Source organism: Trachypithecus francoisi, unplaced genomic scaffold, assembly GCF_009764315.1.
Source record: "Trachypithecus francoisi isolate TF-2019V2 unplaced genomic scaffold, Tfra_2.0 Lachesis_group19, whole genome shotgun sequence".
Taxonomy (NCBI): domain Eukaryota; kingdom Metazoa; phylum Chordata; class Mammalia; order Primates; family Cercopithecidae; genus Trachypithecus; species Trachypithecus francoisi.
Window position 1 is genome coordinate 27244866 of NW_022681464.1, and position 72089 is coordinate 27316954.

Consider the following 72089-nt stretch of genomic DNA (forward strand, 5'->3'; position numbering starts at 1 on the left):
TTTAAATATGTAAATGTAGTAAAACCATTTGAACATAAAATTTAGCCAATGAAAAGATACATGTAAAGAGAGAGAAAAATGTAGAGATTATATTTATGAAACAGAATACAAATGTTGTAAAATTTGACAATTAAAATAAAATCCAACTTTAAAACATTGAAATGTATTGGAGTGAAGGTGGGAGAATTTCTAAGAGGTGTATTAAATATTTTACAAAGCCTATCTAAAATTAAAATATATGCTTCAAAAAATAGAACACAGTGATTCTGATCCTTTGGTCTTTCTCTCATTGTTTTTCCATAAATTCAGAAGGAACTATAGTAAATAATTGCCAAAACAGTTGCTATTTATCAGATGCTTTGCTATATTTATAATCAAGCCAGAATAAGTTGAACAATTTTATGGATTAGTATTCATAGCACCACCCTGTTTTACAGCATTTGATCTCCCTATCAAACCATATTTTTATCTCTACACCCTTCTAACTGCATTTGTGCAGAGAAAGACATCTGAATGTTGTTAGCTTAATGTTAACATGGTTATTTTGAGGGTTTTGTTTATTTTCTTCTTTGTATTCTTGTTAGTTGTCTGAGTTCTTTAAAATGAGTCTGAATTATATAACCATTTATTTAAAAAAAGATAAAGAAAATTGTAAAATATCTGGTAACCAAAAAGTTCTGTCAAAGGAAAAGAAGAAACACAAATACCCATTCATGTCAATGAGGAGATCCCAGCCCGTTTTCTATTACACCAATTGGCAGAAGTTTTCCAGAAGATCTGGAATCCATGACTATCTAAGGAAGTCTTCCCACACCAGGGGTTTATCTTCAGTTTTACCACCATGCTCTTCCTCTACATGACAGGAAACTTTGTAAGCCTGACAGAACATCATGTCTCTCTCTATGCACTTTGAATTCCATTTTCTCAAGATAGTTTAACCTCATTTTCCCCTTAATCAGTTTCTAGGTTTTTCTTATAAGGCTAAATCTGACTTCAGACCTAGAATATGCCAGCCATTTTAAATGTGTCCATGGCAGTCTTCAATATTTATTCAGACAAGTTCATTTTGCCCTTTACACTCCACTGTATATTTGTCCTATTCTTTCCTGGTGTAAACTAAAAATAAAATCTTACAATCCTCACTAATTGAACAGATTTCTCTTGGCCAAGAGGATCCCAGGAAAACCTTAAAAACTGAATTTCTAGACACGACAAGATGGGAGATCAGACATGCCTCATTATAGCTCCCTCCCTTTTGCTGTTTAGACACAACTGTATTAATGTGAAAATGGAGATCATAAGACTGACAGAATGGACTGTTTGTGACAATAAAGTACTAAATTATAAACAGGACCTAAACCATTCCAAGCAATGATTTAAATCATGCCCAACTATGGTTAAAAAATATGCTATGTTCTAACTGCCACAATGTTCCTTTTTCTCTAGGAGCTAAACAAGCACAGGCCTTTAGATAACCAATTGAAGGAATTGCAAGTCACCAACCATCAGATACTGACTGATTGAGCCTTCCACCCCTACATCCCTGCCAACCACCTCACTCCTCACTCCTGTTCTGCCAACCATAGCTACAGCTTTGATTAGACAAGAGACTGGTTTCTGCAACTTTCTCCTGATAAGACCGACAGTCATGGACTGGTTCTGGCCAGTTTGCAGAGGCTGTGCAATGAGTGCCTTGGTATCCTGAAAAGACCTTTTGACTTATAGAACCTAAATATAATGAATTTAAATGCTAGGTTTCCACTCCAGGGTGAACATGAGTCATATGTTACCTACATGTTTGTTCACTACACATGCATCAGGACCACCTTCATGAATATTCATAACTCCTCCTTAGCCCGTTGAATATATATGTTTAGCCAATCTTTTCAGGAGAAAGCTCCTACCTGAATACCTTCACTTTCCAAGTGCCTGGTAATGGCTTCAGCCTGAAGCACACTTCCCAGCCTGTCAGAATGGCCACCTTGCAGGCTGTAATACTTAATAACAAAAATGTCTCCTTTTCCAAATTTATAAAGACCTTGTGATTTTTAAGTTAACACTGGATTGCTGTCTCCCAGCCCACACCCCACTCTTGTCATATTGAGCACACTTCACTGCTAATCGTGCTCTAAATTCCCCGTGCTCTGATAGGCAGGTTGATCTGCTTCTCAGCATGTACCACAGACTTGATTCTGGCATGTATCCTGTTTCTATGCACTGGAGAAGTTGGACAGCTCCACGTCCCTCCTCACTATGCCTCCTCTGGTGTAAGGAAATGCAGGGCGACTCTTGAGAGATCTGTGTGGCAGTTACATATCAAACAAAATATTATTCAAAAGACTATATGTAGAATTAATAATCAAAGACAAAAGCAGTAGCTAAGAAAAAAAAGTAAAGCAGGCACCCAGATGTAAAGACGGTGAACCATCAGAGTGAAAACTCATAAATAGAAGATAAGTGGATAAGTCTCTCTCCTAATGAGGGAGATGGGAAAAAAATAGAATGACAAATGATTTCTAAAGTGGTTGAGATCCAGGTGGTTAAGCATCTAAATTGGGGGATTGTTTTAAGCAGGCCAATGCTAAAAGGAGTTAAATCTGTACTTGTAGGAGCGCAGATTATTTCATGCATTTAGGGCTGAGTGAACTAGCTTTAGGTACACTCTGGGTATTGCTGAAAGTCCTGGGATCCTTATCTAGAACCAACTCTGATATCTGGTGTAACTGCTAAAACGCACAAGATATCTGTTATAGATAAACATGTTGCAATAATCATTATGTTTAACCTTCATTCTCCATCCTGCTAGATAGGATCTCAGAGCCCTGTGCCATCCAAGATGGAGCAGCTAAAGATTAAATTCCAACTCTTGCATTTGGCTTATTCTTTTAGGATACACAATGTACCCATTTAAGAAATTCTAGAGAAGAACGATACTCTTCTCAATCCTGTTCTCTAGCTGGAGCCAACGGCAAGTATGACTGCTATAAGACCAGAATATGCACCTTTCACAGACTCTTTGGTTCTGCTCCCTGTTGGTTTTTGACACTGAAAGCAGCACATCAGCGCTCCTTCTCTAAAAAGGGGCTTTAGTCAATGTCTATGGCATGCAGTTTCAAGAAAGTTATCTCTTGTGTGTGCTGCTTAGGCTCTGCCCTGCTGTCCCAGAATCCAGTTTGCTTTGTACCTGGGATATGAGTGAGAGATGTATCAGCTTGGCAATCCTGCCATTACTTAGCTTAGTGGTTAAGAGTATAAGCTCCAAAATCAAGCTCAGAAATTAGACGGACTCTACTACTCACTGCCTGTGTGAACATGGGTAAATTTCTTAAATTCTCTGTGCCTGTTTTCTTGTCTGTAAAATGGAGCTAATTATACTACAAATTTTTAAATATGAAAGTATGTTAAATTAGAAAGTTGCACAGAGACAAATGAAGTTGCAGTCAAAAAGATTCAGCAGGAGGATCACAGAAAATCCACAAGTACCCTATGAAAGAGTCAGCTTTAAATATCAGTCAGTCTCAGAGAGCATGAAGACAATACTGAGGAAGTAAGAATTGTCATAACCTCCTTACCTCTCCTCCTTACCCTCTACTCAATCCAACCAAGGAGGGATCCGAAAACAGACTAAGGAGAAACGGAGATAACGGAGAATCACAGGAAAATCTAATTATACTTCTCTCCCCTTAGTTAAGAGAGGAGGGGCCTTAACTTGCACTGAGGAATGAAGTGTTTATTAATATATCAAAATGCCATTCTAATAGAGACTGGTACCTTGAAGCCAAAAAATAACTTTACCTAAAATCCATCAGAAAAATTGTGTGGCTTCCTGAGTTTGCATTCAGTGAGTGGAGCGACACCACCTCCATAGAAGGTGTAAATGGACTGTGAGGGTGAAAATACAGGTGGGTTCTGGTTTCTTCCCATGGGTCCTGCTTATTCTATACATGGAAGATCATTGTGAAGATTAAATTAATTGACACATATGAGTTGTTTAGGATAGCACAAGGAACTTGTGGGAGCTCAGAAAGCTGACCAATAAAGTCATCATCATCATCATCATTATCATCATCATCAATACCAGCTAAAACTTATCATAATAGATCATGTCTATTTTATGCATTACAAAGCCTAGTTTAAAAAAATCCCTTACAACTTTCCTCCTCATCAAAGTCCCTCTGGACAAAACCAAACAAACAAAAACAAGCAAACAGAAAACATTAGTATAAATTTTCCCTACCTTCCATTAAATTCAAAGATGTCTTTCTCTTTTCCTTTTAGTTCATATTCATGATTGAATCTTGGTTCTGCCACCTGTGAGTTGAGAGAGATTTTAATTGGGTCATTTTACCTCTTGGAACCTCAGATTTCTCTTCTGTAAAATGAATGTACACATCTACCTTTACAGGGGATGTGGGAATATTTGAGCTACTGTATTTTAAGTGTATGCTGCCTATGAAAATACTCGTGTTTCAATGTGCTAAAAGGACCAGGGAGGCATGGCCCTCCTGAACCCATCTCCCATGCTCCTTCTGCCCTAGACACAGTGAAAGTTGAATCATGTCAATCTTCTGCTCAACACTTTCTGATTTTTTTTTTGTTTGTTTCACTCTAAGTAAAGGCCACAGTTCTTATAGTGATCTATGAGATCCCATAGGATCTGCCTTTGGATCACATGATCTCCCATTATAATTACTCCATATATGGAAGTTCAACTCCCTTGCCCCCTCTCTTCATGGTACTAGCCAGGTAAACTTCAACCCTAGGGAAACCAGCTTTCTATTTATTCCTTGACAGTACCTGAACAGTTAAACATGACTGAAGAAAAACACTCTGATGCTGACTGGAGCACAAACCTCAAATGGCTATTCCCAGCATTCTTTATAGAGGTCCCCTAGTCAATTTTCTTTCCCTTTCTCTAAATATCTCTTTCACATTTCTCATCTCTCCTCATACCATCAACATCTGACTCCTCATCACTCTCAGATGGCAAAAATGAAGCTCCTTACCCTTCTCACCATCAAATCTACCAGCCTGTATGTATGTATTGATAAGCATTGCCAGGTTTTTCATTATAACAAATGAATTGCTCATATTCTAAAACACACCATACTATGGGCTTCCATCCACTCTCACTTTCTCCAGGACTTTGCCCCAGTAATTATTCCTCAATTTCCTCTGCATCACCTCCATCAGTGCAAATGCATACTGCAATTTCTCTGATATTAAACAAAAACTCTCTGATACCATATCTCTGTGTAGCTCTGAAATAGATCTGCATTGCTCCACAGGAAAAAAAATCCTCACAAGAACTGTTTGTACAGTTTCCATCTTCTCATCTCCCATTCTTCCATGATTTTAATTTAATCAGGTTTTTGTCTCCAAAACCCCACAGAAAACACTTTCTTCAAGGTCACTAATACCTTCATATTGGCAAATGCAATAGTCAATGTTTTAAGGTGGTTTAATTTCTTTTTTTTCTTTTTCTTTTCTTTTCTTTTTTTTTTTTTTTTTTTTTGAGACACGGTCTTGTGGTGTCACCCAGGATGGAGTGCAGTGGCACCAACATGGCTCACTGGGGGGTGACTTGTACATGAAATTCAATGTGAATGTTTACAACACAGTGGCCTTGATATAATGTTATAGAAATTAATTTTAGGGTCAATATTATTCTATGTTTTATCTATTCGGTGTTTCATTCAATATCATTCTGTTGTTACATGTAACTAGGTATGATTCATTTATTTCACTACTAAACAATATTTTTCTATATGAATATATCTGTTTTTTTAATTGAATGAATTTTTCTTTTTTTCTCTTAAAGATATGTCTAAATCTCTAGTAACCATCCTTGTATGTGACTCCTGGTGTATATGTATAATATTTTCTTGTGGGTATATAGAAGGAATTTGAATCTGTTACTATTTGACGTGTGAATATTTACCCACACAGAGGAATACTAAAATATTTTAAAGTGGTTACCTACAATTTACAAGAATCTTTTAAATCCACATTCTCCCCAACATTTCACGCATGACACTTACCAATGTTTGCAAATAGAATGGGTATGAAATGGTGTCTATGCACAGTCCAAATTCATATTTCTCTAATCTCAAATAAAGTAGAACATTTCTCCACATGATTGCTGGCCTGTATTAGTTTGTTTTCACACTGCTATAAAGATACTACCTGAGACTGTGTAATTTATAAACAAAAGAGGTTTAATGAACTCAAAGTTTCACATGGCGCAGGGTGAAGGGTAAACAGGCACCTTCTTCACAAGATGGCAGGAGAGAGAGAGAACAAGTGAAAATTGCCACTTTTAAAACCATCAGATCTCCTGAGAACTCCTTCACTATCACGAGAACAGCATGGAGGAAGCCGTCCCATGATCCAGTCACCTCCCAGCAGGTACCTCTTTAAAACGTGGGGATTATAATTCCAAATAAGATTTGGGTGCGGACACAGAGCCAAACAATATCATGGTCAAACGCTATTTAATTTCTGTAAAACTCATGTTCACGTCTTTTGCCCAATTTTCTTTTTTTTTAATTCTTTTTGATTTCTACCTTTTTTTTTTCATATTTTAAGTTCTAGGGTACATGTGCACAACTTGCAGGTTTGTTGCATATGTATACCTGTGCCATGTTGGTTTGCTGCACCCATTAACTCGTCATTTACATTAGGTATTTCTCCTAATGCTATCCCTCCCCCTGTCCCCTACCCCATGACAGGCCCTGGTATGCGATGTTCCCCGCCCTGTGCTCAAGTGTTCTCATTGTTCAATTCCCACCTATGAGTGAGAATATGCAGTGTTTGGTTTTCTGTCATTGTGATAGTTTGCTCAGAATGATGGTTTCCAGCTTCATCCATGTACCTGCAAAGGACAAGAATGCATCCTTTTTTATGGCTGTATAGTATTCCATGCCATATTTTCTTAATCCAGTCTATCACTGATGGACATTTGGGTTGGTTCCAAGTCTTTGCTATTGTGAATAGTGCCGCAATAAATATATGTGTGCATGTGTCTTTATAGTAGCAAATCCTTTGGGTATATACCCAGTAATGGGATGGCTGGTTCAAATGATATTTCTGGTTCTAGATCCTTGAGAAATTATCACACTGTCTTCCACAATGGTTGAACTAGTTTGTACTCCCATTGACAGTGTAATGTGTTCCTGTTTCTCCACATCCTCTCCAGCATCTGTTGCTTTTGCCCATTTTTCTAGTGAGCTGTTTTCTTCATTGACTTAAAGACTATATATTCTTCACTTAATGTTTTGTCAGTGATATGAATTTCAAATATATTACCCAGTTTGTAAATTATCTTTTAAGTAAAAAAGATAATCCTTAATATATTATGGTAAATTATTCAAAATTTAGAAAAACAGACAAAAATATAAGCAACATAACCTTTCAATATTATTCAAGTGAAAGACCACCCAATGATTATCTAAATTATTAAATCCACTGTTTACCACTATTTAAAAGTCATAGATTTTGAGAAATTTCATGTTAATTTATAGATGTTGTTCTTTCAGAGATAAACATAATTTCAACCTGGTGAAAATGATAATTGCAAAAGTTATAATTTATTGCCCTGTTGGACATCAATCAGTTATGTATCTAATTTTTCAATTATCCTAAAACATTTTTACTAAGTTTTGTATTATATTAGGTTCAATCAGAGAAGAAGACCCAGTAGGAGATTATACATATCTATTTGAATGTACTATATGTTACAAATTTATATTTTTATAAGCACATATATATTTATAATGCTTATAAGGAACTGTCGTATACAATTCTAGAGGATAGCTAAGGAAGCCTAAAGTCTGTAAGAGCGCACACAGAAAAAAATCATAAGTAGGAATTACTTCCAAAGTGTTGGGTTGAAGGAAGTTTGTTGTCCACAGGTGGCAGCTAGAACAGAAGAACTCCAGGAAAAGAAGAGTAATTTCAGACCCAGTAGCATTTTGAATCTGTGATCTTAGGGAAGGTCTCCATCTTCTTCCAAAGTTCTTCAAACTGATAGTCATTCCCAGTCAAGATAATTTGTCTCTTAATTAACTTAATGTCAATTGACATAAAGTGCTTTAATTACATTTGCAAAATTTGTTTTCAGAAATACCTACATTAGTGTTTGGTTGAATAACTGGGAGAAATGTTTGCTATGAAACACTCACTGCCTCCCTCTGTCCTTCAACTCCCTCAAAGGAATATCCCTATGGACCCACGTTAACAAGACACATACTATAAAAGGAATCCTGGGGACTGGAGTTTAGCCTACTCAAACTGACACTTCGAAAAACCATCATATAGGCCGGGCGCGGTGGCTCAAGCCTGTAATCCCAGCACTTTGGGAGGCCGAGACGGGCGGATCACGAGGTCAGGAGATCAAGACCATCCTGGCTAACACGGTGAAACCCCGTCTCTACTAAAAAATACAAAAAAAAAAAAAAATTAGCCGGGCGAGGTGGCGGGCGCCTGTAGTCCCAGCTACTCGGGAGGCTGAGGCAGGAGAATGGCGTGAACCGGGAGGCGGAGCTTGCAGTGAGCTGAGATCCGCCACTGCACTCCAGCCTGGGCGGCAGAGCCAGACTCCGTCTCAAAAAAAAAAAAAAAAAAAAAAAAAACCATCATATAGATGATACAGATATAGACAGATATGCAGATAAAATAAACACAAACATGCATGCAGATGTGTGACACCTAGACATATATATATCTAGACATATATACAAACATTTGGCTAGTTTCTTAAATGTTCTTTTGATTGCTTTTAACTTTAAGATGCTTTTCTCATTATTTAATAAGTTAAACAAAATTTTATAAGTTAAACAAAAACTTACTTTTTAGATTTGGTAGCTTTCCTGTAGATTCCATTAGATTTTCTACATAAGTGATTCTTCATCTGTGAAAAATACAGTTTAACTTCTTCCTTTCAAATCTAGATGCCTTTTATTTCTGTCACACTTTATTATACTTGTTCCAAAATAATGTCGAGTAAAAGTGGTGAGAGTAGCCTTTTTTGCTTCATGATCTCAAGGGTAAAATATTCATTCTTTCCATTCTTTCACTGTTAAATATAATATTAGCTGCAGGTTTTCCACAAACCTCTTTTTACCACGTTTAGGATATTGTATTTACTTAAACAGTTCTATCAGTCTTATACATAAGTCATATCTGACATTCATGGGCAGCATATGGGCATGGAACGTCCACCTCTTAACTCGTTTGTTTCCTAGTTTACTGACAGTTTTTAATGAGTCTTTATCATTTGGACTTAATCCAGTGGTTTTCTTTATCTGTTAAAACAATCATATTTTTTCCTCTTTTTAAAACTTTATTGGTGAATTACATTGCTTGTAAAAAATGTTAACCAACTTGGCCGGGCGCAGTGGCTCACGCCTGTATTCCCAGCATTTTGGGAGGCTGAGGCAGGCGGATCACGAGGTCAGGAGATCGAGATCATCCTGGCTAACACGGTGAAATCACATCTCTACTAAAAATACAAAAAAAATTAGCCGGGCACGGTGGCGGGCGCCTGTAATCCCAGATACTCGGGAGGCTGAGGCAGGAGAATGGCGTGAACCCGGGAGGCAGAGCTTGCAGTGAGCCAGATCACGCCACTGCACTCTAGCCTGGGCGACAGAGGGAGACTCCGCCTCAAAAGAAAAAAAAAAAAAAAGAATATATATATACACATATATATATATATATATATATATATACACATATATATATATATATATATATATATACACATATATATATATATATATACCACACACACACATATATATATACACCAATTCGAGTTCTTAGGATCAGCCTCACTTGGTTATGATATTTTATCCTTCTTATTCAATTTTGTATTTGAGTTGAAGTTTGTTTATAATTTAGTGTAAGCATGGGGGATATTGACCTGCAGATTTATGTTTCTATAATACGTTTGTCTGGTTTTGCACTGTGATAATGTTGGCCTCATAAAATTAGTTAGAAAATATTTCTCTTTTCCGTTTTATGGAGGATGTTTTGCAGAATAGTTATTACTTCTTCCTTAAGTAGTTTATAGAATTCATTTAGGACAGTTTCAATTATAAACTCAATTTCCTTAATAGATATAGAGTCATTCAAGTTATATATTTCTTCTGGAAAGGGATTTGTTAATTTTATCATTCATGAAATTTGTTCATTTCATGTTTTCAGATTTATTATTATAAAATTATTAATAATTTGCCTCTGTTATCATTTTTTATTCACCAACTGCGTTATTTATAAAAACCAAAGCACATTTCAAGAGCTGAAATAAAAAACTTGCTATTTATAGGTTAAAATGACCAACAAGCATGCTTAAAGGAAAAAAATATTTTTAGAAATTCAATTTAAAAATGTTTCCCTCTTTGATAGCAGTACAGTAAATCCTCACTTAACATCATGGATAGGCTCTTAGCAACTGCAACTATAAGTGAAACAACATATAATTAAACCATTTTTTTGTTCTCATCAACAACAAAATGAGATTGAAGGAAGCAGCATTATTTGACGACCTGTTATAGGTCATTTTGCTTAAAGTCACAGTTTCCAAGAACCTATTGACGATGTTAAGTAAGGATTTACTGTACTTCTTTATTTTTTTTTCAGGAATTTTTTTTATTATACTTTATGTTCTAGGGTACATGTGCACAACGTGCAGGTTTGTTACATATGCATACATGTGCCATGAACATGTGCTGCACCCATGAACTCATCATTTACATTAGGTATATCTCCTAATGCTATCCCTCCCCACTCCCCCCACCCCATAACAGGCCCTGGTGTGTGATGTTCCCCTTCCTGTGTCCAAGTGATCTCATTGTTCAATTCCCACCTATGAGTGAGAACATGCGGTGTTTGGTTTTCTGTTCTTGCAATAGTCTGCTGAGAATGACGGTTTCCAGCTGCATCCATGTCCCTACAAAGGACATGAACTCATTCTTTTTTATGGCTGCATAAGGATGTGGAGAAATAGGAACACTTTTACACTGTTGGTGGGACTGCAAACTAGTTCAACCATTGTGGAAGACTGTGGTGATTCCTCAAGGATCTAGAACTAGAAATAACATTTGACCCAGCCATCCCATTACTGGGTATATACCCAAAGGATTATGAATCATGCTGCTATAAAGACACATGCACACATATGTTTACTGCAGCACTATTCAAAATAGCAAAGACTTGGAACCAACCCAAATATCCATCAATGACAGACTGGATTAAGAAACTGTGGCCATCAGAGAAATGCAAATCAAAACCACAATGAGATACCATCTCATACCAGTTAGAATGGCAAGCATTAAAAAGTCAGGAAACAACAGGTACTGTACTTATTTCTTAACACAGTTATATATGCATGCACATGTAATATGTAATTCTTATATATTCAATACTTGTTATATAAGAAATTAAAAGAATGAAGTTATATAAAAAATTAAATGCTAGGTCTATTCTCAGCCAACATCCCCTTCAATTGCACTCCACAAGCATATGGCCCAATATTGGGAACATCTTGCCATGTGGAAGATAAATCTAGCATTTAAAAATACCCAATTTTTTAAAGCATGGCCCCTACATACCACACAGCTTCTTCCTTTGGTGCTCAACTGATGAATCAGTAATTGATTCTCCTCTAAGTTGCAGTTGCAGTTATAATCCAGTTGCAGTCACAACCTAGTGACAATTTCTAAGAACTTATCCATGATGCTAGTGAGGACCTACTGTACTCCCAGAGCCACCTATCCCTCTCGAGGATTCTTTTGACAGTCCTGTTGGAGAATCAATTACTGATTCATTAGCTGAGTGGTGACTCAGACTGGTCACCTTTATTTTTCTGAGATCCTATGGACATCACTGACAAGGTTCCTATACAAGCTTCTTTCCAAGCATTACCCAAATGTCCCCCATGCTCCCACAGAGCCATTTAAAGACAATTTCGTCTCTTCGGACTGTGTTTTTTGCCTTTAAGTATACCTTATAATTGTTCTGTTGAAAGGCAGACAGGATGTACTGGGTAAAAGAAGCTATAGTGAATAGATAGGCCTTTAGTGATGTAGTGATAAGATGTGGGTAGGCAAGCATTCTATATCCCTATGATTAGGTCTCAGTCTTTTAGTGAGTCTGCACCCCTGGACTGTGAATTTTGCAGGTATTTCTCAGCATTCCCCCTCTTCCTTAGGTAGAATAGAGTGGCTGGAAGGGGCTGACTTTGTGAGTTTTCCTTTCCCCAGGTAAATTAGGCTCTGATATAGCCCCGGTAGGTTAGGCTGTAGTAAAATAGTTTATCCTAGGGCAGGCCTTGTTAAGAACAGAATCTTTTGATATATTTCAGAATGATTTCTTTCTTTTTTGAATGTTTTGCTGTTGTTGTTTTTGTTTGTTTGTTTGTTTGTTTGTTTGTTTCCTGCTCCACTGGAAATATAAGGGGATATTTTCTCTTTTTTTTTTTTTTGAGACGGAGTCTTGCTCTGTCGCCTGGGCTGGAGTGCAGTGGCCGGATCTCAGCCCACTGCAAGCTCCGCCCGCGAGTTTATGCCATTCTCCTGCCTCAGCCTCCCGAGTAGCTGGGACTACAGGCGCCCGCCACCTCGCCCGGCTAGTTTTTTTGTATTTTTAGTAGAGACGGGGTTTCACCGTGTTAGCCAGGATGGTCTCGATCTCCTGACCTCGTGATCCGCCCGTCTCGGCCTCCCAAAGTGCTGGGATTACAGGCTTGAGCCACCGCGCCCGGCAAGGGGATATTTTCTGATATTCACTTTCAGACCTAGTAGAGCTCCTGGGGACAGAATTCACAAAATTATGGGGATGACTGAGCACTTATTTCAGTTCTCAGTACAACTGGTCTCCCTGGACATTTTAAATCACAGAGTTGTTCATGATGAGCCTCCAGCAATTTGTCAATTAAAGTTTGGGTCTTCCTACTCCAGCACTGACTCCCTCAGAGTCTTGTGCTTGTGGGTTTCTGCTCACATAACTTGAGACTGCCTGTATCAGCCTGTTTCTTTCCAATATGGGAGGCAATGGTTTGTCATGTGACTTCAAATCTCTGACAAATCTAAGCAGAGTTATTGATTTTCAGTTTGTTCAGCTTTTTACTTGTTTTGGAGATGAAATGACAACTTCCAAGCTTCTCACTTGCCAAACCAAAACCTGGAAGCCTTTATTATAATTTTAATATCTGTATTATCTGTAGTAATGTCACCTCTCTTATTTTTGATACCGACATGTTTGGTCTTCCCTCTTTTCTTCCTGATCAGACTGACTATAATTTATCAATTTTTAAAATTTTCTTAGAGAACTATCTTTTGTTTTTCTTTTCTCTACTTTTTATGTTTCATTGATATCTACTCTGGAATTTATTATCTCCATTTGCCCAATTACTCTGGGTTTAGTTTGCTCTTTTCTTCTAAGCTTTTAAACACCACTTAGTCAAATGTTCATTCTATATTTGTGTAAGTCTGATCCAATAGCTCTATGTCCATGTTAGTGTTCTTTAGTTTTTTAACCAACTCAGAAGTAACACGAATCAAAATAATTCCCAAGTGAAGTCCTTGTTTTCTCAATTTGGAAATATTGCCCTTCCATGAGTACAGTTAAACCTTAGACTAATTTCTTCCCAATTGAAGTGAGGGTGAAACAAGACATTAAACATTTTCTAATAGATTTTACTATCTCTTCTGCTCTAAAAGTACTCACTAATGAAAAATTCATTCCTCTGTTGACATTTTATTATAATAAGTTCTTAACTGAATACTCATTTCAGTCAAACTGAATCTCTGGTTTCCTTAATATGCTTATATTAATAAACTAGAAAATTGGAAAATAATTTCAAAAATACCCACTTAATTTCATACAACAAAGCAAAAATGGTTACATAATTCTATAGAACCAAAACCCTGAAATCATAGAACTTTTAACCATAAAAACTCAAAAAATTTATCTTTTTCTCAAAAAGTTACACAATAATGAGTAGGTTAAGACCAAAAAGTGAATTCCTCTATGGTCCAAAAAGAGTATCTGTGGAGAGCAGGTACTCTAGAACAGAGTGTCCCTGCTCCTGGGCCACAGACCAGTACCTGTCTCTGGCCTGTTAAGAACCAGGCTTCACAGGGAGGTGAGTGGCAACCAGAGAGCAAAGCTGAGCTCTGCCTCCTGTCAGATCAACAGTGGCATTAGATTCTCATAAGAGCTCAAATCCTATTGTGAACAGCACATGCGAGAGACCTAGGTTGCATACTCCCTATGAGAATCTAACGATAAATTAATGCACTTGAATCATCCCGAAACCACCTGTGCCCCCTGCCCCACGTCCATGGAATAATTGTTTTCCACAGAACCAGTCCTTGATGCCAGAAAGGTTGGGGACCACTGTTCTAGAGAACTATTTTCTTCCACACATATTTGTATTTATTTCAATATTCTTTCCAGATGATTTTGTTTCATCATACAGGCCACTAGGTTCTAAAATTATTAGCAAGTTTACAACTTATTACTTGTGTATTTCTTCTGACTACCCATTCCTTCTTCCCTTCTCCAAGAGCTCCATAAATGTAGACTGTAGTGCTTAGTTTCCAGTGACAGCTTCCAAGAATTATTCCCCATCCTGTATGTGCATGCCACTCTTGACGTCAAGTAGTACAGCTGGTTTCTCCTTTCTTTGACTCTGGTCTGCCTTAAAATTTGCTTTGGCAAGTTGAATACAGTGGAAACCATGTTTTGGGACTTTCAGGTCGCCTTTAGATAGCTGAAAGTTCCCATTTTCCACTTTTTGGAACCCAACGGACAACTACAAGGAGCCCAAGTCACACAGTAATGCCATGAGGACAACCAAAGTGTTCCTGTTGAAAGATTCCACTGAGCACCCAGCCAACTGCAAGCCAAGTAAGGAGCCATCTTTAAGCTTGTAACTCATTTGCTTCCCCAGATGACTTGAAGTAGAAGAACCATCCAGCAGAGTTCAGTCAACCCACAGACTTGGAAGAGATTACAAAGTGGTTGTTGTTTTAAGTCATTTGAATGATCAGAATTATTATACGATAGCAGAAAGCTAAAGTATAGAATGACAGAATATATGGTTTTTAATTTTCTTATTATTAGGGGGGCTTGAAATAAACATTCTAAAAATTCTGCTTCCTCTCTCACAAATAAGTTAAGCAGAAAAGCTATATTGATATTTTTGGGAGGTCAAACATAGGAGATTCTTTATGAACAGGTTAATATTTTCCATAACTATGTGTACATTGCCAGGATTGTAGGACATAACATGAAAGAAAAGATAGAAGTAAAAGGTCATAAAATTAAGATTACAACATTTGGCTGCCATGAAGGTAGTTTTGTTGCCTAGGAAAGTACATAATATATTTACATGTATATAGTAACAAAATACTTTTAGGGCTATTACTGTCTTTTCTAGTATAATTAGCACACTTATTAGTAGGATAAATCAAAAGTAATATGGCAAAATTCAGAACTATTTTATTTATTTTAGTCCAGGAATAATGAGAAGGGGGAAAACCCTAAAACGTTAGAATGACCTGACTTTTCACAAGAAAAATTACATTCAAAAAAGTCTTATTCATAACTTATTACAATAGTTACTTATAATTTGCTAAATTATTGGAAGAATATGAGAAAGAAGTGATGCTATGCAGAACATGGAATATTTTGGAAAACACCAGGAAATAATAAAATAGCCCAACATAAACTAATTAGAACTGAAAACGTCCATCTAATCATGATATACTGTGCATGACAATATAAAATGAAATGACTTAAAATTCCATTGTGACTTTTATGAGACTGAGAGATCAATATTAAGTTAATAAGAGGTCCACAGAAATGAAACAGGGTCAAACTTGCTTTAGAATCATGTCCTTTAGACTTGCTGTATACATTGTACTTACTTTAGTAAATAATTTGCAGCCTCGTATGTAAGTTATTTCTGACATAGACTAGCAGGATGTAGTCATGAAACATCCAATTCTAAAATCTTTTGGCTTATAGTTCTGGTGGAGAGGTAAGTGAAGTTTACCAAAGCTGTGAATTGTCATTAAGCTAAAGGAGATGTGAATCTGAATAAGGAAAGCAGACTCACAATAATCATAGTGGAGTGTTTTATGGCATGGATGAGATATAAGGGAAAAAACAAACAGCCTGCCTATCCATTTGGACACTACTACATTTAGAAAAAATTATCAGAGAGCTTATGAGAAAAATTGGCAGGGCTGTGCAACGTGCCTCTAAACCCCTGTTCAGCATAAATCTAAAGTATCTAAAATAAAAAAGTGTCTGTGTTTAGCTCTGCTAACCAAAACTTTGTAAATGTACATGCATTTTGACCTACATATCCAATTTCAAGGATTAAAACCAAGGATATACAGGCAAAATCTTTTCAGGATGTCTGCATAAAGATATTTATTGCATACTTTTTGTAATAATATTTTTAAAAGACATAAAGCGGTGTCCATCAGTAAGAAACCTTAAAAATAAATTGTAGTATATACATAAAATGGAATAAAATTAGTCATAAAAATAATGAGGCTGAGGTTGAGTTGTATGTATTTATATGGAAATATATCTAAGACCTTAATTTTAGGAGGAAAAGCAAAATCCTGGAACATAGAGCATGATCTTTTGCGGGGAGTGGGGAATGTGAAAGAATATATAAATAGATGCATATATTTGGGCATACACACTGATTTTCTAAGAGGAAACTGACTCTTAAATTTCTAATGGTAGTTACCTTTGGGAAGTAGGACCAGGTAGAGTAGAGAAGGTATCACTTTCATTTTATACTTGCATATATTGGTTCAATATTTTGAACTTTAACTTCTATTAATTTTTTAATTAATAAAAGCTGATACTAAACAGGTTCATTGTGCCCATATGAAGAAAGCAATCACTGTGATGGTTGGTTTTGCAAAAGAGAAAAGGGTTAGTCACAAGCAAGGAGGAGGAAGAACAGCTCTCAAACCTACCTCCCTGAAGATAGGGCTTAAGACTATGTACGGGTTAGAGAAGCGGAGTGGTCTAAGGTGTGGAGAAAGGTGTTCGGCAGTAGGAGAAAGCAATCAGTGGTCTGTGAAAGCCTAATCGGGGAATTTACCTCTTTTTCTTTTCTTCTTTTTTTTGAGACGGGGAGTCTCGCTCTGCCGCTCAGGCTGGAGTGCGCTGGCCGGATCTCAGCTCACTGCAAGCTCCGCCTCCCGGGTTTACGTCATTCTCCTGCTTCAGCCTCCCGAGTAGCTGGGACTGCAGGCGCCCGTCACCTCCCCCGCCACCTCGCCCGCCACCTCGCCCGGCTAGTTTTTTGTATTTTTTAGTAGAGTCGGGGTTTCACTGTGTTAGCCAGGATGGTCTGGATCTCCTGACCTCCTGATCCGCCCGTCTCGGCCTCCCAAAGTGCTGGGATTACAGGCTTGAGCCACCACCCCCGGGAGGAATTTACCTCTTAACGAAACACGTGTTCAGAAAATGGTGGCCTTAGCACGATCTGAGGATGAAGTTTCTGGCCCTCCAATATTGAAAGGTCAACTCTCGGGCATTTCTTCCCGCCCAGTTGAAAGGTCGGTGGTCTCAGTTGGATTAAACTGAACTGGAGGTGCCGCAAGTTCCTGAGAAACAACGTAAGTGACAATCCCCATGGTGATGGTAATAATACCATATATTATTAATATATTACCATCACCATAGTATAATATTTATACACATAAATGTTATCTATAAGAAAGCCAGGAAAGGTTAAGTTACAGCAGTCAATGATGGTGCTTTCAGCTACATGGGTAAAAAATATTTAAAAAATAGAATAAAAAGCGGGCAACCAAAAGCAAGGGCAGGTTAAGTTTGGCAGACATAATGAGATCAGCCCATGGGTTTCAAAGTTATCTGGTGGGGAATAGGGACCATATCTCTTATTTGAATTAACTATATTTCAAAACACTGTGTTAAATTAAATATACAAATAATGCTTCACATTTTTAAAGACATTTCAAAATAACTTCCTGGCTTTAATTCAGACTTTTTCTACAAAAATACCATATATTTAACTTAAGCTGGCCTCAGAATATTTGACATGACTCCTTAGAGAGAAGTTGAAGAAGGCTTCAATAAAACGTTTCTTTCATCTTTCAAAACACTTATTAAATATCTACCATGTATAAAGCACTACATAACCATTGAATGTAACATTCAATCTGGGTTTTCAAGACACAAATGGATTTTCTAGGAAGTAAACGTGAGAAAGATCATTTTAGACAAAATAATGTCCATGAAAGGACATTCTAGGTTCAAGAAGCAGTGCATTCAGTGTAATTATACAGGGTGCAGTCATGAGTGAGGAAACCAAGAAGGTAACTTAAGGTCACACCTTCAAGTGTCAGTAATACAATTTTAAAAATGTTTAGATATCTTCATTTGGTTACCGATTCATTCATTCAATAAATACGTATTGTGTGCTTATTCTCAGTTTTGGTTTCAGAAAAAAAAAAACAGATTTTGAGACAGCAATGTGTGAAAGTAGTTCATTTAGGACATGATTTCAGGTCACATTGCAAAGGAATAAGGAGATGTGAAAGAGAAGAAGGGACAGCCAATAAATCCTGTGGCAATCTTTGGTGACAGTCAAAACAACTAGGGTTCAATTTTCCTCAAGAACCCTCAGACAGATGGTGTGGAAAACACTTGAGAATTGTTTCACCAGGGATCTAGAATGCTCTGAAACTTAATTAAATATTTGTGTATCATTTTTAAAAGAATATATAAATGGATATAGTGAATTATAAGCAATAAGTAAATGCATGGGAATGATCGGTGAGAGAAAGAAGAATTTAAAATAAGAGAACCAAAAATAAAATCTCATGGAATCCTAAAATTTAATGTGTATACTGAGAAGTAATGCCAGAGAAAAAAAGATAAAGATAATCCTAAGCCTAGAGAACATGGCAAAAGTAGTGTTATGGAAATCTGGAGAAACATCAAGGAGAATGTGATCAATAACAATCAACATTAATGTACTAAATATCTGTTAAATGGCCACTAGGTGTTAGACGTTGTTAGAGCAAATAAGGAAAGATTAAAAACAAGTCATGCTTGCCTCCTCGTAGATTTTTCTGGAAGGATGCACCCAGAAATACAGGTCTATCACGGAACATAGATCTTTAAGTGGAACATCTCAGGAGACCAAACAGAATCCAGACGATGTAGGGAAAGTTAATGCCCAATAAAGAGCCAATGGACTGAAGAAAATGAAGGGATCACAGTGCTGAATGTCTTATGAGATCAAACAGCAGCTGGATATTGAGTGTCTAGACAGCTGGAAGATTGCAAGCAGTAGCCAAATTTATCCCCTCATATATAGTCTTGAAATATGTGAAGCAAAAATGTAATAGAACCAAGAAAGTTATAAATGTATAAGACCAAAAGCATAATTTTCAGGTATAGTGCAAAATGAAAATGTGAGACACCTACTTTAAGAATTTTCTAAGAATTTCAAGATGGCTATTGCAGAATATTAAAGCAATCATGGGTCCTGCTAAGTATGGGGCCCTCTGTGACTGTACAAATTGTATGCTCATGAAGATGGTCATGTGGTTATTTACATAGTCTTGATATATATAAAGCAAAAATTTTGACAGAACCAAATGGAGGAATTGACAATTCAAGTCTCACAGATATTAAAATGTAGCTCTCAAAGTCATTGACCCAGCACATGATTCTAAAGAACATGGAAAATTTTAAAAGGATTGCCTAAGGATATTTATATAAAACCTACACTCAACAATAATAGAATACACATTCCTCTCAAGCAAACATTACGCATTACAAAACTTGGCCATATTTTCAGAAATCCAAATCCTAAAGGTTTGTTGTCATATCAATCATATTCTCTGACTAAAATGCAATTGACTTAAACCTAAATAATGAAGCTATAACTTAAAAACCATAAATGTGTAAGTGTAGAAACTCATTTAATAACTCCTGGAATAGTAAAACAATTCATAATTGAATAAACAATTACAACTAACTGATTATTAGGACACTTCATATGCAATATTATAAAAAGTAGGAATTTTATAGCCTTACAGGAAAAATGTAGTCATACGAGCTTATATTACAGAAGAAGAAAGGCTGTAAATCAATGAGACAAGCATCCCAATTAAGATATAAGAAAATAACATAATAAAACCAAAGAAAATAGTTTAAAACTAAATTAAATATAAACAAGCAATATAAAAGAAAAGACTAACAGAATTAAAAGTCAGCACTTGGGAAAAAAATGAATAAAGTTGGAAAATTTGAGAAGATTAACCAAAAATAAGAGAGTAGGTAAAACATAAAAGTCAAAGAAGAGGACATGGAGATACAACAAAATAAAGACACATTAAAACTGATAAAATGTTATAAACATTTTACCTTTATAAGTTAAAGCCCTATATAAAGTGAATAATTACTTAGAAAAAGATATTTTAAAGAATCATTTATTGTCCCAAACCCATTCAAGGAATTGAATTGATATTTCATAATCTATGTATACTGGTCCCATTTTTAACACTTGTTAAATAGAAAAATAACAAGGTGATCTTGATTATTAAGACAGTTATAAAAATCCTATATAAAGTTAGCAAATAAAATCTAGCAATGTAAAAATTATTGATATAGCATGATTATATTAGGATTATTTAAAGCAGACAAAAATGGTTTTGATTTAATAAATAAATCTGACTGTTGGTGCTGGCCAAGATAGAAGAGGCTCATTCCTCTCAGGTCTTCATTCTCACAACTAAAATATTTTGGAAATAAATGGGATCCAACTTTTACAATGCAATGCACAAAATGCCCAGGATACAATGGCAGGTCAATTATTACACTAAGAACCAGGAAAATAACTGGTGTGAGAAAAGAAAATCAATAGATACCAACAATGAGATAACTCAGATGTTGGAATTATCTGACAAAGCTTTATAGCAGCCATCATAAAAATTTTCCAACAAGCAATTTAAAACAGATTGAAAGAAATGAAAAATAATAGAAGGGCTCAGCAAAAAATAGGATGTCTTTAAAGAATAAGACAAATTTACAGAACTGAAAACTATAACTAAATTTTTAAAAATACATTAACAGATGGACATAATAGCAGCAAAAATATGATAGATAAAAGAATCAGTGAACTTAAAGATAGAATGACAGAGATTATCTAAACTTAATAACAGAGAAATAGAGTAAAAAGTGAACAAACTCTCAATTACCTGTGGGACAATAACAAAAAATCTAACATGCCTTTCATTGAAGTACAGAAGGAAAGGAGAAATAGTTTGGGACTGGAAAAAAATATTTGAATAAATAATGACTAAAAATTTTCCAGATTTAATGAAAAGTATAAACCTGTAGATTCAGATGCTAAGTAAAATCCGTAAAGGATAAATACAAAGACTCTGTGTCGAGACACATCATATTTAAAGTTTTGAACGCTAAAGACAGGAAATATCTTAAAATATGTTAGAAAGAAACAATTTACCAATTTCCATGGGGGATTAGTTCCAGGACTCATGGATGCTCAAGTCCCTTATAAAAATGGCATAGTATTATATATAACCCATGCACATCCTCTCACATATTTTAAATCATCTCTAGATTGCTTGTAATATCTAATACAATGTAAATACTGTGCAAATTGCTGTCGTACTGTTATTTTAAAATTTGTATTATTGCATTATTTTTATTTTTATTGATTTCTTTTCAAATATTTTTAATCTGCAGTTGGTGGAATCCCTAGATATGGAACCCGCGGATACAGAGGGACTATATTAGTACTTACAAGAGGACTCCAGTTTGAATGACAGTAGATTGCTCATCTGAAATATAGACCCCAAAGCAGCACAAGATATTTCAAGTGCTGAAAGAAGATGAAAAAATAAAACTATCAAATGCAGAGTCTATACCTAGTGAAACTATCTTTCCAGAGTGAAGGGAAAATTAAATATATTCTCAGATAAAGATAAGCTAAGAGAATTTGTCCATAATAAAATCTATCATTAAAGTAAGGCAAAAGGAAGTTCTTCAAGAAAAGAATAACAGAACTGAAACTTCAGAAAAGAAAAAAACAAAACAATTAGTAAAATTGGGATAAATATGTTAAATGATTCTCATGAATTTCTTAAATAACATTTCATTGTTGAAGCAAAAATTCTTCTCTGATGTAACATTTAATGTATATAGAGGAATGCTTGAGACAATTATATTTTAAAAGTGGAGCAGATAAAGGGACCTAAATGGAAGTAAACTTTTCATACTTCACATGAGGTGGTAAAATATTGAGTTTAGTAAATTGTGATAAGTTTCATTTGTAAATTATAATACTTAGAGCAACCACTAATAAAACCATACAAAATTCTATGCCCCAAATCACAGTTAATTAAATCAAAATCTATTTTTAAAAATAATTAAACAACCACATGGGGTAATAAAAGGGAAAAAGGAAAAACAGAAAACCAATAATAACAGGGCCTTACTATTAGACCCCATTTAATATTATTAATTAAATAATAATATTTAAGCCCTGATATACTAACAATTACTTTGAATGCAGTGGTCTCAACACATCAATGAAAAATCAGAAATTGGCAAAGTAGATTTTTTAAAAATGATCTAACATTCTACCTGCAAGAAACTGATTCAGTATAACATGAGCGGCTTGAAAGCATAAGATCTTGCACATGTTTTGTTAGATTTAGATTTAAGTCTTTCATTTTATTTGAAGTGGTTGTATTTGCTATTATATTTTAAATTTCAGTTTCCATATTTTTGTAGAAATTTGCTGATTCTTCTTTCTACCTACTCAAATCTATTTTTGAGCCTCAGGTGAAGTTTTCATCTCAGTTATTTTACTTTTCAACTGTAGAATGTATATATGTGGTTTCATATGTACTTGGTGTCTATTTTCTTATTGATGTCTATTTGGTGAGAAAGAGTTCTCTTTCTCTCTTCTAGGTCAGCGGTCCCCAACCTTTTTGGCACCAGGGAACAGTTTCCTGGTAGACAATCTTTGTATTGGTGGGTGCAGGGATGTGAATGGTTTTCGGGATGAAACTGTTGCACCTCGGATCATCAGTCATCAGTTAGATTCTCATAAGGAGTGCACAAGCTAGATCTCTCTCATGTGTAGTTCACAATAGGGTTTGCACTCCTATAAAAATCTAATTTCACTGCTGATCTGACAGGAGGCAGAGCTCAGGTGGCAAAGTTTGCTCACCCACCGCTCACCTCCTGCTGTGCAGCCCAGGCTCTAACAGGCCATGGACCAGTACCAGTCTGGGCTGAGGGTTGAGGAACCCTGCCTTAGACATAGTTTTATTAGCTCTTTGAAAATACTTAGAATAGCTTACAACATCTGTAAGTAAAATATCTGGGCTTCCTTGGGACAGCTTCAACTGAGTGACTATTTTTCTGTGTGTGGGTCATATTTTCTTCTTGTTTTGCATGTTTCACATTTTTGCTGAATACTGAACATTTTAAACACTGTATGTGGCAAATCTGGGGTTTGCTGTTGTCATTGCTTATTATAGTTTTTGTTTGTTCAGTGACTTTTCTGAACTAAATTTGTAATGTCTATATATTTTGGCACGTGTGGTCCTTAGATCTTCCCCCAGCTAGTTCAATAGCGAGCTAACAAAGATTGTCTTAATGCCTGGAATGAAAAAGTCTCCCAGTCTTTACCAGGGGTTCTGTATATCTGTTGGGGCATGTAATTAACACTCAACCAGGCAGTTGACAATTCTGTATTACCTCTCTCTTCCTGCTTGCACAGAGCCTCAAAGTCAGTGAAGATGAGAATGTAGGGACTTCTCAGGCCATTTGGGTACATATGCACAACCCTGAGCATGCGCATAGCCTTATGCATGCACACAACCTTATGTATGTGTGTAGTCTTTTAGATACTCAAAAAAATGTTGGAGCTTTTCAAAGTCCATATGAATATTTCAGTTTTCAACTATTCTGTTCAAGTTTTTTGATTTGTCTATTTTTGCCCAACCGCTATCCACCACCTCAAGCAGTCATGAAGTTAAACACTTTGCTGTAATTATTTTCACCAAATGTCTCCTGGGGAAAAGCTTGAGTCAGATCAAATATGGATAATCTTGCCAATGGGGTCTTCCAGGTAACCATCCGACTGGTAAAATAATAAATCTGACTGGGCATAGTGGCTCAAACCTGTAATCTCAGCACTTTGGGAGGCCGAGGCAGGAAGATCATGTGAGGTCAGGAGTTCAAGACCAGCCTGGCCAACGTGTTGAAACCACGTCTCTACTAAAAATGCAAAAATTAGCTGGACCTGGTGTAATCCCAGCTACTTGGGAGGCTGAGGTAGAAGAATTGCTTGAACCCAGGAGATGGAGGTTGCAGCGAGCTGAGGTTGCACCACTGCACTACAGGCTGAGTGACAGAGCTAGACTCCGTCAAAAAAAAAAAAGAAAGAGAGAGAGAGAGGGAGGGAGGGAGGGAGGGAAGGAAGGAAGGAAAGGAGGGAGGGAGGGAAAAGAAAGAAAAAGAAAAGAAAAGAAAAAGAAAGAAAGGAAGGAAAGAAAGGAAGGGAGAGAAAGAGAAAGAAAGAAAAAGCAAAAGAGCGAAAGGAAGGAAGGAAGGAAAAAAGAAAGAAGAAAGAAAGAGAAAGAAAGCAAAAGAGCGAAAGGAAGGAAGGAAGGAAGAAAGGAAAGAAGAAAGAAAGAAAGATTGGAAATGAAGCTTTGAAAGGGCCCCAACACCACACAGCAGTTATTTTTCAAGACTGCCACAGAGTAGTGGAAAATGGGAGATGGAATTAAGGCATGTTAAAATGCAACAAAACTCTCTATTTTTATCAAGTTTCATCACTTATCTTGAAAAAAAAATGCTCACTTGGTTGCTGCAAGCCTTTGGTTAATTTCCAAAATCCAGAAAATGTTGGTTCTTACAATGTCTCCAGTTATCTCATTGCTTTTATGGAGGAGGGAGTTTTTAGTGAAACATATCCCACATATTGCTGACATCCTCTACATCTGTTCATGATGTAATCTCTTACAGTAGGAACTAAAGAAAACATCTCTATTCTGCTAAAGGACATTGGTAGCAAATATCTGTTCTGGTGAAGTATTGAAAACAACATATTCAGAATCAGAATCAAGACTACCCACTGTCATCAAAACTACCAACATCACTAGAATTGTTAGCTTCAAAAACAAGAAAAGAAAAATAAAATTACAGCATACACAATTTGGAAAGCAAGCAACAAAAGTATTATTATTATAGTCATACAATAAAATAACCTACATAGAAACCCAAAAGATTCCAGTGAAAATGAATTAGAATTATTTAGATTAACAATGATGCTGAGTACTAAATCAATACACAAAATAATTTGCATTTCTACATAAAAATAACAACTGTTTAGTAAATTTAATAAGAAGAAACATACTATCAAGCTTATATAAACAAGGCAGTGTAGTATTGGTATACAGATATACAAAAGTAATCAATGGGTAGAAGGAGAATCCAGAAATAGCCCCACAATTACATGGTCAGTTAATTTTTGATGAAGTTGCCAAAGCATTGCAAGGGGGAAACATGAATCTTTTCAACTATTATTGCAGAAAACATATGCAAAAGTAATCACTGTATATGTTTATTTGACCCCTACCGAACACCATATACAAATATTTATTTGAAATGAATGAAGGGTTTGTATTTAAGAGAGAAAGCTATAAAACTACTAGAAGAGAACAGAAGAATATCTTCACAGCTGTGATGATAGGAAAGTGAGGAAAAATTAAATGAAACACAAAAGCACGAACCGTAAGAAAAACTATTAAATAAATTAGACTTTGTAAAATTTTAAGTGTCTACACATCCAAAGACACTGGGAAAGGCTCAACAAAACCTCTTGCTAACTATTCTGTCTTAGTTAAAGGTTTAAATATCTGGTAGAATACTCTCTTCCCCACTTCTTTTCCACAAGTCCCTTGGCTGTTCTCTACTTTTGTTATTTCATAAAAATCGTAAAATCAGCTTGTCTAGTTTCCTCAAAAATAACAATCCCAGAAAACAAAAAAACCAATTGGTACTGGAATTGCTCTGAATTAATCCAATATTTTTTGAAGAATACAAGTTTGACTAAATTGGGTGTTCCTATCCAAGTATCTGAATATTTCTTAACTTCTTTGGGTTTTCTTTACTATCTTTCAATAAAATATGATTTTTTTTCTTAACGGGTTTTTGAATTGCAAATGTTCAATTTTCTTTTTTACCTTTTATCTATTTCTTTAAACATTTAAGTGTAATTTACTTACAGTGAAATGTAAGCATATCAGTCCATGACACCAGTGAAATGCAAGCATATCATCCCATGCAGTGAAAAAGATAAACTGCAATATATTAATATGAAATAATTCTATATGTCAGTGAAAAATAAATGATCTAGAACAGGGGCCAACACAATCTTGAGGTCAAATTGAGCCCACCACCTATTTGTTGTAAATAAAGATTTATTGGAACATGGCCATTCATTTATGTATTATCTAGTTCTTCGTTTGTGCTGCAGTCAGTGATAAGTAATTGTGACAGAAACTACATTGCCCAGAAAGCCTAAAATATGTCCTATCAGACCCTTCGTAGAAAGACTTTGCCAACATGTGCTCTGGAACAATTCATATTCACACAAATGAAGCTCTAAACAGTATTATTAAGCAGATAGGTAAACATCAGAGAAAAATATAATTTTATTTATGTAGGTTCAAAAAAGACAAAAATAAAGTTTTATTGTCAGGCAGGTGTACACAGGTTATAAAACTGTTAGGAAAAGTGAAGAAATGAATAGAACAATGTTCAAGCTTGCAGCTACTTTTGAGGATAAAAGAGAATTCCCTCAGGTAAGTGAATTCAGGCTTCTCTGACACTGAGCATGGTTTACATATTACAATGGCCTATCAATGTATGTATCGTTGTTTATTTTATTATTCTTTAAATTCTGCCTTTAGAGTTTATATTTTTTCATATGCAGGATATATGTAAATAACTTTTTTGTTTTTAAGACAGAGTCTCGCTCTCGTGCCCAGGCTGGAGTACAGTGATGTGATCTTGGCTCACTGTAACCTCCACCTCCAGGGTTCAAGCGATTCTCCTGTCTCAGCCTCCCAAGTAACTGGGATTACAGGCACCTTCCATCACGCTCAGCTAATTTTGTTTTTTTCAGTAGAGATGGGATTTCACTTTGTTGGCAAGGCTGGTCTCGAACTCCTGACCTCAGGTTATCCTCCCACCTCCGCCTCTCAAAGTGCTGGGATTACAGGCATGAGCCACTGCACCCGACCTTAAAAAGTTATTAAATTATTTATAACTTTTTATAACCTTAAAAAGTTATTTAAGTTATTTATAACTTTTTAAGGTCGGGTGTAGTGGCTCACGCCTGTAATCCCAGCACTTCGGGAGGCTGAGGTGGACGACAGGTCACCTGAGTTCAGGTGTTTGAGAGCAGCTGGGCAACATGGTGAAACCCAGTCTCTACAAAAAAATACCAAAATTAGCCAGCTGGGGTGGCACATGCCTGTCGTCCCAACTATTTGGGAGGCTGAGGCGGTGGATTGTTTGAGCCTGGGTGGTAGAGGTTGCAGTAAGCTCAGATTGCGCCACTGCACTCCAGCCTGGGTGACAGAGTGAGATCCCATTTAAAATAATAATAATAATAATTTTTTAAAAGAACTCTAAAACTTTATTATTATTTTAATACACACAGTTATATATATACATATATATATATGTATATATATAATTTGAACACAGAGCTATCTCAAAATTGCTGATCCGTTTTCATGACTAAGGTTATATTGAGTACATACCAAGTACCTAAATTATCTCATTTCTAACTCACAACATAAAGTAAAGTAGAAACTATTAAATCCCTGTTGCATTAATGAAAAAGCCGATGCAAAGAGAATGGAAGTAATTGGCTCAAGGTCAGTCAGTAAGTTGTCTGTATTTAATCAAAAGTCTCTCTGACTTCAGTGCCCAATATTTTAAACACAGGAGAGACTGACCATTAAAAATACAAATGCACAAAATTATTCCGATTTGATATTTTTAACTTATTGTTTGCTACTTCATGGATTCCACATCTAGATAATCCTATCCTCTGTCAGGAAAAATTATCTGTAATTTTATCAATCAGAATTTGGCAGTTAACTAAGATAACATTATGTAAATAGCAAACATTTAGCAATCAAAGTACTAAATAAAATATAAGAACCTAAAATAGAATTAAGAAAGTGTATTTTGAATTTCAAGGTAAAGCCTTGGATCATGAAAAACTAAGATTATATTTTGATTATTCAGTGAACTGTTTAAAATAATGCCTTAAATAATATTATTGGGAAATACACATAAACAGTTATTTATTTTACTATTTGTAAGGTTTCATACAGCAGATGTCTATTTTTCCCTGTACAGTGTACTATCTTCTTTTCTCATCTACCTTCTGATCAGTTCTTTCTTCAACATCTTTTTGACAAAAATTACTATGTTGTTAGTTCATACTCTCAGTTTTTTCAATGCCAGAGATATCCTATAAATCATAGTGGAAGCCAGATTTATTCATTTCTGCAATACTACATAGCAGGACTTTGAATCCAGAAAGCCACTCACCAGCTGTGTGATGTTGGGTGTTCACCTCGCAGTACACGTCATGTGTTTATCTGGGCTCACTCTGGGATCCTGTTGCCAACATTGTTCACTGTAGCATCCAGGACCTAACTATAGGTGTGAGTCATTGCCTGCCCCTCTTGGTCTAGAATTAGGACATCTCATACAAAATATTAATTCATGTTCTGAGGAATTCACTTCTAAATGTAAGTCTTAAGCATTGTTTTGGAATGTATATTTTTTTAAATGATAGTGGTATTTTATTTAAAAAATTCATGTTATACAATTGCAAGTCATACTAGTTACGTTATAAAATTCTATATAAATTATAAGATATTTTTAGGTTAAGCAGTCAAGAGAAGAGCCAGGCTTGAACTGTGACCTAGAGACCTCACCTGAATGCACAGATTATTGTGTTGTCAAATAAGTAATTTTGCCTGCCTTAGCAAGCAGTCCAAGGCCCCTCATGATTGCTTTGACCTTAGCTACTGAAATTGATTGTGAAAACAGCTGAAATTTTTCAGTCATTCTGCCTGAATCCTAGCTTATGACTTATTACTGCAGTCATAAATGCCATAGGTCCAAACAGTTCAAAATAATAAACATTTTCTCCAGCAGCAAATATTTATGGTGATCAGGTGGTGAGAATATGTAGTGTCTGAATGACCATGCAGTATAGGACACCAGATAGAACACTGCTATGCAAATCTTAGAGAGGTGGTTGAAAAAAAATATAGAGAAGACATGAACCCTATACTTCCAAATCTTATATTGACAGCTAGTTGCATCAGCATATTTTATCAAGGAGTCTACAAACAATTTATCTATCTTTTTGACATCATTGCCCATGATTTCAAAGCTTCACCCATTACATTTATCTAAATTTTTAAAAAGATAACACTAATGGCTGTAGTCTTTATGCATTTTGTGTGTTTGTGTGTTTATATAGGGATTCACACTATCATAAATGATGCGTAGTTGTACCATCTACACTTTTTCTATTTTTTGAAATTTAGAGTTGAAGAGTTTATATCATGCAATTGAAAATCACATTGACTCAAATGTGAATAATGCCTACCTAATTTTTGCTTTTGTGTTTTATCATTTATATAGGGCCTGCTTTCACAATAGACTTTTAAGAGATTACACTTAAATAGCCAAATAAAACAATAAATTTTATTCAGCCTTAATTAAAATTTGTAACATTAATTCTGTGAGATAAGCGGCTAATGATAGTTACCTAGCAAAGATAAGTGCTCAATGAGGTTAGAGTAGTAGTTTAAGTGTTTAGGCTTTACTGATGTACGAATTCTTGTGAGGTAAATATTTAGAGCCAACACATTTTTGAAAATAATAATAATTCAAATATGGACTTAAACACAGGCTCCAGTAGATTGCATTTGGCTAAGACTCACATGTTGATTGTAAATCCAGGGTTTATAGACATTACTTACGTTTTCTAAAGTTAGAGACTGTCTGCTTCTACTTGATGTATATTGGGCCTATTTGTTTCAAATAAAACTTTGTTAAGAACAAACAAAAAACAGAAATCAAGGTTAGTTTAAAAAAGGAGAGTAAAAATGAAGGTACTCTTTCTTTCCATTAAGTCTACAGTAAATAGGTAAGATAAATTAAGGGAAAGTAATTTTCAGTAATCTATGTATTTATTCAAACTGTTGTCTCAGTGTCCAACACAGGAGATAATTAAATGTGGAGCATTATAAATCCCACCTCTATAGGGATCCTCTCTCACCTCGTTCTGTTACCAAAACACCAGAGGTTCAGTTTAGGTTCTACTGCTTGCCACACAGAAAGCCAATCACTAAGACGGCAAGTATTGCTAGGGAAGAAGGATTTATTCGGGTACTGTACCCAAGGAGAAAGGGAAGTAAGTGTGAAATCCATCTCTCCGACTGACTAAACTTAGGGGTTTATATAGCAGGGAAGAAATGTAACTATGTGTGGGAAAGTAGGAATTAAGGAAGGGAAAGGAAGAGGAGTTTGTAAACAGGAATTATGGTGAATGAAGGGTCTTGCAACTCATTGTCTGGATACAGTGATCTGGTAAGTTTCAGCCCTTTGACATCTTGGAGGCCTATGGGTGAGTTTCCTGAGGAAGGAGCACAGATAAGGCAAATGTAAGTCTCTCAAGATTTCAGACCAGAGGAGTCAGTTTCTATATTTATCAAAACACACACACATACACACACACACAAAACAAAACAAAACAAAACAGTAGACATCAGTTCTCTGGGACAGTTGGGACAGTTTCAGAGAGATTGATCCAAACAAAGGAGGGTTACACTACCACCCAGGGACTACCCTTTCATTTCCATGCAGCTAATTCTGCCTCTGAGATCTTACAACTTTAAAGAAGCTGATCATGCTGTGTAATATTACAATGTCTTATTGATTTCCTACCTAGTGGATCTGTCAATACTGATAGAGGAGTGTTGAAATCTCCAAACATAATAGTGGATTCATCTACTTCTTACCATTCTATTTGTTTTAGACTCATGTATTTTGATGTTCTGCTGTTAAGGGCATATATGTTAAGAATTGTTATGTCTTCTTGCAGAATTAAGACTTTTATTATGAAAAATTCCTCTCTTCATCACTGATAATTTTTTTTGTTCTGTAGTTGATTTTGTGTGAATTTAATACACCTACTTCAACTTTCTTTTTATCAAATGCTAACATGGCATCTCTTTTTTCATTTTCTGCCTTCTCTGAGTATAATGGAGCATTTTACATGATTCCCTTTTCTCTCCTCTTACCATATGAATTATACATCTTTTCTTGGCCTTTTTAATGGTTGCTCTAGAGTTTGAAATGTATGTTTGGAACTGATATAAATTTGCTTTGACATACCTTTTCACAGGCAGTGCAGGTACTTTTATGATGGAGTATTCCAGTTCCGCCATTGCATCCCTTATAACAGTGCTGTCATTCATTTCATTTATACATATGCTATAATTACCCAACACATTGTTCCTGTTACTACTATGAACAAACAATCATCTATTAGATGTGGTAAGAGTAAGAAAATAGTTCTCTATTAGACCATATAAGAATAAGGTTTTATTTTACTTTAATTTATTCCTTCTCTGACACTCTCCCTTTCTTTATGTAGGTCCTAGTTTCTGATATATATTATTTTCCTTCTCTCAGAACTTATTTTAAAATTTCTCTCAAAATAGATATGTCATTTCTTGTTAGTATACTTGTCTTGAGAGAAATGTCTGAGAAAGTCTTTATATTTCTATTCTCTTTGAAGGATAATTTCAATGAATATAAAATTCTAGGTTGAGAGATTTCTTCTTTCAACATGTTAAATATTTGACTCTAGTCTCTTCTGCTTTTATGGTTTCTATCAAAAAGTCTGATATAAATATCCTTATTCTTCTGTTGGTAAAATGTTTTATCCTATGCTCTCTTTCCATAATTTGTTTTTGGTTTAGTTTCTGTCATTAATTTTAAAAACTCTTAGCCATATAATTTAAATATTTTTCTGCTCCTTTCTCTTGTGCTGCATCTTCTGGTATTCCCATTTTACATATGTTGTACCTTTTGTAATTGTCTCACACTTCCTGGATATTCTAGGGTTTTTTTCCCCAACTTCTTTGTTTTGTTTGTTTGTTTGTTTGTTTTGCATTTGAGTTTGGGAAGTTTTTATTGACCTAACTTCAAGCTCATTAAGTTTTTTCCTTGGCTATATTCAGTGTACTGATGAGCTCTTCAAAGGCATTCTTTATGCTTTTTATTTTCAGCTTCTCCTTTTTATTCCTTATTAGAGCTCCCATCTCTATGGCTACTTTAACCATCAATTCCTGAACATTGTCCACGTTTTCTACTAAAGCCCTTAGCATATTAATCATAGTTGTCTTAAATTCCCAATCTGATAATTCCAAAATATCTGTCATGTCTGGGTCTAGTTCTGTTGCTTGCTTTGTCTCTTTAGATTGTGTTTTTCTTACCTTTTATCATGCTTATAATGTTTTTGAAAGTTAGACATAATGTATTGAGTAATGGTAACTGAAATAGCTACGCTCTTAGTGTGCGGTGTTATGTTTATCTGGCTACAAGACAGGCTATGTTTGCTGTTCACTGTGTCTGTATTTGTCAAAGGATTCAGTTTTTGTAATATCCTTGCTTTTGTTTTGTTTTGCCATCTTTGGTTTTTTCTTTGGGTTTTTCTTCCTTAAGTAGAATCAGAATCTTTCGGTTTTTTAACTGTAATCCATTCTTATTTTACAGAAGCCTTATTGATGGGGGCAGTAAGGTGCATGAAGAGATTAGATCTCAGTCTTTCAGTGGATGTGTGTCCCTGGGCTGTGACCTTTAGAAATGCATCTCAGACTCCTCCTGTCTTCCTTGGATGAGACATGAAGACTAACACCTTCCTTCATGCTGGAAATCACTAGGCTCTGATGAAGTCTTTGCCTTGCTAAGTTGACCTTCTTTGTTAACAAAGCTCTAGGTTTTCAGAAAATTTTGCTATTTCGTCCCTCTTACCAAACATGATGGAGTTTTTTTTTTTGTTCATCTGAAAATCTGGTAGGTTTTATCCTAGAGGTAAATCCTAGGAAAGTACAGGAATCTCTCTAGATTAGGCATCTGGGGGAGATTGTAACTCTCAAGCTAGTCTATACACACCCTCTGGAATTCCCTGAAGTTTTGGTTTAACTGTTCCAATGACTTCTTCTTGCAATCTTATTTGTATATAATATATTCACTTGTTTTTTCCAATTTTTGAGAATGCTGTTGGTCCTGTTACTTTATTTATCTGACAGATTTTTTAAGTCATTTTGGCTTGTTCAGCTTTTTTCTTGTGAGGATGAGTGATGACTTTCAAGCTCTCAGAATGGAAACTGGAAGTTGTCATATTGTGTCTCAAAATTTGTCTTCTCCAATTCAAGATACCACCCCCTTTTATGTCCTCCACTCCAGTGATTTACTGTAAGTTGAGATTTGTCATCTATTCAACGAATAAAGAAAAATCTTGACTACTTCAGTCATCATAGTAACTCAAAGTTGAATGAGTGAATTCTTTTATAGTATAAAAATCTAGTTATAAACACTTACATGCATATACACACACACATAAGGTGAGCTTGGGTCATCTTTTTGTTTCTGAAAACAAGAAAGATACCAAAGATTAAAGAAGCCAGTTCACAAGAATGAGAGCCATCACAAAGAGCTTATGCTGATCTAAATAGAGAGACTTAGAACACTGAAGAAAATAATAATTAAATTGATTAAACATATAAAATATATTATAAAAGTTGTAAATCCATTAGTAAAAAAGATTGAGGGATTCAGGAGGATGAGTAGTTAAGGGAAGGGAACAAAAGCAAGGGGACAACTCAGTTGGAGATTACTACAGGCACCAACCCATTACCCTGAAAATCTACAACAAAATGGATAGGTATAAGCATTTATTTTGGCTTTCTAGAATGAATATTTAAGGCTAGCAGAATAGCTCTAGTAGAAAGAAACTTATTGTATGTAGAATATTTCAAGAGAATAAATTAAGGATAAATAATAGAATTAGAAAAGCATCACTTTGCAATTTCTAGTGAAATGACTGCTTCAAGGACCCACACAATGGTTATCAATGGATGGCAAATCATGGGGAAAAGTTGGTGCGAAACAACTGCATGAGCTGTCATAAGCACATAATCTTGTAAAGTAAGACTTTTAATGGTTTTAAGTATAAAAATAAAATTGCTTCTACCTAGTTATAAATTCCAGAGCACTATACTCTGATGCTTCTGAGCCAAATAAATTGTACCAATCAGAGGCAGCAATGGTTTTATATCACCTCATTATTTTGATGCTAGTAGAAAGTAGCATTTTGAGAAGAATAACTGCAGTGTGTTCGATGTGCACTCAATCTCCATTATCAATGATTTTTTTCAAAAATCTATTTTTAGCCAATATTCTTAAGATGCTAAATGTAAAAATATGAATTGAGTTTCCAGGGCTTGTGCTTTATGCAATTACAACAACTGTAGCTTGAAATATTTAAGGTATTTCCAAAATACTTTTGTAATTCTGTTTAACAATGCAGTTCTCAGTATAAAATTAAAATGGGCAGATATCCTTTGTTTTGCCAAGTTACTATTTCTGCTACTACAATGGCCCTTTTTCTAGTTGTAAGACCAAGTGTGAGTTGGAACCAACTGATAGAGAGAAAATTGCTTTGTGGAGAGAAAATTGCTTTACCTAAAATTTTATAATTTATTTTGCTGATAGGACTGAATGAAATTTTGAGCAAAAAAAAAAAAAAAAAAGATGCCCTGTTTATCTTCCTGGGAGAAAAGGTCTTATTATAAATATTAACTTACCAAAAATTTTTGAGCACCCAATAGCCTGATTTATTGATGGTGATAATTTAGAGTAAAATACACATATAAATGACACACTAGTATTCTTATTTCAGAGAAATATGGCTATACTGCACCAATAAATGAGTATTTTCATTTCAGTGAAAGTGCATTTGAGTTAGCAAAACATAGTGTATTCTGATCATGTAAATGATTAGATACTCCTTAATTACAAATTATATTCATATTTCTATCCTGGATCCCCATTACCTGCACAAGAAACCTTTTATCAGGAGCACATCAAAATCCTATTGATCCTGATTTTCCTAGGATAGGATCTGAGAGTTCAGGGAATGAAAAGAATAGTAGGATAATAAGCTATTTTGCATGTAAAGTTTCATCATTTGCTACTTCTAATTTTGATACAATTTCTGCCCATGAGAACCAATTTTAGATATAAATTCTATCCATAGTTGGCAATGAGTGGCAGCTAGTGATAAAGGAAGATAACATTATTAGTTAGAAAGAAAAATTATTTTGGAGCATTTTTCCAAACTTCATAATATTTTTAACATTAAAAGTAGTTTATTTTATTTTATGTTAATTATTTCCAGTCTGTATTGTGGCCAAACTATGTTTCTGGTAAACCCAAAAATAACTAGCCAGAGAGAGGTGTGTAAATATTCAAGATTGAAAGTAGGTTATGCCTTGTCTTTCCAATTACAGTATAGACAGTCCTTAACAAACAATGGATTGACTTTTGATTTTTTGACCATAAGATGCATTTATTGAGGTATTAAATGCATTTTCAAATTATATTTTCTACTTACAATGGGTTTTTCAGGACTTAACCCCATCTTAAGTCAAAGAACATTTGTACAGTGAAATGACTTACGTGACCTAGTGGATCCTACTATTAAAATTGTTACCAGGTTAGTGATTGTATGGAAACATTAACCTCCTTTTAATCTAGTTATAGCAAAACATTTGTAAATTCTGTTATCTAAATCTATGGTGCAATTGACTTGAGTTAGTTCAATTTAAATAGCTTTAAAGTAGCTTACCTGGACAGTTATTATAATATATATATATATATAATCTAAAGTAGAAGAATAGAATTTCCTCAAAGTATGCCATAATATTTTCCTTTTAAACTTAAAATATATATACCCAATTAAGTGGTTCATTAGAACTTTTAATAGACAATAAAATAATTAGTGAGTGCTGTAGAAATTTCAGTCACACATTTACACAATATTAACATAAAATGGTTTAATTGTGCTCCATGAGCTGAGTATGAAATACCTATTTTTAAATGGTGTAATCACAGTTTTATAAAATAGATTCTAATGACACTAATCAATTGTGTGCATGCTTGTTGGATTACTTTAAGAACCAGTATAAATACACATATACTGACTATTCAGGCAAAAGAAGTTTGGTAATATTAAAAGCCTAGAAAAATCTCAAAAAGGGAATGTTATTATGAGATAAAATTAAAATTTGGGGCATTTCCCTATTTGCAATTCCTCTAATATTATTTTAACTTGGTTTTACAATGGTGTGAAGTAGGAATGTATTTTGTTCAGTTATTTTTTTTCTGAAATATTTGCCATATCACTTAGATGTTATATTCTGTGGTCTTATTTTAAAAACCATACATCATCAATCAATGCAGCTTACTCAATTTACCTGAGACATAAATGGAAATGTCTTAGAGACTAACAGATATAGATTTGTCAAAACTTCCTGATTCCATTTACGGAAGGAGCCAATAAATCACAATTTGAGTTTAACCAATTTTTATATAATTTAGACAATGAATAGTTCGTGACTTTAGACATGAATCAATTATGGTTCAAGGAATTTTAACCATAAACATAGCATAAGGAATCCTTGCAATTCAACAAACTTAGCAACCATTAATGTAACACATTTACTGTAAAATGTTTCTGCTAAAATGATACAATAAATTTTCTCACAATTTGATTTTCATGGCCTGAAAATAATCCAATCAAATTTTATAAACATTATAAAAGAATAACGTGGTAGATAATATTTGAGTTTTGGAATTAGCCAGCGTGTTTCTGATAATTAGTGTATATTAACCCTTGGGCAACAATAAATCTCTCAGACTCAGTTTCCTCAATAGAAAACTTGGGTTAATAATGGTACCCAATTAATATGGCTGTAACGAGGATTATTTACATATGCATAATGCATATAAAGTACCTCACATAGTGACTGGCATATAGTAAACGCTCAGTTATTATTGCTTATTATATGATTTTGATGCTGTCTTTAAGCACTTCATAGAGAGCAGGACAAATAAGATACGAGTAATGTTGAAGCGAAATGCACAATAGAATTTTTTTAGCAAACATTATCAGTCCTGCATAAAGATGGTACAAGTGAGAAACTCCACAACTGAATCGTCACTCACTTGACGTATTATGTCCTCATGTGGACTCATTATTTCACCCTGTAATGGTACTAGCCAAATGACGGAATTCACGCCCTGGTTGCAAGAGTGAACGGATGCATTGTTTATAGGAACCATGACACAGATGATGCTTAGGCAGACTCATACTATCTCTTTATCATTCCACACAATGGAACACGAGTCCTTTGTAAACTGAAACCTGCCTACCACTGAGGATCTTCCTCATGATTCCTGTGCAGAAATCCTATGCAACCGAATGTACTATGGGAGCAAGCTTGGAAGAGAGAGAGTAATCCCGGCTGGTTAGATTAGGATGCTGCCTAAAGAAGTGGCAGCACCTGTCACACCTTGAGCAAGGGTGAGCTTTCAAAATAAGATACTAGGTGGGAAGAGAAAAATTCACATAGGCAGCAGATTGTGAGTAAAGAAAAGAAGACAACATGTATGCAGAATGGAAATGGAACTTCAGTATAACTGAACATTGAAAATGGCAACAGAGTGAAATAATGAAGTCTAGAAAAGTAAGTTTGATATTTGAGAATTCTGTAGTTCATTGATAATAGGCTACACTGGAAAGATTTCCATCAGCAATGGTAAGTGACCAGATATCCTTCAGGACTAGGAGTCACCTGTCCTCTACCAGAAATTATTCTATAAAATAATATAAAATGATTAATTTATACGCTGGAGTGAATGAACTCAACATATTACTTCTCTAGTTGGGAGATGAAAGCTCCACTTTCCTGTTAAGATTAAAGTATTATCAAAGAAAAATTTTGCTTAATCAAAGACCTTCACAAACTAATAGCCAATATCTGTGAAATTTGTATGCAATTTGTGAATTGCCTTGTGCAAAGAAATTTTATGTGTATTATCTTTAGTGCTAAAAATCATGAAATATATATTATTTTTATTTTACCTTCAGCTGAATAAACTGAGATTTAGAGTGGTAATGCAATGTTCCCAAAGTTAGCTAATAGTTGCAAACTGTAGCTCAAACTGTAGCTTATCAGAGGCAGACTCATTTAACCATTTTGTTTACCATCTAGGAGAAATTTTGCATTGGAGGTTTGTTTATAAGTGGGTTCAATGGTTTGGTTGTAGAATTAAGATAACTAGATTTGTGTCAAAACCAGATGATTTTCATCAACTGGCATTTATTACCTAATACCTGATATAAGAGATCAATAATACTAATTTTTAAGTTTTACTTACCCATTTTCAATGTACCATAAAATAAGAAACATACATTTTTTTAAAATAAGTTACTAGGAAATAATTTAAACTTACAGGAAAGTTGAAAAACACTACAAAGCACTATCTTAGCAACCTCACTTCAATTTCTCTACTGTCAATATTTCACTTTAATATTTTTCTCTTCCTCTCCCCACTATCTCTACTATTAATAGTAGTTGTATTTTTCTGACCCAAATGAAAGCAAGCCATAGATATAATGCATCACCACTCTGCTGCCCAAATACTCCTATGTGTACTTTCCAGAACCAAAGACACTCTTCTTAACCCTCTCTAACACTTAAGCCAGAAAATCAACACTCATACAACATCACAACTTTCACAAAATGTATTTCTTTCCTTTCTGTTCCGGGATCCCATCCAAGACAATGCATATAATGTTGATTTTGTTTCTTGTATTCTGACAGTTTCACAGTACTTCTCTTTCTTATCTTTGACAGCTAGAAAGACTATGGCCCATACATTTTGTAGGATAATCTTTACTCCTTGTCTTTCTGATCATTTTAAAAGTGTAGTAGTTCTCAACTGGGACAGATTTCCTCCTGAGGGTTCATTTGGCTTGCCTGGAGACATGTCTAGGCTGTCATAACTGCAGGTATAGTGGATACTACTGACATTCAGTGGGTAGAAGCCAGGGGTGCTGCTAAACATCTACAATGTACAGGACAGCCCCCAAAATGAAGAATGATCTGGTCCAAATGACCAACAGTACTGAAGTTGAGAAATCCTGTCCAGTATACTATTTATACACAAACCTTTAAAGAAAGTAGGAGAAAGAAAATTTATAATACAATCTCATTAGAAACATAAAGTATAATGTTAGTAAATTAAATCCAATAATAAATAATATGTTAGGCTCCATGACAAAGTGGACTTTCTCCCAGGAGAGCAAGGGTAATTTAATTTTAGGAAATGTATAAATTCACAATTTATAAAGAGGTATAAAAAATTTTGGATGGAATCAACAACAAATTAGACATACTTAAAGAACATAGTAACGAACTCTAAGGTAATTTGATGGAAAATATCCAGAATGTAGTCACACAAAGAGGAAAAAGACCTGGAAAATATTAAGTGATGTTAAGAAATACTGAGATATAAGATGAAATAATAGGATCACATGTCTAATCAAAGTTTCAGAAGGAGAGGAAAGTTTACGTTTGAAAATCTAGTGGCTGAAAATTTTTCAGAAATGATAAAAGACACATTTAAGAAGCCAAGCAAATCCAAAAAAAGTTAAGTGAAAAGAAATTCACAATTAAGCACTGCAGACCACCAAATAAAAGATCTCTAATAGCATCCTGGGAGAAAATTAAAAAAGAGAGAATCTTTCAAGGAGCAACAGTTAGACAGCTGCTGACTTCTTAACAACAATAATGGAAGCCAGATACCTTCAGTGAACTAAGAGAAAATATTTGTCAACCAAGAATTCAATAGCTGGAAAAAAGTATTTCAAGTACAAGGGCAAATAAAGACAACTTGAGTCAAAAAACTGAGAAAGTTTATCACTTCACTGAAGACGTGATGGTAAATAAACATATGAAAAGATGATCAACCTCATTATTAATAAAGAAAATATAAGCCAAGAATAATACAAGATACCTTTGTGTATTCACAGGTTTGAGATAAAGAAAAAATATCTGATTATGTATCAATAAAGGTATAAAGAAAACAAAACAGCACATTTATGTACTTCTGGTGAAGGATTAGTATATGTAAACATTATGGAAAATAATTCAGCATTATTTTGTATATGTGAAAATGAACATTCTGCTTGATCCTACCATTAATACTTGTACTGATGAAATAGAGAAATTTTTATATTAACACAAGTGGATAGACATAAATATTCAAAGGTGTGCTGGTGGTAAGAGCAAAAAGAAACTTAGAAACATTCAAACTGAACATGAATAATAGAATCAGTAAATAAGTTCTGGGATATTCCTTAACAGAATAACAAACAATGGTAAAAATGAATCAATTATAGCTATACAAAGCTTGACTCAATCCCAAAAAATTCTCACAGAAAAAATAAAAACATGTAGGCAAATATATAAGTATGGTTTCATTTAAATAAACTTCAAAATTTTCCAAAATTACCTACTAAATTACTATAGAATACAAACATGTGTAAAAAACTATAAAGAAAAGCAAAAATAAAAAAGACAAAATTTAGGGTAGTAGCTATGATACAGTCTAGCTCTGTGTCCCCACCCAAATCTCATCTTGAATTGTGATGTGAATTGTAATCCCCATGTGTTGAGGGAGACAATTCATGGGAGGTGATTAGGTCATGATGGTGGTTCCTCCATGCTATTCTTGTGACAGTAAGTGAGCTCTCATTAGAGCTGATGGTTTTACAAGAGGCTTTTCTCCCCTTCACTCTGCACTCATCCCCTCTCCTTCCACTCTGTGAAGGGGTGCCTTCTGCCATGATTATAAGTTTCCTGAGGCCTTCCCAGCCATGCTGAACTGTGAGTCAATTAAACCTCTTTCCTTTATAAAGTTCCCAATCTGAAGTATGTCCTTGCCGCAGCGTGAGAATGGACTAATACAAGTTACCTCTGAGCAGGATGAGGGGTAAGGGATAGGGTCAGGAAGAGCGTAAGTGGCAAATTCTAAATGAATGGTAATAATCCTTGTTTTTAGATGTGTGGTCTGTATGTGGGTATTCATTATACTTTGATATTTTGCACCATGCATATGCAGTATAAATATTGTTTTGATCCATTTAATATCTGATGTGTATATAAAAATAGGTAATGTTGGCTGGGCACGGTGGCTCACACCTGTAATCCTAGCACTTTGGGAGGTCAAGGTGGGTGGACCATGAGGTCAGGAGTTTGAGACCAACCTGGCCAACATGGTGAAACCCTGTCTCACTAAAAATACAAAAGTCAGCCAGGCCCATAATCCCAGCTACTCAGGAGGCTGAGGCAGGAGAATTGCTTGAAGCCAGGAGGTGAAGATTGCAGTGAGCCAAGATCGTGCCACTGCACTCCAGCCTGGGTGACAGAACAAGACTCCATTTCGGGTGGGGGAAAAAAAGGTAATATTATTTATTTATTTATTTATTTTTGAGACAGGGTCTCGCTCTGTCACCCAGGCTGGAGTGCAGTGGCCGGATCTCAGCTCACTGCAAGCTCCACCTCCCGGGTTCACGCCATTCTCCTGCCTCAGCCTCCCGAGTAGCTGGGACTACAGGTGCCCGCCACCTCGCCCGGCTAGTTTTTTGTATTAAAAAAGGTAATATTTTTTAAGCAATCTCTGAGCAAAGCATTGTGTATGTAGCATCCCGCTTGATTTTCATAACTCTATCATTGTTCTCTTTTTTCAAAACTCGATATTTGAAAGCAGAACAGGGTCACTATGGTTAATATTAACTTCAATGTACACTTTTAAATAACTAAAAGAGTGTTATTAGACTGTTTGTAACACAAAGGATACATGTTTGAAAGAATAGATACCCCCATCCTCCATGATGTGATTATTTTGTATTGCATGCCTGTATCAAAACATCTCATATAACCCATAAATTTATACACCATGTACCCCCAAATTAAAATATAATAATAATAATAATAATAATAGATTTTTAAAAAGAAAGAGAAAATCTCTCCTTTTTTCTAATACAGATAAATATAAAAACTATCTTCTTAAATCTCATTCAAAAGTTTCTTCACATTGGAATTCAGATTTTATAAACTACATTGATTTGATGTGAATTGACATCCTTATGATATTAAGACTTCTTATGTTTCCATCAGAAAATGTCTGACTTTTTATCTCTTTTAAAGTAAATGCACTGAAACATGTCCCTCTGATAAACATTTCATTCCTCAACTCTAATTCTCAAACAGATGGATAGGAAAGACAGGGCTACAGTTTCATTCCTTGCACCAAATAAGATGATGCAATTTAATATTTCTGATGGAAACTCTCTTTCTTTGATCACATAGAACTCTCACTTATGAGAGATAATTTCTTTGATCCTGTTGAAGAATGAAAGAGTAGTTGTGATTGTCTCTTTTCTGGTGGCCCCAAACATTTTTCAGCCTGAGAGAAATGCCCCGGAATAAGATTTAGAGTCAGAAAGAACTTTGGTTTCTGCAGCCAGCTTCTCCTGGCTTTCCATTTTTCCAATTTTCAGGAATTTTGAAAGCCAACTGTTAGACACAGCCATTAAACATAGCCATGCTAGGCTTAATACTTGGGTGATGACTTAATCTGTACAACAAACCCACATGACAAGAGTGTACTTATGTAATAAACCTTCACATATACCCCTGAACCTAAAAGTTAAGAAAAAGAATAAAATTGTTATAGTTTAATAAATTATATTATCAGCATGGTAATAATTATTCAAAGCTATCATTTTTAATTGTTTCACTACATTTCACTATTATCTATGCTCTTGACATTATTTACAATTATTGTAACTGTGTGATAGAAGTGCTATATAACAACTTTCTACTATGCATCTTTTCCCAACTCTGTATCCATTAACTTCATCGTGTTTGAAATGAACTTCCATACCTTTTAATCTCTTCCTACCATTAATCATTTTTCAGTCTATTGGATCTGCCATATTTGGAGGAAAGTATCTTGAATTTTCCCATTATAACTATTATGACATTTTCTCTTCATATTATGTCTTTTCTTTATACATTTTGATGCTTCATTGTTTTGTAAAGGATGATTAATGATGAGTAAACTTTTTGGTAAGTTATAATAATTATTACTGCAAATATAACTGTTTTATTTGATATTTTCACCTTAATTTTTAGTTTCCCTGGCATTAATACTTCCATTTGATATTTTTCTTCAATATTATGTGATACATATTTTCACTTACATATCATATAGAGGTGATTTACTTTTCTCAATATGAGAACCTCCATTTCTTCATGGGAAAATGTATCACTTTCTATGTGTTTTCATTTCAAATATGTTTGATCTATTTTCTGCATCTATAATTTTGCTGCATATGTTTTCAGATGATTATTTTGAAGTTCTTTTCAAGTTCCTTCTCCAGAACATGTTGTCAAACTAGGATAAGTTTTCTCATTGTACATTAATTATTGTGAACCATCAAGAATAAAAACAGATATTTTCTCATCTTGAAAACATATCTTGAAATACAACGACATTTTTAATTAAGAGCAGAGCCCAAGTATCAATACTCTCCCAGAAATCCTTCAGTCTCACAATGATTGCTACCTGGAGAGTAACTACTATTGCTTAGGTCAATTATGAGACTCTTGCAGCCATCTGAAAGCTGGCCATCTTGCAAACAAGATGACCTCTTTCTTCAACCATGGCAAACGTTTTGGAGACATGTTATTGAACACAGTTTTCACAACGGCGCTGTCCCTATCATTTAAACTGCAATAGCATGTATGTTTTGAGGATACTGTCACTCCTTTGTGCTCCCATGGTTTAATATGTAATCTATATTCTGAGTCTCAAAGACACATTTTTCCTCTAAACAGGAGGCTAATCTCTCTTCTGTCTGCAGATGTACTATAACTGACAGCAAGAATTATATATTTAATCCTGTGACCTAATAGTATTAATTAGCATTACATTTTAATTCACACATCGAGAAAATACCTGTACTGTGAAAAGCTTTTATGCCTATGGTGTGGAAGAAGTCTACCCTTCATAAACTAAAATTAAAGCTAGTTTAACACTGCAAGATTTTTTTCCTTATCATGCTATGAATGCATTGTTATGTATATAGTTTATTACCAGTGCATTTCCATTGACCCTTTGTGTTAGGAATTAATTTCGTTCAACAATAAACTATCAGAAATCCTAGGATTCACTCCTACTGTGTTATTGGATAACAATGTGACCTCAGGAAATCACTTAACTTGAAAGCACCACACCTGCATCTCTAAAATGTATTAATTCTTCGGGGATATTAAGGTTTTCAGGACTCAATCTACTTTCTCTCCAGAATGTTCAGGCATGGTTGTCTCTGTACCTGGTGAAACCTCCACCTCCTTATCCGTCTGGATGACTCCCATTGATCTTTTGAACATCTACTAAAATGTTTACCTCCTTTCTGAAGTCTTTCCTTGCTCATTCAGAGAGAGTTTGATTGACAGCCTATTTCTTTCTTTTTTTTTTTTTATTATACTTTAAGTTCTAGGGTACATGTGCACAACGTGCAGGTTTGTTACATATGTATACTTGTGCCATGTTGGTGTGCTGCACCCATCAACTCATCAGCACCCATCCACTCATCATTTACATCAGGTATAACTCCCAGTGCAATCCCTCCCCCCGTCCCCCTCCCCATAATAGGCCCCGGTGTGTGATGTTCCTATTTCTTATGATAAACTGGAAGCTCCTTCCAAACAGGTACTGTGGTGTCAACTCTAACTTTTACAGCTCCTGAGGCCTAGCTTAACGCTTAAAACAGAGTAGGCACTTAAAAGTATGAATTTTATGATAAATCACTGGTTAAACAAATACACACATATGCATGAACACCCTACCTTGGGAACATGTGACTAGGAAATAATTTGAGTTTAGTCTGTTTTTTTCTGTGTACAAAAAAGATAACCCAATAGGCAATCAGAGTTCATTCTGCATTTATGTAGGTTTGAGAAAATACACAGTAGTGATGTCCACACACTAGCTTTAAAATTATTACCTGAGCATTAAACCAGTGTTGAAGAGGGAGGAAATGTTCTACTTTAAATAAACAGGGTGTAGGATTCAGCACTTAGGAAAATGGAACGATTACACTTGGATCTACACTATGAGTTTCTCCTCCTGTTATATAGGAAACATAATGAATGGCCAATTTTTTTGCCAATCCCTAATAAAATGCAAAGAGAAAACTCAGTTATTTAGTGCTGAAAGATTAAGATGATTCTATTATGTTATAATTAGTAAGATGACCAAAGCCTTCAGTATAAAAAGGAATGGCACTTTGATGTAGAAATGACAGTTACTAGGCTATTATTTTGAGTCCAGGAAGTTGCCACAAACACCTCATAACTGAATACACAGTCTGGCTGGCTTGGTGCAGTATGACCTCCAACCCAGTCACAGGTGGCCATTCTCTGTATCCTAGGAACTCTTCAGAGACAAAAATTTCAATGTATTATTTGACAACAAGATGATATTCTAAACTACCTAGATGCTATGTTTATGTCTATAACAAGGGGCAAATGCCCCCCTCCAAAAATCTATTTTACCCAAATAAAGTCTTCCTTAGTTTTGTTATTTTTGTTTATCTGAACCCTCCTAATGAGCTATATCACAACTAAATCATATAATTTGTAATTAAAATAATTTTACAAGCATATAATTTAGTGATAATTTTCAGTTTAGGTATGCAGAACAATTTTAATTAGTAGATATGGATTCAACTTGATATTTATGACAGTTAAAAGATAAAAGTGCTATGTTGAGAGTAGTTTTCTGATTATTTTATAACTTTTTGCATGAGTCTTATTAACTAAGTCTTATAAGATATATGAAAAAATATGTAACATGCAAAGAAAATGTGATTCTCCATGCTGACAGATCTAACATAGCTATTCATATTTATGTTAATAGCATTATAAATTCTGATTGTTAGAGGCAAATTAATATTGTCACTAGGAATCACATTTGACAGCCCCCAGGAGATGAGGAAATTATACAGATGAACAATATGTAATATAAAAAGCTTTTGTTATGCTGATATCAATGGCAACATCAAATTAAAGTTACTTCTGGAATTTGTGATTAATATTTTGTTCACCTTTTTGGCAACTAGAATTCCAATTAACTGTTACTAATAATTTAACATTGAAATAATCAACACAGTTTACTAATTACAATCTGAAAATCAAGCCTTAGATTAAGGGTCATATTAAGAGAAAGAAATTAATAATATTTTTATTTAGAAAGGACACAATTGGTATTATACAGGAGTCTTTTTTTCAAACTGTTATTGCTATCCAATGAAGTTTTGGGTAACTAGATAAACGAGTTGAACAGTAAATACCAAGCAGTTCCGTTACCCTCTGTATATTGGGGTTATGGGTTATTTTTATTTCATTCACTTATTTTGGAGAAATCATCTTTGTCTATAATGGCCACATATTGTCCTATGAACAAAGCATTTAAAATTGCTTTTAGAAATCTTGAAAACCTATGTGTTTTTGAATTATTTTCCTTATTGTGCTTGTGAGGGTGAGGAGAATACCTCTTCTTAGACCACCTCTAGAGTGGATAAATCGATTTAAAGAGGAAACACAGTTGGCAGAATATTCCCTGATTCCATTCGACTCTTCTCTTTCTGCATTCACTCCATATTACATTTTAATTACAATTATTTGAAATACGTCCTGATCTAGGCAAAGTGGATTCTCAATTTTCATTAGTTGCTCAGAGTCCCATGATACAACATGAAATAAAACCATGCACTTATTTACCATTGCTGTTTTTCCTGGCTCCTAGGTATTCACCAACCAAGCCAGCGGTCTTGCAGTTAATTTCGCTTGACCACAAGGAGGAATGGCAAAAATGAGTCATTCAATCCTTCTTCCAGGACCTGGGCTGAACCTAGCAGGAGCAATATTTTTATGGTGCAGTGTGGAAGGTCTTAGTGGCTGTTCTCTCTCAGCTCCAGTCTTTCAAGAGATAACTGCAAATCATAACTAGAAAACAAAGTCAAATACTGTTTTCAAAGAGGAAAATAGAGCCACTATAATCAGATAAGGACAAGATGTTTTGAGAGAGAGACCAGCAAAGATCTGTAATCAAAGGGCAAGGAGAGAAATCCAATAAATTAGCTATAAAATATGAGTGCTCTTTTTTTTTTTTTTTTTTCTGCTAAATGCTGTCCTTGTAACCTGGAGGGAGCTCTCTATATCTCCAGGTTCAGAACCAGGCAGAATGCAGGTGGGTCCAAGCAAATCCATCTCTGTCCCTAGAGCTGTCTAAATTACTGTCAGAAATAGTTTCCATATTGGTATATAAAGCACAGCATTTACAGTCTTGCATTGCTTAATGACAAGGACAAGTTCAGAGAAAGGCGTTGTTAGGTGATTTTATTTTTGTGAGAACATCACAGAACGTACTTGCACAAACCTAGATGGTGTGACATTCGACCCACCTAGGCTGTATGTTACAGCTTATTGCTCCTAGGCTGCAAACGTGTACAGTGTGTTACTGTACTGAATACCATACGTAATTGTAACACAATTATAACAATTTGTCTCTCTAATATCTAAAAATAGAAAAAATAATGTATTGCCCAACTTCATTACAACAGTTATGACATCACTAGGAGATAGGAATTTTTCAGCTCATTCATAATCTTATGGAACCACTCTTGTATTTGTAGTTGACTGAAACATTATTATTCTGTGCATGACTGCAATTATGCAGACTTTCAGATGAGTGCATCAAAATACTTTAAGTGATCTACTTATTTTTCTACAATCTCATTGCATATATAGGATGAATTTAGGGACAGGTATGAGGCAAAGAAATGAGGCATTGTTTAATCAGATAATGTGCACCTTAAAACAATATACAATTCCTCCAAAATATTCTGTGCATAGCTCTTGCAACTGGCCAAGAACCTGCTACAAGTCGTAGTGTGTCATGGGTGAAATAAAGGTTCTAAGAATGAAAAACATATCCTAGGCAAAACTATAAGAAAGATAAATAGTAAAGAAAGAGTTCAGAACAGGGCAATAGTGTATGTATACACCTTACATGTCAACATCAACATCAACAGTGTCAAATATGCACCGTATCTGGCTTCTCAGAAAGAAACCATAAACAAGATCCCACATCCACCAGAGATGGGATATGAGGCCATTGTGCTAGGAATGTGTGCTGTGATAACTGGAGAACAGGAGATGCGTGGTTTCTGTTACCTTGTCTCCACAGTTGACTATAAACCCTTTTCTATTCCACTGTAATTGCTGCACCAGTGCTTGAGGCTCTTAGTTACAATTTTTTTTTTTTTTTTTGAGACAGAGTCTCGCTCTGTTGCCCAGGCTGGAGTGCAGTGGCCGGATCTCAGCTCACTGCAAGCTCCGCCTCCCAGCTTCATGCCATTCTCCTGCCTCAGCCTCCCGAGTAGCTGGGACTACAGGTGCCCGCCACCACGCCTGGCTAGTTTTTTGTATTTTTTTTTTTATTTTTTTATTTTTGTAGTAGAGACAGGGTTTCACTGTGTTAGCCAGGATGGTCTTGATCTCCTGACCTCGTGATTTGCCCGTCTCAGCCTCCTAAAGTGTTGGGATTACAGGCTTGAGCCACCGCGCCCGGCCAGTTAAAAATTTTTTGTTTGTGACTAGTGTATATGCAACATGAGGCAGGTATACTGCGTTTGTTTGTTATGACTTCATTTGTTTGAGGCACAAAAGAGATACGATTAAACTCTTGCTTCAAACCAACGCAGACTGTATCCTCACAGGGCCAAGTTTGATGAGTCTGTCCTAAGCTTCAGCACAAATAAATAAAAATGTAATATATTTTCATGCTATTTATTACTCACTAATATGATCACAAGTGAAATAAAATGCCTCAACGTTTCTCACACTGGAATTTTTTTAAGTTGCCATTTACTCAATTATGAGATTGAGACCCAAGCAGGATCAATCTCTGATATTCTTTTCTCAGAAGGGTTTTGTTTTCCTCCGCTCATTGTTGGTAATAACCTCTGATTCTATTTCATAATAGAATTGAAAGGAAACAACTATATAAGCTGAGAGCGAATAATTGTATTATTCTTTAAATGAGCCCATTGAAATGGCAAGAAAGGGACATTATAAATCTTTTTTACTGGGATATATATTGAGTTTTTATAGGCCTAAGTTTGTGAAATGCTACACCATATTACCATTTTCAGGATCCCACTGAGGGCTACCACAGTAATAGTAATCACAATAATTATAGACGCAGATAGCAACTATCTTCTAATCAGTCAGCTGTCTCTAAGCAACCAGGTTTAACAAGGCTAGCAATTGCCACCTCACATATTCATGGAAGAGTAAAACTCTCAGAATTTAGTCATTACAGAACCAATGCCATAAGCTACCTGGCATCTATTGGATTTGTCACACGTATCCTCAATGTCTGGGATCTAAACTAGCTCTCCCAGTTTTATAAACTGGGTGGTGATCATGTGTTTCTTTTGTGCCAAATGCTTAATGATTGATTCAAATGTAACTTTTACTGAAATCATATGTGAGGTTCATTTAACGCATAACAAATTATTCTTTTCAATCCTAAGATGTGTATTGGGAATTAGAATGTATACAGCCATATGCTATAACACAGATGATATAAGTCATGCCTTATAATTTTAGGTCACGGGGACCTATTCTTTCGGCCATGTCTCTGTATAACTCCTTCAGCAGTTTTGGCTGAATGAACAAGACAGTTAGCCAAAAATTTTAAAGGAATACCACTTCAGACTGTGAGAGGGTCATTAGCATATCGCTGACCAGGTACCTTTCTTTCTTTAAAATCAAGGATCAGAGTAATTAACCCCAGAAACTATAAGGATATGCTTTCATATCAGCTGACCTTGCATTTGCATTATGGTTTATTTCTTTTTCTGGCTTTTTCATATGCAGAATCTCATTTGGTTCTTAATCAACCCTGAAAATTAATCAGGGCAAGATCTGTAATCTGAATTTTCAGGTAAGAGAAATGAGACACTGAAAGATCAAGAAGTTTACCCAAGGTCGATGTGGAAAAATTAGGACAAGCGTCTGGCCCATTCCTTTTCTAGAAATATCACATTGATTGATTTGTTATACAGCCAGGGGTCAGCACGGTGCGGGGGCTGAGGGCAAGGAGTGACGTCTATGCTTTCTGAATTCACCGGTCAGTATTGCATTTTTTTCCTTCAATGTTCATGCATAATTTCACTTGGTCTCAGCAGCTGTCTATCTGATTGAAAGACGTGTTTCTGCCAGAACTATGCCTGTAAGGGCCCCCCCTTTTAGCTGCAGGAAGTCTACCTGGTATTGTATTAGGTAGAATCTATGACATCTTTCTTTGTTCAGTTAATTTGGAGAAGTCTGCAGGAACCTTGCTTCTTATTACAAGGCTCACTCACTGGGAAACTATGTCTCTCCAATTGTGCTGCGCTGTTCATGATCTCTTTAAGTAATAGTGACATTTGGTCAAAAGAAAAGCTCTCCCTCAGACTACCTTTGTCGCTGCCAATACAACTGCGTATACACAAGGGAAGCAAAACCATGGGATTTATGCTCTCTTCCACTCTCCCTTTTTACTGTTGAACAAAATCAAATATAATAGCTGCAGTGGTCACAAATGCAGGCATGTCCCACAGCTGTCTGTATAATTAAATCTATTCAGACTGGGCACAGCAGAAATGCACTGAAGGTCCACTCTATGTTAGCAAATCTATAACAGGTTTCAGGCCAAGTATGACTGTGCGGGAGATGCAGTTTATCTGCAGTGCTTTTCTCTTTTCTGATCCTCCGTCCCTGCTTAAATAGGACTTCACTGGCAGCCAGTGCCTTTGGATCTCTCCTAATCTATAATGGCAGAAGGAAAACTTTTGAAGGGATTTATTAGAGTCTGCTAACTTACCTAATTCTCACTGATGTGTTAGTGATATATCAAGTGAAGTATTTGGGGCTTAATCTCGAAATATGATTTCTGATGATAGAATTTTTGGTAATCTGCTCTACAGATAGATGTCACGTATGTTGGGGCAGAGTTAGTCTTTCATCCCTCACATAATATGGAGGTGGTCCCTTAATACCTCGAATACAAGAATAATATTATAACTCTCTATTATTATAAAATGAAATGTCCTTACAGCATGGAAGAGAAGCACATATATTCTAGCTGAATATACAATTATAAAATGATACTGAAACTATTATTCCCCTAATGAAACTTTATTTAAAGTTGTATACCCATTTCCAAATCTATTTTTTTTTCTGATATGCATATGCTAGACTTCAAAATTACAGCAAAATTAACCCACCCTCCATGTTGCTACCTGATATGGTTTGAATCTGTGTCCTCAGCAAAGTCTCACTTTGAATTTTAATCCCCAGCGTTGGAGGTGGGGCCTGGTGGGAGGTGGTTGAATCATGGGGCGGATTTCTCATGAATAATTTAGCAGTATCCTCTTGGTGCTGTCCTCATGGTAGTGAGTGAGTTCGCAAGAGATCTGGTGTTTAAAAGCGTGTGGTGCCTCCCACTGCTCTCTCTTGCTCCTGCTTTTGGCATGTGAGACGCTTACTTTGGCTTCGCCTTCTGTCATGAGGAAAATCTCCCTGAGGCCTCCCTAGAAGCTCAGCAATGTTGCTGCCATGTTTGTACAGCCTGTAGAACTATGAGCCAATTAAACCTCCTTTAAAAATAAATTACCGGGAGGCTGAGGCAGGAGAATGGCGTAAACCCGGGAGGCGGAGCTTGCAGTGAGCTGAGATCCGGCCACTGCACTCCAGCCTGAGCGACAGAGCGAGACTCTGTCTCAAATAAAATCAATAAAATAAAATAAAATAATCTAGTCTCGGATATTTATTTATAGCAATGCTAGAATGAACCAGTACACTACCCCTTCTTTATTTCTCTTTCATAGGCATATTCAGTAGTTAAGGTAAGTTTCCTTTAAAAGTGACAACAATAGTAGTCAAATGCCTCCCACAGGTCACACAACTATCACAATGCATCACACATACACACCCAACAGAACTCCCGGATCAGGTGTGCCGTTCTCAATACAACATACTATTGTAACGTAAAAGCAGCCTCAACTTCTATTTCAAATGAGAAGTTTTGCATATCTTCATCTCGGTTGTTGAGTCCTGCCTTCAAATTTAATTCCATTGGACCTTCTTCAGAGCAGTGAATTTGGCAATTAATAATTTGTTCATAACCATCTGAGATACCTTTATGTGTTAGGTCATTTGGGTATAAAATACGTACAAAATGTTTACCTGGCCTTTTTATAACATTCAGTGTTCACAGCAAGTTTTCGCAAAAAAATATTCAGATGAATTATGCATTCCGTTGTCCTAGAGCATGGACAAGAGGAGCTTGGCACAGGGGAATACCTATAATTTCACGGTAAGAAGAAAATAAATGAGAAAAACAGGCAGAGGGATTGGGATAAGAAAAAGCATAGATATGTGGGAGTGCGATAAAATTACAATGGCCTCCAAACCCAGAATCCATTAAAATTATCCAGGGAGCTTTTTAAAATTTATATTTCTGGGTTCTACTAAAAAAGCAGAGAATCTGGAACTTGTGAATAGAAGACCCAGAAATCCACATTTAATAGAAAGTGTACTGCTAGCCTGGCCAGTTTTGAGAACTAATGATCTAGTTTGCTGAGTGCATTTATTCCTCCAAAAAGTATTTATTGACCTCCAGTTACGCATCAGACACGGTTTTAGGTGCTTGGACAAAGTAGACAACAACCGTATTATTGTGTAGCTTACATTCTGGCAGTGTGAGGCAGATACTATTCTAAGTACAATATGTGAAGTAACCAAATTATTTTGTACTAAACCCCTATCAAGTCTTCATTTCCCTTATGAGGAAAGCTAAGGCACAAAGAGTTTAAACAATTAATCTAAGGTTGCATAACTAGCAGGAGGGAGACTTGGAATTCTCAAATGTGATCTAACTCCAGACCTCTCATGCATGGCTGGCTACATATTTTGCAAGGCCCAGTGCAAAATGAAAATTCAAGGCCATTTGTTCAAAAAGCAATAAAAAGCACTGTTAAAGGTACTAAAATACAAAGTACTTCTCTTTCTTTTGTGTCCTCTTTCTCAACTTATTTTTAATTTGAGATTTAATGTGATTTTAAGAAAGCAAAATTAAATTTTAAATTATTAGTACGACAGGTATCTGTCATTATATTGCACAATGTCAGTTTTAAATGCAAGTATGAGAGCATTTAGCACATATGCAGCATCAATTAAATCATAAAGTTTGTATTTTATTATTACAAAACAATGGAGATTCTTCACAAAACATCTTAGTTGTTTCTATTTTATTGGAGATATATATACACACACACACACACACACACATATATATATATATATATTTTTTCTTTTTGAGATAGAATTTCACTCTTGTTGCCCAGGCTGTAGTGCAATGGTATGATCTCGGCTTACCGCAAGCTCTGCCTCCTGGGTTCAAGCTATTCTCTTGCCTCAGTCTCCCGAGTAGCTGGGATTACAGGCTTGCATCACCATGCCCTGCTGATTTTGTATTTTTAGTAGAGATGGGGTTTCTCTATGTTGGTCAGGCTGGTCTCGAACTCCTGGCCTCAGGTGATCCGCCCACCTCAGCCTCCCAAAGTGCTAGGATCACAGGCATGAGCCACCATGCCCGGCTGGATAGACACATGTATTATGTCAACATTCTCTACCTTCCTCTTATGGATGAGTAAGGAAAGGATTGAGAAAAATAGGAACTATGTGTTATCTTTTTAGTTCCACTGTTTTCTATGTCATCATTTATAGTATGAGTGGTTTGCTAATACCTGGCAAGTAACATGAGTAAGAAAGGACATGATGTGGTTCTTTTGTCATTTGTATATCTTGGAGTCATTATGCCTTTTTATGATTGAAGAAAGTTTTGGTCCATATGGACAGTGTGGCCTCTCTTGGCTGCCAGCTTCTGCACTTAAACACAGATGTAAACACAAGTAACATAATTATTTTACATTCACTTTGAATCAGGCTGTACTTTCATGCACTGTGGGTTTACCAAAATTCTGAGATCATGATATATTGTAAATGCTATGTGGGAAATGCATGGAAAAAAGTAGTGTACATGTGTTTTGTGCGTATCTTCTCTCCTCACACACAGGCTCTGTTTTCCCATAGGACTTCAATAAAACACCAGTTCAAAGATGAAATTATTTAGTGTTTCAAGATGGCTGCAGAACAGCATAAAACCAAGCATGGTGCCCCTCTTAGCCCCGCTATAAAACTTCACTGCTCACATGCTCATGATATCAGTCCTATCTTTGGGTTTAACTACTACTCTATACTACATCCTATATAAGGTGGCTCAGGTTGACCCTCGATCCTTGTTACTCTTGTCTAAGTTCATTCCTGTGTATAATGTCTCTTTTGTAGTATAGTGACTGATCAACTATAATCCTCTACAGCTGGTGTTCTCAGACTAGAAAGCACCATTTCCTCGCTTAGACATTTGCACTAAATGGATTCCTAAACTTTGTAATTTGCACAGTTGCAGTGTTCCAACTCATTCTCCTTCTTTCACTATTCATTCCCACTGCCTATCATAATATTACCTCTATTATTATTACCTCTAATATTACTATGTGCCAGTGTCTCTTCAAAGTGCTTCTTTTAATCCTCACAGCAGTGCTAACAGAATATACAGTACCTTATGTGCATAGGTAGAATAGTGACTCCTTAAGATGTTCACATGTCATAGTTCCTTGGACCATTAAATATGTTACATTACATATCAAGAAAGAATTACGGTTGCAGATGGAATTAAAATTCATAATTAACTGATCTTAAAACATGGAAATTACTCTGGATTATCTACTGGGCCCAGTGTAACCACAAGGATCCTTAAAAGTGGAAAAGGGGAACAGAGGAGGAGTTGGAGTGATTCCTTGTGTGAAAGACTCAGCCTATCATGGCTGGTTTAGAAGATGAGAGGGAGCCATGAGTCAAGGAATGTTGACAATCTCTAGAAGTTGGAAAGACAAGAACACAGACTCTTCCCTATAGCCTCCAGAAAGGTATGTAGCCCTCCCAACACTTAGATTTTAGCCCAGTAAGGCTTGCATCAGACTACTGTCCCCTGAACAAATGTCTTACATTTAGAGTTCTCGTTACGTTTCTGTTGGATAGAGGTAACATAGTCCACTGCTTTATAAATAGTAGTTAGCAAATGTTTTTAAATAAAGAATCAAATAATCACTTTCAGGAAATAATAGCCTCTTTTGTGAAGTGTTTATAATATTCTCAATGTTTAACATATACCTCTACTTCCACTAAGTAAAAGCAACTAGGGAGTGTGAACCAAACCAAAGTTTTGTAAAAAGTGAAAAACCTAGCAGTAACCTCAGACAAGCAGCTGTCCTGGACATTTTGCATTCCTCATCTGTCTTTTTTTTTTTTTTTTGGAAATTATGCTCCAAGAAGATGTTGCATTTATCATTCTAAAACATGAAAAATATATGTCAAAGCTACTGTTAAGAGGCCACATAAGTCTTGAAGACATTTATTTGCCAGTGTTCTGTACGTTACCGCCTTTTTTATGCATTGCTGGCAATTTTTTAAAGAAAAAATAGGCCGGGCGCGGTGGCTCAAGCCTGTAATCCCAGCACTTTGGGAGGCCGAGACGGGCGGATCACGAGGTCAGGAGATCGAGACCATCCTGGCTAACACGGTGAAACCCCGTCTCTACTAAAAATACAAAAACTAGCCGGGCGAGGTGGCGGACGCCTGTAGTCCCAGCTACTCGGGAGGCTGAGGCAGGAGAATGGCGTAAACCCGGGAGGCGGAGCTTGCAGTGAGCTGAGATCTGGCCACTGCACTCCAGTCCGGGCGACAGAGCGAGACTCCGCCTCAAAAAAAAAAAAAAAAAAAAAAGAAAAAATAGGGAGTTTAAGTAAGCCTTATTAAAGCTTGCAAAGAAAACATCAACTAAGACCCGTTAACTTCATTATGAACCAGTAATTAGCTAAAGTTGTTAATTATTTAAGGAGCTTCTTATTATACCTGCCAACCTGAAATCCCACGTTGAATGAAACGTATATCTTCCCTAATTTGGCTCTCAGGTTGCATGCTTATATTGCAGTCTTCCAGGATCCTCTGTGATATACGTAATTTTTTATGTTTCTTCTTCCTTCATTGCATGCTAATTCCTCTCACCACTGCTTTCACCTCTGCCAGGTCCTGAAAGAGAATAGGTAGTTTTCACTACAGAGAAGCTACCAATCCAACATTCTCTGCATAATTTATATGTACAGCAGGGGAAAATTAGCAGCATCCTTCCACTGTGCCATTTACACAGTTGTGCTCACTCTTCCCTGAAGCCACCACCATTTTTATTTCCAAGCATTGCCTTTTCCCCCTGTGTCTTTCATTCCCTTCTTATCTATTGGGTTATATTCCCATATCCAGGAGGCCCATCTGGAAGCCTGTCGAACTAGTTCCTGATCTTCACTCCTAGTTTGTTGTGACATCACAGGCTAACATGAAACACAAAAGAAAACATACTGCTCTTACCTTCAATCTTTTTATGAAAAATCATGAATTATGCAAGCTCTGAATTGTATTCTGAAAGACAGTTTTATTTTTATCCATCATCTATAGCTTTGACTTTAGATATTAATTCTAAAAATAAAATCTCGTTGGCTGATTTACCGTTTTGTAATTAACTGCAAATAAAACATCTACCTATAACTGATTACATCAACCAATCTAAATGCTTTCTTGTGGTGCTTCTAATACCCCTACACCTCATCATCTCTATTGCCTCTATCTGCCTATTATCTTTTGGGTTTTCTTACTTTACCTCCAAAATAGCTGTTAAGTGTACTTAGGTAATTATTTTATTGAGGAGACTCAGCTCTTTTATGCATATGCATCAAATTGTATTATTTCTTCCTGTAGTTCAACTGAACTTTCCTTTATCAACTTCCCCTTTCCCATTAATTAGTGGGTCTGTTAATTACATTTTTGCAAGATGCCATACATTTTTCAGTTAGTATCATTATGTGGGCCCATTGTAACATGTAAGGCTCAGCTTTATGTTTTCAGTTGATAAAAACATCTACCTCAAACAATGGTCAAACTCATTTTCTCCTTCTCACTGTGTAGACTAATAATGCACTAAGCTCCACAAGCTAGTAAAGAGGAAGGAATAGGCATGGCATGGCCCTGAAAGAGTTCCTCCCCCTTTTCTCTTCAGGGCAGTAATCTCTGCAGGATTGGTGGCTAGATGTCAAGATAGAGGCAACAGAGGTGAACTTACTTGACCACAGGAACTGGCAGTAGGGAGGTGTCCCTGGTCTCACCCTACTTTTGGCAAGTTTAATTTCATCATGGTGGGCTCTGCTGATGTGAGGGTCTCTGGCAGTGGCAGCTTCATGGAAATGCTGTCTTTCCAATTGCACAGGGCCTCATGCTTAGAAGGGCCCTGCACTTGATAGAGTGTTCCCCTTTGCCATCAGGAAATTCTTAATTTTTGAACAAAAGATCCAACATTTTCATTTTGCCTGGGCCCATGCATTATGTAGTTGGTCCTGGTCTTTGGGCACATAGTGGTCTTGCTTTTCTCTAAATACTATTCAGCTCCACAAAAAAAAATCGTGCTTTATTAAGGATCCCTGCAAAGGGGAAATCCTGTCCCATTGCAAATGTCAGCCACAACATCTCATCACCCACTCAGTGGGGCATTCCATCACTTGTCCTGTGATGCCATGAGGTTATCTACTTCCCATGAATGTTTCTTCACATTAGCCCTTGAAACTGATTGGATCATTTTCTTTTTTCTTTCTTTACTTAAAAAAAAATTTATATATATATATAATTTAAATAAATATATATACACACACATATATGTATATGTTTGTGTGTATCTGTGTGTGTATATATATGTGTGTGTGTTTTCTATAGCCTCTAAAAATCACTAAGAACAGAAGTACATGGGGGTTGCCCTCATCTATTCTCTTTCTAGACATAATATAATGTAATTCCTTTTAATAAGAAATATGAAACTTAAATAAAAGTTAATCAACATAGATAAGTATTTAGGAATTGAAAAATTTGTATTAGGGCATTTGACTGTACTATTTTAATTCTTTCCTGGTTTTATGCCACAAATTATGCCAATGTGCATAGCAACTTGTTTTAAGCTCTTCTTTTATTAAGTTGAAAGTGAAGAGTTAGAAACAATCTCACTTAGAAATGAATATTAGCTGTTCATCAGAGTCATTCACTTTTAAAACTTTTTTCTCTAATATTTCCATTTGTCTTTTTGGTACCACAGAGGAATTTGGTACCCAAAGCAACACATGTGATTCAGATACAGAATAGGTCAAAGATAGGCTTTACCTTTGTATATTTGAGAAGAATGATTGTGAAACGGGTAAAAAGCTAAGATAACATTAATTTAGGAAAGTGTACAGTTGGTATATCACTGAATTAAATTACCTCCTGCTATATCAAACAAAAATGAGGTCTATAAAGGATAAGCTACTTCTGAAGATTTCATAACTACTGTATTCTTCCAACATGAAATTAATATTTAGTGAGCACCTAATGCATCAGAAGATGAGGATTCAGAGATGAACAAGACATATTTTCTGCATTCATAGAACTTACAGTTTAATGGAAGATATTGATTCCTTAATGCAGACGTTCTATTTTGCCATGAAGTTCAAGGGCAGCATATGATCCATAGTCTCTGGCAACTGGTGATATAAAATGGAGAGGCAGAAGACAAGCAGAGCAACAAAATTACAGCACTAGAAGAAACTTTTGTGAGCTTTCTTATTATTGTCAGTTTACAAAAGAAGCCACCAAACACAGACCCAAAAAATGACAAGTGATTTTCCCAAGGCCCCTGAGTAAAATGGCCTCCACTGTTTTTGTCTGCCCTGCATTCACTCCTCCTCCTTTTGGTAATGACATCCTATCCTTGTTTGGAGGTATTAGCCCTCCTACACTGGCTTTAATCTTGTAAAACACTGCCAATCAAGGAAAACTGTCCTCCTCAGTCAAGCGTAAGTATGTGTCTCAAACCAGGTTAAGCAACCTCTCCCTATAATTGGTAATGGTTGGGGGTAAATCTTCTCAACAGTTTTCCAAAGAAAACTCTGTATTGTTCTTGATACTTAAGTATGATTGACTAAAAATGACCATAAATTATTTGCAATCCTTTCCTATGAGAAGTGATTATTTCCCCACCCATTGAATCTAGGCTGAACTTGTAACTTGTTTTTGCCAACGAAATGTGACTGAAATGATGATCTACAAATTCCAAATCTAGTCATCATGGAACTTTGCAGCTTCTCCTCCACTGTTTTGGAATGCCACTGCCATGTGAAGAAACCCAGGCTATTCTCCTAGAGGATGAAAAACGACATGAAGAGAGAGACCCAGCAGACAGTCACCGCCAACATAAGACATGTGATTGAGACCATCTCTCACCCAACAGACCCACTCACCAGTAGCCACTTAAGTGACCTCAACAACTCAACTTTAAAAGAAAAAAACATATATCAGCAATTCTAACCAACATCAAATGCATCTGTTTCTAAGTTTTTGATTGTTTCTTATTTTACTTTCAACTAAATGGAAAAATAACCTCATCAACCTAATCTAAGTTGTCATCTGATAGATAATTAAATAATTATGTCAGATAAAACCTTGGTATGATTTTGGGTATACGCCTAGCAAGAAATTAAATAATTTGAGCCCACCCCAAATCACTGACCCACAGACTAATGAGCAAATAAAATGGTGGTTGTTTTAAGCCACTAATTTTTGGTATAGTTTCTCACATTCTCAAAATGTTATTTAGTTATTTATTCTGTTATCTGCTCCACTCCAGGTAGGAATTAATTTCTTTTTTGGTTAGTAATCCAAAATCAGACTTTCTGGTTTACAACATAATTCTTGAGGCACACACAGATTTAAAAGAATGACCTTCTAGGCTTCCCAGGTGAAAATCCAGGATTCTTTTCTCATATTTTCTGTTGATTTCAAAGAAAATAAATAAACCCACAAGTTTTGCAGAAATAAAATTCATATAACTGAAAGTGCTTTGAGAACAAAGGGAGAAGTCAGTCAATTGAGGGAGGAGCAAATTAACTTAACTCAGAGACTTACTGTTAGTCCTTCTGTCAACATGATCACCCACAGGACTCCTTCATCTCCCTTGGAGCTGGTACTCCTTAATTTTTTTGGAGGTCTCATATGGAACAAATATATATGAAAACTTCATATCTAGAAAGGTAGAAAAAATAGAAATAATATATTCCCAAGATACCTACAACACAATTTTTCAATGATTTCTGTGCATTCTGTTTCCACAACTTCAGGAAAATTAAGGTAATGCTATAGGATAATCTCATTATCTCAAAGTGCAAAGCCATTAGAGATGATACGTGCTAACGGAGAGTTCAATTTAATCCATATTGACCTTCTACAGGACAAGTTTCATGACAGTGTAAAATATGGGTCATTTTCTCTCTAGAGCGCAGCACATGGTGGACACACAAAATGTATGTGTTGAATAAACGACTGGTGAACTCAATAGGTAACTAATTTCAAATAGCTGGCAGACTGCTGGGCACAGAATAGAGAAACTCAATGTTTTATTGAGACTAAATGAAAGAAATAGTAACAGGATTAAATGAACAACTTAATAAGGTAGGGGGAAATGACAATGTGGCACACAGTTTAGGTATGATCTTTTTCCAGAAGAGATGAAGAGCTTCTTCTAACCATGCTGGGCAGGATATGTAACTTGGGTTGACCTGCATTGTTTTCTAAAAAGGCTTTCCTTATATTTGTGCAAAATGGCCTTTAGAAACATCATTAGTCATACTACAAAGAAAAACCTATGGAAAAGTCTCCAAAGAACTGAGAGTACACTTTTTTGGTTACACTCATTCTTTTCAGCTGAAAAGGTATCACTAAGTTTGTATTAGTTTTTCCAGTTTTTTGCTTGGACGAGGAAAACACTTTGTGTTTGCATCTGACATGCAAGTGAGAAGGGGTTAGACTGTACTCATTAAATGATCAAAGCTTCAGTATTTTAAGATCAACTGACTTTCCTAAGGGGGTTCATGGGACCTTAAGAGCAACCAAGAGAATGTTATAGTCCATCGTCCTCATGTAAGAACCAATGTTTTTCTTGTTGTTTTGTAAGGCTCCGGCTACTCGCTCTTTAAAATTGTTTGCCAAGTAAAGAACATGGTTAAAGTCCATAATGCAAATTTTGATTGTACATATTTATATCTCTCATTCTTCATATGTGTTTTGTCCCTTACATTTCATATTCACCCTTTATCTTACTGAAATGCTGTAATGTATATGTTGCCTTGACTAAAAGACAATGTTCTATTTAAGATGTTCATGGTCTGAACTTCCTGTGTATGCTGAAACCTCATTTTCCTATGGCATTATCTTTTTTTATTTTTATTATTATTTTTTATTTTTTTATTTTTATTTTTTTACCATCCATGTATCTCTTGTCTAGCCCTTATGGTGAAATATAAGCTTTGAAGCCCTAGCAAGACCCTTTGCAAAGTATAATTTAACACACAGTTGATATAGCCCAAACAGAGTCTCCCTGAATATGACAACCTTTTGTAGCTGCAATATCATTTTAGTAATTCAGTCAATTACACTTAGTCACACTTAGTCTCTCTTCCTTGAATTGATTACCAAGTAGCCAATTTGAAACATCATACATTCAAAGTAATAAGTAACATCTTGTTTTTCACTTATATTCAAGAGATAGCTTTGAATACAGAAAAATCTGTCAAAATAATATTTGATTATCTTCTCTATATCCTCAGATTTGCTATAAAATTGGGAGTAGATATTTTGTAAAATCCTAAAATGTCCTCAAATCCAAATTCTCTAATATAATAGGAGTATAATATATAATGAAGGAGGCCACTGAATTCACAACGAGAGGGAAGAGGAATAAAAAATGAGGAGTGTATAGCTAAAATATTTTGGTAATCTACATTTTCAATCTCTGGTCCTAGTCATTTTTTTTTTTTACTTTGTTAAGATTTCTAATTTTCAAAAACAATTATAGAGAATAAAAAATACCTTTGAACGGGCCCGGGAGCTTCATCAAATTTTAGAGTTTTGTCATATTTGCTTTAGATTTTTCATGTATAATTTAAGTTCCTGGATAACTCTCCCTGATCTCATGCTATTTCCTTCCTGCACATGGTAACCATTCTCCTAAAATTTTATGAGACCAATTCCCTTGCTTTTATTTCCTTCCTATTGTTTAAAAAATCGTGCAAAAAACATTTACTCAGTGCTTATGGAATGATGTTTTAGGTCCTAAGCAGTACCCAAAACTTTTGGCTACCTATGAAAATATAATATTTTCATGTTTTTGGTGTAAGTATATTGGACATGTAATTTTCATACTTTCCTGTTTTCACTCAGCATTGTGTTTTTGAGATCAAAACATGCTGATAATGCTCCTCTGGTTCATTTATCTAACTGGCTATATAGTATGTCATAGTAAATATATGACAATTTATATTTTCTCCTGTTGATAAACCATTTAGTCATGTCTAAAGTTTTTAATAAAAATGCTACAACGAACATTTGTTTACATTTCACTTTCCACACATGTGATAGAGGAGATATATACCTTAAATCAGAATCTCTGAGACAAATATTTACAACTTGAAATCCATTAGAAACTGTCAATTTGCCCCAGGTTAGATGCAAGAATTTACAAAGGTAGCACGTGAGCATTCCTCAATAAAATTTGCTAGAGTTGAGACTATTTACCTAATATGAAATAGTATCTTTGTTTTAACTTTCATTTTCATTACTAGCAGGGATGAGTGTAGATTATACATAAAATATATTGTTGTTCATTTCAGTTTTCTTCTAAAATGTTTTTATGACTACTTTGCCATACTCCTTAGTTGTGTTAGGATTTGTTTTTTGTTTATGTTTTTCTTATTGATTGCATGAGTTTATAAGTATTGGTTATATAATTTAAACATAATTTTCCTTGTGGCAATATATGTGAACCATATCTTCTTTCCATTGGATTTGATTACCTATTATCGCTGTTTAGAATATTTTTGTTGAATAGAAAATTTAATATTATTTAAATTAACATTTAAATCTATCAAACTATTCCTTTCTACTTTTGTAATTTCTTTAACATACTTTATATCTGGAACTTATTAACAAATTACCCTAAATAATCATCTAAAATTTTAACATTTAACTTTTCACATGAAGATCATTACCCACATGGAATTCATTTTTATTAAGGATACTGACCCATCAGGTTGATTATTAAGTATTCCATTTTCCATCAATATTTAAGTGACCCTCTTGCATTTCAAATTTTTATACATGTGAAAATGTCATTTATCATTTTCTGATCTCTCCAATATGTTTTGTAAAGCTACAAATGTCTCTTTATCAATACCACATTATCATAATTAGATTCAGTTTTTAATGGGTCAATATCTGTTAGGGTGAATCTCCTAGATTTTTGTTTTGTTTTGTTTTGTTTTGTTTTTGTGGGGAGGTTTGGTTCAATTTTTTTCTTTTATACAGATGGGATCTCCCTATGTTGTCCAGGCTAGTCTCAAACTCCTGGGCTCAAGTCTTGCTTCCACTTGTTGGGATTATAGGTGTGAACCACAGCACCTGGCTAGTCCAATTTTTTTCGAAGCTGTCACTTTGCTCTTTCATAGTAAATTTAGAATAAGTCAGTCAAATTTAGAAAACAATTAGTTACATTGTTGATTGAAATACTTATTAAATTTATAAATTAAGTTTTGAAATTTGATTTCTTTGCAATGTTGTCTTCTGATTCATGAACATTGTTCATCTTATATTTTATTTAGATATTCCTTAATGTCTTAGAAATGAGCTTTGTAATTTTCTTATAAAGGTTTACTCATCTATTGCTAAATGTATTCCTAGGTATTCTAGGGTTCTTATTGCTTTGGTTGCTTTGGTTGCACTGCCATATATGTACTAATTATTTTGTTAATTATCTTGTGTCATTCACAGTTAATCATGCATCATTTGCATGTAAAGGCACTATTGCCTTATTCTTTTCAACTCATATAGCTTTATTCCTTTTTTTATTTTATTTTGCTGGCTGGAAACTTCCAGAACAATGCAGAATAAAAGCAATATCAGAGGGCACCCTTGTCTTTTTAAAATTTAATTAGAAGACGTTTAATGTTACTCCATGAATTTGATTTGCATCTAATATTTCTAAAAATATATACTTCTTGATAGTATGAAAGATTCTTCTTCGTTAATTTTCTAAGTCCTATTATATTTGTGTAACTTTTGTTGCATCTGTCCATGTGTCTATGTTATGCTCCCATTGTGCCACTAAATGTTGCATTAAGTGAACCACGACACCAGCTCAATTCCGATGTTACCTGTGAAGACACTGGTTTTAGGAACTGTTATTACTACCGAGTATATAGAAGTGGTCTTACCTTAGTTATTCGCTACCTGTATGAATGTTTAGAATGTTTCCTACTGACCTAACTAAATTGCTTAATAATCTGTATATGTGAGTAAATTTAATCCTTGGCATTAATAATGCAGTTTTGTTATCCTTAGTATTATTAGGGAAGTTTCGTGATCTATTTTGCTTCCAGGAATGTTTCTTTGCATATGTAAAAGCTTCTGTGAAACAATACGCATTTTTCCCCCTTAGAATTATGTACAAGTTAGAAATTATTGAAGCAATAATGACTTAAAACTTAATACACTAGGTCAAAATTTTATGCATCAGTCATCAAAAGAACTGAGAATTAGCAAGTTAGCATCATCTAATAACTATAATTTATTATATCAGTAACTTAAATAATATAATTATTGGCACTATAAAAAACTGGTGAAAACAACACACTAATATTCTGTCATTATGAAATTATCTCATGTTCATAATAAACACTATTGGCAGGACAAAAAAAGATAAAAGTTTTTATCTCAGTCAAGCTAAGATGTTAATTTCTATTTTATTAATGAAAAGGGTAATTTGATTCTTTGGATTAAGAAAAGAATTCAATATTTCAGGTTAATACCACTCTGCAATATTTCTTTTAGGAGACTCTCTGCAGACTGCTAAAAGGACCTCATTTGAGTAAACTGAGTATGTGAATGCCCTATAGAGCTGTTACGGAGAAAGAGGTAATTTCCCTTTGCCCTTTTCCACTACTCTTTTTATTATAGCTATACAGAATGTTATAATATTGCTAAAGACAGAGAAAGATGCTCTACATAGCTTGAATTACTGAACACATAAAGATTTAAAGGTTAGCCTTGAGGGACATTATTACACTTCAGGTCAATAATACCTACTAACCTTTTCCATATCTATTGGAAATAAATAGAAATTCTATAATACTGAATTTTACTCTAACTAAAAGTTTCTACAAAGTCTGCTTTGAGGCTAGGAGCTTGGGAAAGTGTTCCCAGGAGGATTTTCTATAAGAAGACCAGGAGCATATGGGAAGCCAGCAGTTTCCCCAACAATGTCTCTGGCTTTCATTTAAAAGAAGGTGCTGATGGGGCTCTTTCCTCCCCATGAAACATTCCAGGATAACTCAGCTGCCAGACTTGTTCCTGTCGCCTTTTAAAGTGGTCCATTTCAGAACAGGCTGTTGATAAAATTGCTCATTTTGTGGCTTTTTTGAAAGATAGGTTTAATAAAAAGGAATGTTACTGTAGCTCTGATGAGCTAATCTCTCCTCTGTTCCAAGGAGCTAACAAACAAGTCATGTCCTGCCTAACGACAATATGACTTACATTAATAAAGTCTTATCAGTCCCAACGTGACCTGTGAATTCTACTGTAAACAGAGGGATGCTATGCTATCCAAAGACAGCAGCGTTGACTAGGGGGAAGTTAGAAACTCTGTACCCCTTCCAATTGGTCACCAGCTCTGGGCCATTATGGACCTTAATTTCCTCATTGGTAAAGTATGATTGCTGGACCAGAGGCAGTTTGGACACACTTTTGTTCTAATTATAATATATGTCCACCGGATCCATGAATACAAGGATACAGTATTTTTTCAAGTTTTAATATTTTTACATGTACTCCTGCTCTAAATACATTAAACAGTGGTTATATATATATTATATAATATATATGTATATATACACACACACTTTTTTATTTATGCATTGAGGTCTCTCTCTATATATAAAGGATATGTGACAGAGAGTATATATAGTCTGCAAAGTGAGGCAAAAATATTTACTATCTGACTATTTACAAAAAAATTTTGAATACTCCCTGCTAGGAAATATCTTAGTTACCTTCTAAATTTATCCATGTATAGCTTATTGCTATTTGGCCAACTTGTGATATTTAGGATTTTTAAGATATATATTTCCACTATCTGTTTTTACTGTTTTGTTTCCCTGTTTTTGTGTCCCGTGGTGAGCAAAGTATACAGTAGACCATGTAAGTTTATTTTCCTTTGTAGTTTTCACTTCTTTTGTCTTCATTAAGAAATGGTTTTGGCCTAGGCTAATACAATTATTTTTCTATATGGTGTTGATAAATTTTTATGCTATTGTTTTGTAAATTTAACTCTTTAATATCCCCTGGAAATGATATTTGTATTTGATATGAAGCAGAAATTAAGATTTAGTTTTTTTCTTTTCTCTCTATGGATTACCAATTATTCTGCCCCTTTTATTAATCTGTAATGTCATCACTCTCATAAATCAATACCTACATTAACATAAAATTAGTTTCTAAATTTCAGTTCAATTAATCTATTTATGTATCCTATGTCAATATTAAAGTATTTTAAATATTATTGCCCTATGGAGATATTAATTAGTATAGTCATATTGGAACCTAATTTGGTATTGTCTAGTAAATATGAAGACGTACATATTATAAAACCCAGAAATTTCATTCACAGAAACATATCATAGAAAATCTTGTGTGTGTTTGTGTATGTACACATATGTATGTAAATGTGTGTGCACATGTATATTTGTACATGTATATAGATATAGAGAGATGAACAAAAAGTCTCCAGAAGCATTGTTTCTTACAGCAATAATTTGTTAACAATGCAAACTCCCACAATAGAAAAGCAAATCATCTTAAAACAGTCTTATCATACACAATATAGTAAAACTGAACCAACTTCTTGTATCTCGTAAAAATTATATTGTGCAAAGTCACAGAATAATTTGTACAGTAGCTTGCACTTACATAAAGTAAAAAAAAAAACCATGCAAATCTAAGTCTTTCACTGTGTAAATACACATTCATATGTGTTTAAGATAAAAATAAAAAACAAGAAAATAATAAGCTAAAAATGTAGGATTATGTTTACCTCTGAGGATAATAGAGGGCCACAAATTCAGAGAGAAACTGACAGAGGTTTCCAAGGAATTACTAATATTCTATCAGTGAAAATATTTACACATATTTAAAATGTATTATAAATAAATAGATGGAAAACAAATTGATTTTAGGTGGAGAGATAGAAGGGTCACTGACTCTAAATCTAATGCATTCACCATTACAGTACATTTATTTCATAGTATGTTAGATTTTTATACAGATTATTAAAATTTTAAAAATTTTCTTTATTTAGAACCACCATTATGTTATATTTCCATTTCTTCAGTGTGATAGTTAATACTGAGTGTCAACCTGATTAGACTGAAGGATGCAAAGTATTGTTCTTGGGTGTGTCTGCGAGGGTGTTGCCAAAGGAGATTAACATTTGAGTCAGTGGACTGGGAAAGGCAGACCCACCCTCAATCAGCTGCCAGCACAGCCAAAATAAAAGCAGGGAGAAGAATTTGCAAAGACTAGACTGTTTTAGTCTTCTGGCCTCCATCTTTCTCCCATGCTGGGTGCTTCCTGCCCTCAAACACCAGACTCCAAGTTCTTCAGTTTTGGGAATCGGCTGGCTTCCTGGCTCCTCAGCTTGCATATGGCCTATTGTGGAACCTCACCTTGTGATCGTGTGAGTCAGTACTCATTAACAAATTCCTCTGTATATATACATCTCTCCTATTAGTTCTGTCCCTCTAGAGAAGCCTGACTAATACATTGAGTAGGTATTATGTATCATGCAGAATGGAAAGCGTTTTACAAGAATAAATTTTAATCTTAGTCTCAAACTTTCAAGGTAGTTTGTGAAGATCAGATAAATTTACAATCTGCTCCAAATATCACAGCTAGTAAATGACATACTTGTCTTCTAAACCTCATTTTATCTGGCTCTAAATAATATACATTTCAAATGTACAATTCTGGTGTATTATAAGACACAAGTGCTAGATTGCATAATATTATATCTTTTCATTTGGATTATGAATGAAACTGTTTTCATGAGCCATGGGAATTTGTGAAAAAAATGGATTGAGATTGGAGTTCAAAATTGGACTATATTTCTTATGACATGGTCTTAGTTTATTTGTTGTAAAAGGACTCAGTTATCTCTACTAGCTCAGGTGAAAAACTACAAACAGTTTGAAATAATTAATGTTTGCTTGTAGAGTATAACTGATTTGGAGTTATATCAGCCTCTCAATGAATTCTTTCCAACTGCCAATTTAAATCTTAATGTAAGTGTAACTGAGAAAGTTTGTCATTTCTGCATTCCCAAGATCAGTTGGCCAATCATGGTGATCTAAACCATTATATGAACTCAACTGAAATATAAAATGCATGAAGCTAAACATGCCTTCTTTTCAAGACTTTCTAAGAGGAGTTTTGTTTAAGCTTTGGGGCTGCACGGGACATCCTTAGGGAAACAAAATCTATAAGCAAAAGAGAGAAAAATAGAGTGGACCTATCTTCTTGTGAAGTCCTCGTACATGTCTGGTAATCGGCCAGATATTTCCCACCTGATAATCTAATTCACCCCTCCCAATTCTATGAGTTAAGTATTATCACACCATTTTCACACTTGTGAGGAAAGACTCAGATTAAATTATCAGTCAGTATGCTTCAGGTGGCAAGTAGTTAAAGCCAGCAAAGAAACCTTGCACTTTTGATCTAATGTTGCATCACAACTCTATTTTTGAACTGTGTAGAGTAGTATAGTAGCTACTAGAATAGTACAAATATAGTAGCCACTAGCCATTTGTGATATTTGAATACATGAAATCAGACTAAACCAAACTGACTTGTGCTATACATTTCAAATGCACACCAGAGTTCAAGGAATTAGTACCAAAAAAACCACAAGTGCAAAATATGTAAAAGCATGAAGTGATTTTTTAAATCATATTGGATTAATTTAAAATTATAAAAATTAATTCATGGATTTCTCCATACTTTCAAAAATATTGCTAATAGAAAATTTATAATTACACACAAAGCTTGTGTTTCATTTCTTTTGGACAATGCTGGCGTAGACTCTTTAATAGGGAGCCAGGGAAATTAAGTTTTGAAAGACACTTGTGTTCCTTACTGTCTGTGATACTTTAAACCAAATCTTAGTTTAACTGAGCTGTGTTTTTTCATCTAACAAATGTGGATAATAACATATGCCCTGCAGGGCTTACACTGGGTCTAGAGGCAACGTATGTAAAGCATTCTCCAAGCCTCTATACCATAAGGGGCACTTTGAGATGAAGTAATAGTAATAGTCTGTGTAAAATTTTAAATTCTACATTTTGAAGCCCTTTGGACTCCAAACACTATCCTTTTTCCACTTCCCATATGGTTTCCCCATCAAAAAAGTTGATAGTATGCTCAACATCATGAGACCTCAAGAGGAAGTGAGAAGGTAAGAATATTAAAGTTTCATATAAGCAAAGGAGTACGCAATGTGGGCCCTCGAAAATAAATGATGGCAAAACAATAAACTTTGAGTTTGGTTTCAGTGTTTTTATTGTTGGCAATGAGATTTTCAGCACTATTTGCTATAATCTTCTCACAGATAATCACTATTTAACATTTTCTCGCAATTCTGCTTAAATACTTTTTATATGCAAAATCATTCAGAGGTTAAGCCCTTAGCTGTTACTTATAAATTATGTAGCTATACATCATATACCAATTTTAGGTCCACCTAGGCAGAACTACATAAAAAACATGCCTGTAAGTGTTAACTAAGGCTATAAGCATTCACATAGAGGCGTTTGATAAATTCAAGATTTCTTGTAGATATTTAAACTTTTATTCTATGAGGAAGACCATATATGCATTTTAGCATATACCATTATAGTAAATAAATTATACAATTTATATTATGGTTATGATATTAATCTACAGATTTCTTTTCACCCAGAAGTTCATGCTAATGTTCAACCAGAGTAGCTGACAAATACTTCTAATCTGTTTGAGGCCTTCTTTGGCAGTCCCATGTTATTTTCCTTTTGTAGAGAGGATCTACTTAGGATCTATTAACTGCAGGCGATCTGTGCATTAAAATGACAATTATTAAGGACAAGCCCTCATCAGGTAATAGCTGCTACGCAAGGCTCTACTTCCCACCAATAAACTCCACTGAATGCTATTTACCTAATTTTCTTATTATGCCAGAGCACTGTGACATTCTCCAAGACAGTTTCTCTAATCTAATCACTCTTTATCTGTATTCTTTCAAATGAGAGACCAGCATGTGGTGCTCCTATGATGATCAGAAAGATATTTTAAGCAATTTTTGGCATGGAAAGTCACTTTTGGATTCAAATCTGAGCTGAAAGGGATATGTCATTGCAGAAATGAGGACTCTGTGACACTTCCTGTGCCACACCATGAAATCTCTCCTCTGTAGCTGCTCAGAGACATTAACATCTAATTACTTTCTGCTCATAATTGTGAATGTTACATTTGCAAACAGCTATTTTCTAAGAACTAATATGGCTATTTGTGTCCAAAATCATCTCCATGTTCTTTATTTTCTCTGGGCTAATTTTGAGAAGGTTGTTTACATCTTGAACAATCGTTTGTATAAAAAAAGTACAAAATGAGGGAATGTCAAAGGGACTAGCACTAGGTTTGATGCTTTGCCTGTTCAGTCATTTTTTTTCTCACTGAAAGTGAGTGTGTGTGTATTTTAAATGTGTGTATATATATAAAACTATGTATGTATATATGTATGCATATATGTATGTATATAAAGGGTGTGTGTGTGTGTGTATACAAACTATATATATAGCCTGATGGAAGCTTCAGTCCTTCAAGAAACTCTCACAACAGCAGATGTCTCAGCTGGTCTGGATGCTCTCTTCTCCCTCAATGGAAAGCAGGGATGATTCTCTCTGATTTGGCATGAATTCCCAAGACTAATATCACAGCGTGCTCTGCTTCCTGCCTGTGGATACAAGGTTCCATTGCAGAGTGCCAAGGGTTTAACAATAGTTAATCTCTTAAGAAAAGCAGGTGGCCCTTGCCACTACTACTTCTATTATTGTCTAAGTTCCCCTGAGTCTCTGCCAGTTGCTTGCCTGTCAGACTTGGCAGAAGCCCAGAGTTTGACTGACTTCGCTGCTACCCCCTCATGACTCGTTTTTAGTGCCCATCTTTTCTTATGTTGTTTTTCATTGTCAGTGTCCAAGAACACCCTTGAATGTGAGTTCCATTTTGAAAAACATATGTTCTGTGGCTTCTTTTTTCCCTAGATCAACCCCATCACAG